Source organism: Muscardinus avellanarius (assembly GCF_963383645.1).
Source record: "Muscardinus avellanarius genome assembly, chromosome: 10".
NCBI classification, from domain to species: domain Eukaryota; kingdom Metazoa; phylum Chordata; class Mammalia; order Rodentia; family Gliridae; genus Muscardinus; species Muscardinus avellanarius.
Genome location: NC_137796.1, coordinates 37,243,551 through 37,315,639, shown reverse-complemented (window position 1 = coordinate 37,315,639; position 72,089 = coordinate 37,243,551). Strand labels below are relative to the sequence as shown.

General features: G+C 45.0%; 1 protein-coding gene across 1 annotated transcript; it reads right to left on the bottom strand.

The window, feature by feature from the left end:
- Positions 1 to 19,518: 19,518 nt before the first annotated feature.
- On the bottom strand, positions 19,519 to 71,400 carry N4BP1 (NEDD4 binding protein 1; the record flags this gene model as incomplete). The annotated part of the gene is made up of 7 exons (XM_080702615.1): positions 71,149 to 71,400; positions 43,204 to 44,873; positions 33,649 to 33,779; positions 31,837 to 31,933; positions 28,789 to 28,896; positions 21,679 to 21,786; positions 19,519 to 19,876 (listed from the first exon to the last, which is right to left on the bottom strand). The coding sequence occupies exons 1-7, from the start codon at positions 71,344 to 71,346 to the stop codon at positions 19,519 to 19,521; spliced, it is 2,670 nt and encodes an 889-aa protein (XP_080558741.1). The 5' UTR covers positions 71,347 to 71,400.
- Positions 71,401 to 72,089: the final 689 nt, after the last annotated feature.

Here is a 72,089-nt window from a genome sequence, read left to right as displayed (position 1 = left end):
AGTGGGAAAGTCACTTGGAAAGCCCAGCCCCGACCTGGCAGCTGCGGGATGTCTGGCCAAGACGAGTCGTCCAAGGAAGCCTAGCTGAGCCCATCAGATGCTGTTTTTCCCAAAGGAGGCACCTAGCAACCAAAATAGCTCAAGCTGGGGCAGGGCATGGGATCAGTCAGCTGAGGCTTGGTGGATGAATGGGTTTAGGAAGGCTTTGGGGTCAGGCAGGCCTGAATTGAATCCTGACTTTTTTGGGTAAAACTCATACTTCAGGTGGGCAAGGTAATACATGCCTGTAATCCCAGTAGTTGGGAGGCTGAGATAGGAGGATCACAGAGTTGAGGCCAGCCTCAGTAATTTAGTGAAACCCTCAGCAACTTAGCTAGACTTTGTTTCAAAATTTAAAAAGCGGCTGGGGTTATAGCTCAGAAGTAGAATACCTCTGAATTCAGTCCTCAGTACCAAAAACAAAACAACATAAAAAAACTCTGTACTTGTACTTTTTTGGGGGGGTGGGGTGATCCTGGGGTTCCTGGAAACGCTTCTACCTCCAGGCTATACTCCCAGACCTATTTTATATTTTTATTTGGAAACAGGATCTCTTAAGCCAGAGAGGCTGGCTTTGAACCTGCGCGATCCTCCTGTCTCCGCCTCCCAAGTGTGGGGATTACAAGCGTGCGCCACCACGCCCGGCTAACCCTGTACTTCTGATTCTGGGTTTGTTTCTTGGTGGGATGGGGATTCAGTAAGACACGTGTGGGCCTCACCTTCTTTGTCACCAGGCACATGGTAGACTGTAGATATATTTGGTCCTAAGACAGAGTTGAGGATGCTGGCATTACCTGAAACCCAGAGTACTTCCAGGGTCTCCCAGTGGAAAGAGCCTCCACCTCGAGGCACTGTGCTCTGGACACCATGACTTTTGGCTGAGCGGAAGCACCAGGCATCAAGCACCACAGAGGGTGTGTCAAGGACACTGAGAGGTCAAGAGGAGAGGGACACCTAGGGTCGAGGGTAAGGCTGCTCAGAACCACAGGGCGGGCACACAGCCCCCCTGAGGCTGGCACTCCAGCGAGGCTGGGCGAGAGTCTGGTGTGTCAGGGCAGAGTGCTGAGGACAAGCCCTGCTCAGAGACGGGGCAGTTCTAGGCTCCTAGTTCAAGGCTGAGTCTGTCCCATCTTGGGTAGGGAAATAGCAAGGTGGCCCCAGACACCAAACTGCCCCAGGCCAGCTCAGGGCCCTGACAACGGCGGCGTGAGCACCAATGTCTCCCAGCTCCAGAGCCTCCCTTGGCCTCAGTGGGCTTCAGGCCAGCGGGGGCCCTAAGGCCTGCAGGGAAGGTGCCTCAGCTGGCGTCCACACGGGCTACTGCAAGGGCAGCCAGCTGGCTGGGAAGAGCATGTTGGGCTTTGTTTAGGAAAAGTGTGTGGGTGATAAGAAAAGGCAGCCTTTTGGGGAGCAGCTGACTGGAATGACTGTCAGGCCCCACCCAGAAGGGCAGGTTGGGGGAGTCCCCTGTCTGCTGCTAGGCCAGGCTCCATTCAACAAGGAACCAGAACAGCGGGGCTGGAGAAGCCCTCCAGTCAGGCCAACCTTTCCCTCTGATGTTGGAAAACCGAGGCCCCATCACATTGTCACCTAAGGGCATGACGAGATGACTTAGCATGTGGCCTGGGGCTGTTTTCTCCTGCCGGGACATTGCAGGGATATGAATGCCCTCACCCACACACACAGGGTAGGGAGGCCAGGACTGTGACCCTCCTCAAGCCCAGGGAGGAAAAGGGTGGCCGGCCATATGCTCCCAGAAGGAAGCCCTCAGGGAGAGCCTGCCTTATGAGTATGGAGGTCTGCGGGCAGGGCTGCCCTGGACTGCCCAAGTGGGTGAGAATGGGCCTGGTGTTGGGAGTGGGGCTCCAGGAAGACGGCAGTGGTGAGCTCTGAGACCCCTCCACCCAGCACCTGGACCTGGCTGGCTGTGGGAGGCAGAGGCGTGGGGTGTCCTGTCTTGGGCAGCCTCAGCAATGCCGCTGGGCCCAGGTCTGCCACAGAGGCCTCTTCAGTCCCAGGGGCCCCATTGGTGGGACATCCCAGTAGAGAAGAAGGGCCTCATCCGGGCAGCCTTGCACATCCCCAGTGAGGGGAACCATGAAGCGTGCTAATATAGGTCTCTGCACCCTTGGCAAGTGGAATTCCAAACAGATTTGATTTAGGAAAAGCAAGAAATGTCACTTAAAGCCAGGCACAGTGGTGCCAACCTATAATCCCAGTGACTTGGGAGGCGACTTGGGAGGCTGAAATAGGAAGTCCAAGGATAGCCTGGGACACTTCACAAGACCAAAATAAAAAAATAAAAAAATAAATTATATATATGTATGTGTGTGTAATTTTGGTGGTGGTCCTGGGGGTGGAACCCAGAGGCTTTCTACCTCTGGGCTATACTCCCAGACTTATTTTATATTTTATTTGGAAACAGGGTCTCATTAAGTTGCTGAGAGCCTCACTAAGTAGCTGAGGCTGGCTTTGAACCTGCGTGATCCTCCTGTCTCAGCCTCCCAAGCACAGGGATTATGCCACAGTGTGCCACCATGCCCACCTAAAATAACAATATTTTTTTAAAAAGGGTTGGGAAACTGGGTGTGGTGGCACATGGTGGTACATGAGAGGCTGAGACAAGAGGATCACAGCTTCAAAGACAGCCTCAGTGATTTTATGATTCGTGCAGCAACTTAGCAAAACTCTGTCTCCAAATAAAAAATAAAATAGGTCTAGGGGTGTAGCCCAGAGGTTGAAAGCCCCTGGTTTCAATCCCCAGAACAGTAAGGAAGGAAGGAAGGAAGGAAGGAAGGAAAAATAAAAAAGCAAGAAAAAGAAATTGATTTTTTTTTTTTTTTTGCAGTACTGGAGATAGAACTCAGGGGCATTCTCTCTCCAAGCTACACCCCCAGCCCTATTTTTTATTCTTTATTTTGAAACAGGGTCTCACTGAGTTCAGAGGGCCTCACTAAGTAGCTGAGGCTGTTCGTAAAGTGTGATTCTAAATGCTGGGATTACAAGCGTGCGCCACCACACCCAGTTCAAGAAATGTGATTTATTATTTATTTTTTTTTTGTGTGTGGTGCTGGAGATGGAACCCAGAGGATTTCTACCTTCGGGCTACACTCTCAGACCTATTTTGTATTTTGTATTTTATTTGGAAACAGGGTCTCACTGAATTGTTTAGCTGAGGCTGGTTTCAAACCTGTGCGATCCTCCTGTCTCAGCCTCCCAAGTGCTGGGATTACAAGTGTGCACCACCACGCCCAGCCAAGAAATGTGATTTAAAAGTGTCAAGAAACTTGACAGTTCTTTTACTGGGAGTGCCTCAGGTGGACTGGCTCCTCCTGGCCAGGCCCGTGCTTGGCAGGCTTGCTCATGCCCCTGGTGAGGTCAGTCCTCTCTGGTCTGTTCTCAGGGATGTGGTTGCTCAGACCCAGGTGAAACCAATGTGTCTTCTTTCTTCTACTCATGTGCCATCCAACCTGTATCCTACCCAGAAGTAGATGAGCTTCTTAGAACATCTGTCAAATCTGTCACTTTATGGCATCCAAGTACCCTTGGCTCAACACCTAAACCAGCTCGTGGTCTGCAGGCCCTCTGGTTCTGGAGTTTCCTCTGAGGTCTGGGTGGGCCCTTTCCCACAGCGTGTGCATCGGAGCATCATATCACCTTGTTTGGGTGTAAAGGACAGCCCTGTGCCTCTCCTCCCACTTTGTGTGCCAATTTTTCTTTAGTCTGATTTTCTAGCTTGATGAATGTGTTGGCATGTTAATAGGACCACAGACCAAAATGAACTGAGACTGACATTTTGCAGTTCTCGAGATAACTCCTATGACCGCCAGACATTTGAGGAGTCACAGCCCCCAGCCCCCTTTGGGAGGCCCACTAAATCCTCTACTGTTAGCTAGCTAAGGCTCCACCTGCACCCACTTTACTGAAACCCTGCCGACCAAACCTGGGAAGAGGAGGGCAAAGAGGGCCCAGGCGCTGGTGGCTCCATCCACAGATGAGAAGAGCCTGGGTGCCCAGCACCCTCCACTTAACTCTGGTTTGGCAGGACCCCTTTGCCCTTCCTCCACAAATGCTGCCTGGGCCTGCCAGCACTCTGCCTGGTCACAACCTGCCCTTCAGCCATTTCCAGGCAGGACGTGTCTCCTGGTGTCTTCCCGTCTCTGGCACTTGCAGTTGACTGGGAATTGACTCCACCCAAGGCCCCTGGCCCAGGTGTTTGGCTCTGACCCAGGCTGAGCAGTCTTTGCCCTGTAGGCTCTTCTTAGAAAAGGATGGGCTCCGGGAGCCTTCTGCAGCCCATCCCCATTTCTAGCCCTCCATCTGCAGAGTTATTTCCAGGTCTGGTAGCTGTAGCCGGCCTGGCTCTGCAGCCCCTGCAGCCTGGTGGCAGCTCCTGGTGGGAGGCACCGGAAGGCCCCAGGAACCCCAGCCTGTATCTGTCTAGAGAATCCCCAAATGTGGGCACAGAAGGGACTCAGCCCCTTGCTGGGCAGCGGAGGCACAGAGGAGGGTCCTTTATGATGTGTCTGCCCTGGCATCTACTTGTCCAGTGTCCTTCCAGTGGCCCTAGGAGGTGCCTCTGCACCTCTCCTCCTCTCCTCTCCTCTCCTCCCCCACCCCTCTGTGGTTCTGAGGAATGAACCATTGAACCTAGGTATTTCTACTTCTGAGCTAGCCCCCCCCCCAGCTCTTTTTACTTTTTATTTTGAAACAAGATCTTGCTATGTTGCTGAGGTCCTGGCTAAGTTGCTCAGGCTGACCTGCAATCCTCCTGTCTCAGCCTCCCAAGTACTGAGATTGCTGGAGACTTTGGTCCATGGTGAACAAGAAACAGTGGCTGAAGGAGGATATAGCAGTTCTCTGGTGAGGTCCAGAGAGCAAGGCTCCGAGTCTGAGCCCTGAATGGCAGATTATATAGCTCCAGCGGGACAGACTTTGATTACATCAGGAACAGGCAAGGGTATCAACAGAGGGGCTCGGGTCAGGCTTCATTTCCACTTCCTGAGCTAGATTTCCTGTATTGGGTGTAGTCCCACATGGGTGGGACTGGGTGGTACTATCCTGTGCTCCTGCCTCAGATGTGCCCTACCACTCTGGGCTTGTTTTCCTTTCCTTTCCTTTCCTTTCCTTTCCTTTCCTTTCCTTTCCTTTCCTCCCCTCCCCTCCCCTTCCCTTCCCTTCTTTCTCTTCACTCCTCTCCTCTCCTCTCCTCTCCTCTCCTCTCTTCTCTTCTCTCTCTCTCCCCCCCTCTCTCAGTGGTGGGGATGAAACCCATATCCTACTGATTAGAAACAAGTTAAGCCGGGCGTGGTGGCGCACGCTTGTACACAGGGTGGGGGGGGGCGTAGCCTGGAGGTAGAGGCCTCTGGGTTCCATCCCTAGGACCAAAAAAGAGGGGTTTGTTTTGTTTGTTTGTGGTACTGGGGATTGAACCTAGGGATATTCTAACTCTGAGCTACACCCCACGTCCTATTTTATTACTATTTTTATTTGAAACAGGGTCTTACCAAGCTGCTGAGGGTCTTGAGAAGCTGTAGAGGCTGGCCTCAGGAACCTGTGATCCTCCTGTCTCAGCCTCCTAAGTACTGGGATTACAGGTGTGGTGCCTATACTGTATTCAAGAGAGGCTCTTAGAAACTTAGCAAAACCCTGTTTCCAAATAAAAAATAAAATAGGGCTGGGGGTGTAGCCCAGAAGGAGAATGCCCCTTGGTTCCATCCATGTACCACTACAAAAAATCATCCTTATTTACATGCATTAAAATGTACAAATCTACTGGGTGTGGTGGCACACGCTTGTAATCCCAGCATTTTGGAGGTTGAGACCGGAGGATCGTGGTTTGCGGACCGCCTCAGCTACTTAGTGAGATTCTGTTTCAAAATAAAGAATAAAAAATAGGGCAGGGGGTATAGCTCAGAGGTCAAATACACCTGAGTTCCATCATCAAACCCACCCCCTCAAAAAAAAATTTACAAATCTTAGTTGGGCGTGGTGGAGGATGCCTGTAATTCCAGTATTTGTGAGGCTGAGATAGGAGGATCACACAGGTTTGAGGCCAATGTGCAATGCAGTAATTTAGCAAAACCTTTTTTTTTTTCCAGTACTGGGAAGTGAACCCAGGGACATTCTATCTCCAACCTATATTCCCAGCCCTATTTTTAACTTTTTATTTAGAAACAGGTTCTCACTAAGTTGCAGAGGGCCTCACTAAGTAGCTGAGGCTGGCTGCAAACCCATGATCCTCCTATCTCAGCCATCCAAGCAAATGTGTGCCATCATACCTGGCTGCAATACCTTGTTTTGAAATAAAAAATATTAAAGGGCTGGGGGGTATAGCTCGGAGGTAGAAAGTCCCTGGGTTCAATCACAGATCTTGGGCTGGGGCGTAGCTCAGTGGTAGAGTTTACTTATTGTGAATAATGCTGTAGGTCTCATCCACAAACAAAACAAAACAAAAAATAATACACAGACCCTAAGTGTTCAGTGTTTTGGCAATTGTATACACCCAGATAACTGTTAAAAACAGGATATAGAACATTTCCATCATTCCAGAAAGTTCCTTCACTGTCCTTGCCTCTCTGCCACTTTTGGGGTTGCTTTTCCACAGAATAGTTTAGCCTGTTTTATAATTTCATATAGAGAGAATACAGTGCGTACATACTCTCTTTGCCTGGCTCTTTTGTTTGTGTCTTGCAGTGTTGCGGTTGGTACCAGGACTTCCTGCACGCAAGGCAAGCACTCTTTTTTTTTTTTTTTTTTGGTGGTACTGGGGATGGAACCCAGGGGCATTCTACCTCTGAGCGATGCCCCCAGCCCTATTTTGTATTCTTTATTTTAAAACAGGGTCTCATTGAGTCGCAAAGGGCCTCGCTAAATAGCTGAGGCTGGCTTCGAACGTGCGCGATCATCCTGTCTCAGCCTCCCAAATGCTGGGATTACGAGGTGCGCCACCACCCCGGCTAGGCAAGCACTCTTCACTGAACTGCACTCAACACAGTGCCTGGGAGGCGCCTCCATGTTGCTCTGAGTACATGCCAAGTGTGCTCCAGTGCCACATGACCGACAGTTAATTTATTCCTTTGCCAACCTGTTGGACACATGTGTTGCTTCCAGCTTTGGCTGACAGGAAGAAGGCTGTTACATTCTTATACAAGTACTTTGTATAGATACATATCTTATTTATTTAGTTATTTTGCAGGTCTGGGAATGGAACCCAGGGGCAGTCTACATCCGAGCTACAACCCCCTGCCCTATCTTTATTCTTTATTTGGAAACAGGGTCTCATTAAGTTGTGGAGGGACTAAGTAGCTGGAGCTGGCCGTGAACCGCGATCCTCTGTTCTCAGCCTCCCGAATGCTGGGTTTACAAGCGTGTGCCACCACACCTGGCTAGACATACATCTTTATTCTCTCAGGTAAATACCTAGGAGTGGAAGGACTGGGTCATAGGGCAGACAGGGTTAGCTTTATTCTCTAAGGATGCCTCGGCTTGCTGTTCCTGCTCTTGACCACTGCTCTGGGTGAGAAGAGATCCTGGAGTCATCAGGAATGTTGGTGTTGTAGAAGTTTCCAGAGGTTAGCCCCCTGCCCCATCTCAGGCCAGGGCCCAGGGGCCCATCCCAGGCCCTGGAGGGACTCCGTGGTTCTGGACAAAGCAAAGCCTGCGGGTGATGAGTCCTGCCTCTCAGGCTACTGGAACCAGGTGAACTGCACGGAAGCCCTGAATCCCTGCCTTCCTGTTCTGCTTCCTTTTTACCTTTTCAAAGGGCCCTGCTCTGTCTTGCACAGGACTAAAGGAAGACTTTCTTCTCCTCCCCCTTCTTCTTTTGTGGTCCTGGGAATTGAACCCAAGGACATTCTATCTCTGATTTACACCCCCATCTGTTTTATTTTTATTTTGAAACTGAGTCTTGATAGATTAGTGTGTTCCAGGCTTGATCTTACGATCCCCCGACTCAGCCTCCCAAGTACTGGGAGTACAGGTGTGCTCACCTGGCTGGTTAAGGGAATTTTTGTGTATTCTTCTATGTCAATTATACTTCAAAACATTGCCAAAGGAAAAAGGAACTAGCCTATCTAGTTTACCAGCAGATCTTGTTTACCGGGTATAAACTGACAGTGGCTTTATCTTGCCCAGCAGGTGACCAAGAGTACAGATGGGGAAAGCTGAGGCGGAGGGTAGTTCAGGGACTCTCTTGAGTAGAGGCTACATATTAAGTTATGATTAGGAATGAATCTTTGCCCTTAAAAAGCCAACTTCCCTTTTTCCCCTGAAAGGAACTAGATGCATTTCCTGCTCCCAGGTGGAGGACTCACTTACCCATGGAGTCTCCATTGATGGAGACCAACGATGCGGTCAGGCAGGGCTTGCTGCAGGACAGACTGCGTGGGAAGGTTTAGCCCTGCTCAGTTGGTCCCAGGCAGCAGGTGCTACCGTTGTCCCCGATGCTGCCGACAGGCCAGACCTCCTAGAACAGACGGTTGGGAGTTCGCAGTGCACCAGAGGCCCATCCCCATGCTGCCAGCTCTCAGTGGACCATGAATGGAGCTGGGTTGGCTGGAAACTCAGGCTGCCTTCCTGTTCCAAGAGTTGGGGAGGGCTGAAGCAGGAGTCATCTCTGAGCTGCAGAAACCCAGGCTCAGGAAGGGTTTCTTCAGAGCAAAGCACATGTCCTGCTGCCTCCACTCAGGACCCACCAGGGAAAGACGGAGATTCCTTTAGCGGAGCCACGGCCTCTTCCCTGACCTCTGACTTCTGGCAAGCTCCCTGACCATGGTTTTTTTCCCCAGGTGCTCTTATCCATGGCCCTGCTCATCAGTCCAGCTTGGCTCTTCCCCACCCACCTGATTTACCCTCCAGTCTCTCATCCCCTTGTCCAGCCTCCCACAGGGGTGCATGCTGTAAGACATTTAGTCTTTGTCTGGTGTGACTAGAGGCTTGGGATGAACAGCCCCAGCTGTGGCTTCCTGGGCCAGGCACTGGAGGGGCAGAGCACTGCTCTCCAAACAAGCCCTGGCCTTGATAAGGCTCTGCCTCAGCTTCCTTGTCTGTGAGACCCCACTGGGCTGCTGTGGAGGTAGATTCAGATGAGAAGATGAGCAGCTCTGGCTGGGACTGGGGGTCTTGAGAAGACACCTAAGAAAGGCAACAGGACCTGGATCTGGTTTAGAAGTGGAGAAGGAATAGGGCTGAGGTCCATGTCTTGTCATGTTGGAGCTGGCTCTCAGGTCCTGACCCCAGCTCCACTGCAGATTTTCCTGGTGGTTGCCCTTAACAGTGGTATGGGAAAGCCAGGTTCCAAGGGTGGTTCAAGATGAGAATGCTCGTTCCAGTACGCATGAAGGTAGCAAGCTGACCCAGGCTGGGTGCTAGGACGTGTGGAATGGACAATCTCCTCCACAGGGGTCATCTCCATGCTGGTCAAGGGCCTTCCCCTACCAGCTGTGCCTAGGCCTTCTCAGAGCCAGGGATCCAGGGGGTAGGAGCAGGTGACCCCATACCTCTCCTGACCCCTTCACAGGTGTGATTGCTCTGGCTGGTCCTGACCTGCAGGGATACAGCCAGAGGTGTCAATACAACCAGAAAGCATGCCATGGGTGGCAACATCCACATCTGGGGAAGACAATGAAAGACACATGGGAACAAGATTTGGATTTGAGGAACGCCTCACCTGATGGCTGGTGGTCTGGGGCAACTCAAGTTAGCACGGCCTCTGGACATGCTGTGAAATAGTTCTCCAAGCCAGGCACCAAAGTAGCCCATGCCTGTAATCCCAGCACTTGGGAGGCCGAGACAGAAGGATTGCAGACTCAACATCAGACTCAGCAACTGAGTGAGACCCTGTTACAAAATTAAAAATAGCCGGGTGTGGTGTCGCACGCTTGTAATCCCAATATTTGGGAGGCTGAGATAGGAGGATCGCAGTTTGGGACAGCCTCCGCAACTTAGTGAGGCTCTTTGCAATTCAGTGAGGCCCTGTTTCAAAATGAAGAATAAAATATAGGGCTGGGGGTGTCACTCGGAGGTAGAATGCCCCTGGGTTCCATCATACCCAGTACTGCAAAATAAATAAATAAATAAATAAAATAAGTAAAAAGACTAAAAAATAAGACTGAGGGTGTAGCTCGGAGGTAGAATGCTCCTGGGTTCCACCCTTAGTACCGCAAAATAAATAAATAAATAAATAAAACAAAATATAAGTAAAAAGGAGCTGGGCATGGTGGCACACGCTTGTAATCCCAGCATTTGAGACAGGAGGATCATGGTTTGTGGACAGCCTCAGCTACTTAAATGAAGCCCCTTGCAATTCATTGAGACCTATTTTCAAAATAAAGAATAAAAACTAGGGCAAGGGGTGTAGCTCAAAGGTAGAATGCCCCTGGGTTTCATTCCCAGTAATGGAAAAAATAAGTAAATAAATAAAAATGAAAAGACTAAAACTGTAAAGATGGGGAGTGTAGCTTAGGGGTATAATGCCCCTGGGTTCCATCCCCAGTACCACAATAAATAAATAAATAAATAAATAAATAAATAAATAAATAAATAAAATAAAAAGGGCTAAGGGTGTAGCTTGGAAGTAGAATGCCTCTGCGTTCAATCCCCATTAAGTAACAACAACAACAATAATAACATAAAAACAATCCTCCACTTGGCCGCCTCCTCCTCACCCCCTGGGCCCCCAGGCCTGTCTGTGCCGGACAGTGGGGAGCCTGGGGCATATGGAGGGCAGTGTGAAGGTGTCGGACTGGAAAGAAGCTTGTTTGCTCAGCAGGGGCCAGCTGTTCTTCCTGTTCCTGCCTCCTTAGTGCCAACCTCTGCCAGGAAGTGAGGGTGCACATCTGGGCTGGGCCTGAGGAAAGGAGGGGGCTGGAGGGGCTCTGCGGGCTCCCCAGGTGAACTGCCTCTGCAGGGCCTTGGATTTGAGAACTATCACAGGCAGTCGACACCCTGAGGGGCCCTAGGGAGCCACATATGTATTCTAAGGATTTCCAGGCCTTCCAGCTGACACATCAGCATAGGCTGGGAACCTTCTGGGCCAGAACTGTAGCCAGGGCTTATTCCTGGTTGCAACACGCTAATGGTGCAGTGATTCTCAACTTTGAAGGCACACAGGTCAACGGGGACTGATAAATATGCAAGCCAGAGGTTCAGTAGTATGGCCTGGGCTCCATACTGGAAAGCTTTCCCTCAAGGTGACACCAATGTGTAGCCAGAACTGAAAGTCCCTAGCTCTAGGAGCGGTATCATTACTTCCAGGGACAGGCAAGAAAACTATGGCCTGAGAGACTAACTTCAAGGTTCAGAATTAGGTGTCAACATTTGGCCCTCAATCACGCTGGGTGAGCTGGGTGAGCAGGGCCCTTCAGAAAAGGGGCCACTCTGGCTGCCTCCTCCCTCACCCCAGGACTGTTCCTATACTGCATGTCTGCTCAAGAACAGCTTTTGTGGTGCTGGAGACAGCCTGGGGTTGTCTACTCTGACACCCCTAGCCTTATTTATGTATTTATTTTTGTGGTACTAGGGTCTGACCCAGGGGCATTCTCCCTTTGAGCTACATACCTAACCCTATTTTTTATTTTTTATTTGTGTGTGTGTGTGGGGGGGGTACTGGGGGTGGAACGCAGGGGCTTTCCTACCTCTGAGCTATTTTTTTATAATTTATAACTCCTGACCTATTTTTTATAATTTATTTGGAAAGAGAGTCTCACTAAGTTGCTGAGAGCCTCACTAAGTAGCTGAGGCTGGCTTCGAACCTGTGCGATCCTCCTGTCTCTGCCTCCTAAGCACTAGGATTACAAACACTGGGATTACACCACGCCCGGCTCTAACCCTATTTTTTAAAAAAAATCAAAACAAGCCAGGCGTGGTGGCGCACGCTTGTAATCCCCGCGCTTGGGAGGCAGAGACAGGAGGATCACGCAGGTTCGAAGCCAGCTGTGCTGGCTTAAGAGACCCTGTTTCCACATAAAAAAGTATAAAATAGGTCTGGGAGTGTAGCCCGTGGGAGTGTAGCTCAGAGGTAGAAGGGTTTCCAGGAACCCCAATACCACCAAAAATAAATAAATAAAATAAATAAATGAAAAAAAATCAAAACAAGGTCTAAGTTTCGGCATGCCGTCTTTAAGGCTCCTGTCTCAGCCTCCCAAGCACTGGGATTACAGGTGTGTATTACTGCACCTGGCTTGAGAACTTCTGAACAGAAGAGGGGCTGGGAAAGCAGAACAATCCAGAGGGGATATGGGTGTTTGGGCTCCAGTCCTGCCTCCGTGGTTTAACAGCTGGGCTTGTTTCCCCAACCATGCGAGGGATTAAGGGTAGGCGCCCAGCCCCTCAGAGGTGTCCATCCCTCTGAGGGGCTGAGCAACCTGCTGGTATCCGGAGACATCATGGACGAGGAAGTCACAGCATCTGCAGCTCCTTGGGGGCCAGCTGCAGGAGGCCCATGCTTTCCTGCTGCCTTATTTGGTGGCTGAAACCTTAGACTGATCCAGGAGCCAGACAGGCGGGCAGACAGGAACATTCTTTTTGCAGGAGGCCTCCTCCACTCTGCTGGGGTAAAGAAGGGGGGTAGGGCAGGGCTTGCCCAGGCCTGAGTTTCAGGCCGTGGCCAAGCAGGGTTCCTTGGGGACTGGGGGTGGTAGTGGCAAGGAAAGCCCCACAGGCTGTTCTCTGGGATTTGGAGTTCTGTGGCTGGGAGGGGCTGACTCAGGCCCCTTGGGTTTTCTTCTCCAGCACTGGCCATGGACTTTAGTCCTATCTCTGGGCAAATTCTTGCCTGTCCAGCTTCAGTTTCCCCAGAAACTCCAGCAAATGCCCCCTACCCTGGTACCAAAGGTGTCAAGAGGCCTGAAGCCTGAGCTGTTGGGGAATAAAAGGCTGCTTTCAGTTTTTAAAATCCAGCAAGGGCCACTCCCTCCGTGAAGAGGAAGGCGGGTGTGATGTACACACAGGCTGCCTCCTGACAGCTTCTGCACAACTGCTCAACCCTGGCTCTGCAAGAATGTGCTCTTGGAGGCCGCCCATAGGACCCTCGCTGGACAGGCTCCACTGTGCAGGAAGGTGGGAGGCAGCCCCTCCCCAAAGCCTCCCTCAGCTGGCAGGCTGACAACCTGGACCTGGGCTTCATGGGCCTCCATTCTCTTCAGAAGGTGGAGGGATCCATTCTAGACACCGTTCTTTCTGTCACTGGGGAGCTGGAAGGGCCCAATGGAATTCATATTTGAGCTCTGGACATATTAGCTCAGAGAATCCAAGTTTAACATCTTTATAGCTCAATTTTGTACTTAATGAGGATAACAGCTCCAACCCTAGAGCACTGCTGAGAGGAATAAATGAGACAAAACTTCACTGGCACACAGAGGACGAGGGCTCAGCACCGCCCACTGCCCTCTGGGGTGGTGACACCAAGGCGCAGTCATGGGTGCCAGCCTAGGTCAAGGAACAGTGGCATCTGCAGCCACAGGTGGGCATCCGCACCCTGCTGGGGCTCTGGGCCCTCCTCCCAGGCCACTCTCCTGGTGGCTGGCAGGGACAGAGGAACACATTCAGACCTGTCTCCAGTGGAAAGCAGCTAGGGGAGACTCATGGCCTCTGACTGGCTGTGTCCACACCACTCCAGGTGCCTCGTGGGACACCCGAGGCAGGAAGCATTATCTTACTGCACCTGTTTTACAGACTGGGAGAGCAGAAGCGTGTGGGAAGGTCAAATCCCAAGGTCTCTGCCCAAATGGAGTACTGAGCAAAGAACTTCAGAACAGGGAATGAGATAACCCAGAGAGCAAAGGGATGCCAGAAGAGGCGGCACAGGAAGGCCAGCCCACTGAGTATCTACAATACAAAATCTTTTGGGCTCTGACACCACTTTCTGACTGGGGTGGTCAAAACATTTGGCACCTTTCCAAGTGTAAGCTGACCCTTTCCAATCCAATCTGCAAGCCCTTACTAAAAACAGTATGTGTTTTCTCAAGGTCCATTTCTTGATTTCAAAGACTAAGTCCAATTTGGTGGGGGTACTGGGGATTGAACCCAGGGTATTCTACCTCTGAGGTACACCCCCAGTTTCTCCCATTTTTTGTGGTATGGGTGTGTGTGTGTGTGTGTGAAACCCAGGGGCCTTTTACCTTAGGCTACATTCCCAGAACTATTTTATATTTTATTTGAAAACAGGGTCTCACTAAGTTGTTGAAAGCTTCACTAAGTAGCTGAGGCTAGCTTTGAACCTGCATGATTCTCCTGTCTCAGCCTCCCAAGTACTGGGATTACAAGCATGCGCCACCATGCCTGGTTTCTAAGTCCAGTTTGAACTAACTTCGGCACAGAGGGAACTGTGTTAGAACACCGGAGCAAGGTGACACCTGAGAATGGGCTTCCCTGACAGTGGAAACCTAGAACTCACAACACTAGGAGTCTCTCTCAGGTTTCTACTGCTTTTCACCAAAGACCATTGCAGAAAATAGTTTCTAACATATATGGGCGGTCACCCTGAGGCTCTCAACAGCAGAGTAAAGACTGGAGGGGCTTGGGCCAGGTACCTGCCTCGGTCACAATGTTGGCATACCTGATTAGCTGAGCCCTGTCAGGGGCCCATGCCTACACCATCTGCCCAGGACCATGTGTGCTGGAGCCTGAGGAGAAGGGAGCCAGCCAGGAACAGGCGTCACCCCAGGCCTACCCCAGCCGGGTAGTGGGGTTCTGATCCCAATCCTGTTGCCAGATGCCGCAGTCAAGAAGGCACCATCCTCCAGTTCACTTGAGCAGACATTTATTAAGCACCTATCAAGTGCAAGGCACTGTGCTAGGTACCACAGGAAATACAGAGTGAACAAAGACAGTCCCTGCCCGCGAGGAGCTCACAGTCTAGAGAGGGAGGAAGACACAGCACACAGTTAGCTGCAGTGACACCAACTAGAGCCAGGAGTATCGGAAGTGAGACACAAAGTGCCGTGGGGCCCCAGAACACCATGGGGCTGCTTCTGGTCACAGCACTGGGCAAGGGTACAGAGGAGACTCAGGCCGGGCCTCTGAAGAGGGAAGCCATTTACAAGGGTGTTTGTAGCAGAGAGAAGAGGTACATACGTAGACAGCAGTGCAGTTAACTGAGGAGACCTGACGGCTGGCTTAGCATTTGGGTAGGGTATATAGAGTAGACAGTCAAGTATGGCCAGGAGCCAGACAGCCACCGATACTGGGCTCAGGGCTCTGAACTTAATGTGCTGGTCACAAGAGCTATTGAGGATCACAGGAGAAGAGGGGTGACCAGAATTAACTTCTGGAAGATAAACCTGGAACACTGTGGGAGAGGGGAAGAGGTAGGCTGCATGGTCGGGACCAACGCCCACAGGGAGGACATGAGTGGGACTGGTGTTAGAGGGGAACAAAGTACATGGGCAGATGCAGGGGAGCTCACAGAGGGCGGAGGGTGAGAGGCACAACAGATGCAGGCCGAGGAGTACACAGGGCTAGTGATGAGGTTAGAAGTCACCACAGAGCGCAGCAGAGTTAGGGAAAGGCGGTGCCGTGTCTCAAACTGTGGTCCCTGACCACCTACTCAGGAGTCATGGGGAGCGCACTAAACTAGCAGATTCCAGGGCTTTCCTCCATAGCGACTGAATCCGCACCTCTGGGGGTAGAGCCCAATACTCTGCATGTCTAAGGAGAGCTGCCCTCTCCACCACAAGTCCCACAGGCAGCCCTAAGTTTGAGAAAAACACCTGTTGAGAGAGATGGTGTTAAGAATTGGCCTTTGGGTAAAGGAAAGAAGAAATGAATGAAGACTGTCTAGAAGGAAAAGAATGAGGTAAACAAGGTAATAGAATCAGATGCTGTGGTACGTGAGACTGAGGACTGAGCAAGGCCCCCACCAGGGGTCACCTGAGACCTCTCCTAGACCACATTCACACGGCAGGGTAGAGGCCAAGTGTGCAAGCTGCGAGTCCCAGAGCGGGGAATCGGGGAAAAGCAGCAATGACCATGATTCTTGAGGAAACTCGGTTTACTTACTTTAATCCAAAGGATCAGAAATGTGTGAAGAATCTTGGGGGTGGGAGAAGATAATGAAGAAATGGAGGTAAGCAGAGATAGATCAGTTAGGAGACAAGAGGAAACAGTGCAGGGACACTGGTGGGAATGGCAGGCAAGGAGGAGGAGGCGCTGAGACCCCAGAGGAACGCCACATCCCAGTGTGGGAGAAGTAGGCTGGGCACCACGGCCCGTTGCCTGGAGCGACTGCCCGTGGGAGAGGAGCTGACATCAGGGGCCGAGAGCATGTGGACAGCCTGAGTTTCTGTGTGTACATCATGACTCCTCCTTCACAGTGCTCCAGTGCCACAATAAGCCTCTCACTGATACCAAACACTGAGCCGGGCCAAGTCCCTGACAACACAGCCGAGCCTGCCTAACGAAGCTGATCCTATCCCCCTGCCCTCTAACTGGGTTCTCCTGAATGGCAGTCTCCAGTCTCCAACACTGGCTACTAACAAATCAAACAAGTCTTTTTTCTCCCAGAGACAGCGGCCTTGGGCTTAGGAAAAAGTATAGGCCTGGACTTGGCTCCACGCACCATCTTTTGACCTGGACAACCTCTCCGAGTACCAGACACCTTGTCTGTTGAATGAGGTTTACATCTTATGCCCCACCAGCCACTTCTCACACAAAAGGCAGAGCCACACAAAAGCTAGGAGGAGCCACCAGGGAGTGTTACTGCCAGCCCTTCCAAGATTGCAATTGGAGGCACCTACACAGGAGGCGGGGCATCTGAATATCTACTGAGCAGCAGGGGAGCCCACTAGGAGGCAGCGGCTGAGAACAGGTCACGATTAGCTTTTTAAATACAAAACATGATAAACTTTAGAAAAATTGTGAATTATATTTTACACCATAATTTAAAAAGCAATTAATGCTTTCCTATACTCCTCCCACTCACTCTTCTTCCCTCCCATATCCAAGAAAGAAGGAAAGATCTCTCAGAAACAACGCTAAACTGGGCACCGAGGCGCATGCCTGCAATCCCAGTTACTAGGGAGACTGAAGCAGGGGATTTTAAGTTCAAAGCCAGCCTAAGCAACTTAGTAAGACCCTGATTCAAAGCAAAATTAAACAGGGCTGAAAGAAATATAGCTCAATGGTAGAATGCTTGCCTAGCATATGTGAGGTTCAACCCACAGTAATGAATAAAGAAAATGAAGAACCAACAACAACACTAAGAACATAAGGCTTACAGAATTCAAAAATCAAATTCAAACTGCTTCTGGAGCCTTAAAAACTCTTAACATGTCTCAGTCCAGCCAGTACCACTTGGCATCAGTGGAGGCTCAGCCCTGGCCTTTGGAGTATCTCTTGTGTATTTTCTTTTTCAGTACTGGAGATTGAACCTAGAGGCCTTCTTCCTCCAAGCTATGCCCACAACCCAATTTTATTTCTTTATTTTTATTTGGAAAGGATCTCATTAGGTTTCTGAGAGCCTCTCTCCAATGCTGAGGCTGGCTTTGATCCTTTAATCCTCCTGTCTCAGCCTCCCAAGTCCTGGGATTACAAGCGTGCACCACCATGACCAGCTCATCTTTTTTTTTTTTTTTGGTGGTACTGGGGGTGGAACCCAGAGGCCTTCTACTTCTGGGCTATACTTCCAGACCTATTTTATATTTTATTTGGAAACAGGGTCTCACTAAATTGCTGAGACCCTCACTGAGTAGCTGAGGCTGGCTTCGAACTGTGAGATCCTCCTGTCTCAGCCTCCCAAGCGCGGGGATTACAAGCGTGTGCCACCACGCCCGGCCCAGCTCATCTTTTTGACAAAGGTGAAGTACTGGATTGGTGAGGTGCTGGGCTCCAAGGCAGCTCTAGCCTTCGTATCTCAGCCGTGAAGCTGAGGCACAGGGGCTGTGGCTGAAGTCACCTCCCTGGCCTGCCTCAACTCTTCTGTCTCTACCTTCACAGCTGGCTGAATTGGCAGCCTGGCCCAAAGTACAGCTGACAACCGGTTTGGTATCAGATGCATTGTCAAAGCATCTGAACAAAAATGCAACTTAAGTATAAGTCAGGCTGCCAGGAGAGCTCGGGACTCATTTCCTGGGGAATGCGGGGGTCTAGTCAAACCAAGAGGACACACACCTGGCGGGAGCATTCTGGGATGCCACTCAGGCCCTGCATCATGGAGAGCAAACCAGCACCCCATTCTCAACTGCTATTTCTGGAGGCTGGAAGAGAGACACGAGCCACAGGAAAGAAAGGAAACTGACCGTGAGCAGCCTGGAGAAAGCACAGGTATAAAATACAAAGCCCTTTGAAAGGTCAAGATAATAGTAAAAATGTTAAGAATTACCAGGAGAAGAACTTCACTGACAGAATTTGAATAATACTGGAAATAGACAACACTAAGATAACTGGTTCTGAGAAAGACTCACAGGAAAAGCTGCTTAGGACAACACCAAAAAAACAAACACATGGAAATAAATAGAGGGGCTCTGGGACCCTCATGGAAGCTACTAATGCTATTTATTGGCTTGGGTCATTCTTGAGAATAGAAAACTTTTTTGGCAAAGCTGTACAAACTCCGCACTGGGCACCTCCCAGGGTTGTGAACACAGCTGGCTACAATAATGGGGTCCTTCATTAAAGTCCTCACATTGGCATGGTCTTCTGAGGCTGACATGACTTCTAGTCAGGTCAGGTGCATGGAAGCCCAGCCACATGAGTGCGTCACAGCACTGGGTGAGGAGGGGTCTGGCTCTGTCTGGCCACTCCACGGCTGCAGCCATGGGCATGTCCGGACAGTGAGCACGATGGGCCTCAGCTCCCTCTTCCGTGGCATGGAAGGGGAAGAAAGGCGGGACTACATGAGCTCTAGAATGTCTAGCCCTGATATTCTGTGAGTCTAACTTTGCCCTGGTCATTAACAATGGCTAGGCACAAAGTGCCATCTAGTGGCACCACTTGTCCACTCTCACAAATGGCTCTAACAAAAGACCCCACAGGAGCAAACCAACCCCAACTCCAGGGGGAGGGCCAAGAAGGCAGGAAGGGGAGCACACTCTTTGTTAGTGGACAAGATATATTTACCTCAAGAAAATAGACTTTTAAGAGGTCTTGCTTTCCTTAAGAAAGCAACTCTTTTATTTAGAAATGCTAACCATATCCATTTGTCAATATCTTTAGCTTTAAGGAAAATAGTTTAAAAAACATAAAAATGTAAATACACTCAAGAGTAACTGCTATTAAACAGTTCTGAACAGGCAGAAAATGTAGACTTTCCTTTTACAGAAAATGTTAATCTGTAATAGCAGCATAATTTATATATAGAAAAAAGCTGGTTTTGAAAACCCAGATTTTTTATACACAAAACATCTTTTTTTTTTCTTTTTTCTATACACTGCAACATTTACACTAGAAATAGGTTTCTTCACATTATGACACTCTCCAACACGCACAGTCATCAGCTCAAGTTTGATCAGTCAGCCCTGAGCGCATGCTTCTCAGCAGTCTTCAATCCAACACCATGGCAGACAGTGCATTCAGATCTTTCATGTATGGATGGGCCGCCAAGATCTGGTCAATTTTCAGTTTCTGCTCAGAGTCAGGGAAGATCTTCAGCAGGGCTTCCCTCAGCTCGCTGGTTTCTGCTGAAGACCTCTGTGCTGGCATAGGCAGGTTTTGCTGGACACTGGGGAGGTTTGGCAGGAGTGGGAAGCGGGATTGCTGAGGAAGCCAGTGGCTTGGAGGGGCTCCCTGAATCCGAGCTGAAGGCTGGTGGCTGGTGCTTACTGCCTGGGTACAAGGACCCCTGAAGCCAGGGTCAAATATGCCCATGTTCGGCAGGGCATTGAGCAGAGGCTGCATATCTCTGTGGATGAAGCGAGGCTTGGTGAGCTGGGTTGTGAGAAAAATGAGAATCCTTCCTAAAGCACATGCTGCTGACCTTGAGACTCAAGATGTGAGACCGCCACAGGGGCAGTGATGTCAGCACCGAAGAGGTGCCTACGGGAATTCCACTGATACTAGACCAGCCTCCAGGCTGGTCAGGACAGAGAAAAAGGTCCTCGTGAGGTGGCATCATCCTCCCAGGCCAGCTGCCAGAGGCCAGACCCAATGTGCCTGTTTTGGTTTGAAACCAGAGAGCCACATGGGAGATTTTAAAATTATGGACTATAATAATCTACTGTAGCCGGGCGTGGTGGTGCACGCTTGTAATCCCCGCGCTTGGGAGGCGGAGACAGGAGGATCACACAGGTTCGAAGCCAGCCGTGCTGGCTTAAGAGACCCTGTTTCTAAGTAAAAATTTAAAAAAACGTATAAAATGGGTCTGGGAGTGTAGCCCGGAGGTAGAAGGGTTTCTAGGAACCCCAGTACCACCAAAAAAACAAAACAAAACAAAAAACAAACAAAAAAAACTACTCCTCTGGGGAATCTGATTCTGGGTAGGGTCCTGGCTGACAGGACAGAGAAGCAACCCTGTTTGATGATGTATGAGGCACCAGTGCCCACAACTAGTGTGCACATGGGTGTGTGCAAATATGTACGCAAGGGAGGGCGTCTGTACTTCTAAAAATCTATGACTCTGGCCTGAAGCTTAGAGATGGGCTCAACAGTTTTCTCAACTTCAAAAGTTTAGCTAAATTCAAATGCAATCCCTCTGTGAAGGAATGGATTACCAACTCTTAGTTAACATTTTTGTAAAGAGCCACTGTGTGAGAAGAAACAGGGCAGCAGGGCTGAGCCTGCGACCACACCAGACCACTCAAGGAGCAGAGGGAGAAGGAATTCTCCCATTCAGTTTGACCCATTCGCCTTGGAGGTCACACTCATACCTCAGGGCCTCAGGCCAGTAGAGGACTTCCAAGTTAAGATGTGTGAGAAGAACGGGGTGTGGTAGTGCATGCTTGAAATCCCAGTGCTTGGAAGGCTAAGGCAGAAGGATCTCAAGTTTGCCACCAGCCTCAGCTACTTTTTCTTTTTGCAGTACTGGGGATGCAAACCAGGGACACTCTACCTCTGAGCTACATTCCCAGCCCTATTTTTATTCTTTACTTTGAAACAGGGTCTCAAAGAGTTGCTAAGTAGCTGAGGCTGTCCAAGAACTGCAATCTTCCTGTCTCAGCCTCCCAAATGCTGGGATTACAAGCATGCACCTCCATGCTTGGCTTCAGCCTCAACTACTTTGAGGTCCTCCACAACTTAGTGAGACCCTGTTTCAAAAATAAATAATAGAGCCAGGTGTGGTGGCGCGCACTTGTAATCCCAGTACTTGGAAAGCTGATATAGGAGGATTACAGGTCCAAGACCAACCTCAGAAATTTAGCAAGAATCTAAAATCAACTAGAGAGACCTTGTTTCACACACACATAATGAAGCCAAGTGGCGCCCTCTAGAAAGTGAGCACCAATTTGGAAAACTTGCTTTGTCGTCTTAGACTCATAAAAATGTTTGGCTGCCCACCCTTTCCTAAGGGTAAAATAAAAAGGACCACAGATTATCTGGTCTGTTGGGGATGTTTGATGATTGGCTTCCACATACATTATACTATTAATAAATCTAAGGCTTAAAATATTAAAATGCAATTTTAGTCTTCAAAGATAGCACTTGCACTAGAGTACAAAAAACTGACATGAAATAAGCTTTTAGATACAAGATAATCTAAAGAAATACCTAAGAAAGACCTCCTTCCGAAGAAATTCTTCTAGTCGAGGTCCACTTCTTCCCAGAGGATCATCAGGAACCATAAATATGTCCCCCACAAACGTATACTGAAGCAATCTACAACACAGAGGAAAAAATGCCTTTCTTGGTACTGGGGATAGAATCTGGAGGAATTCTAAGCTATACCCCAGCCCAATATATTCATTCATTCATTCATTCATTCATTCATTCATTCATTCATTCATTCATACTGAGCTATATCCCCAGCCTGATTTTATTCCATTTATTTGTTTGTTTGCTTATTGCAGTACTGGGGAGTTGAATTCAGGGGTATTCTACCTCTGAGCTACACCCCCAGCCCTATATTTTAATTTTTTACTTGAAACTGGATCTCACTAAGTTGCAGAGAGCCTCACAAGTAGCTGAGGCTGTCTGAGAACCTGTTATCCTCCTGTCTCAACCTCTCAAGTACTGGGATTACAAGCATACATCACCACACCCGGCTTTATTTTATTTTGAAACAGGGTCTTGCTAAATTTTAAGCACAGCCTCAAACCTGAGAGTCTCCTGTCTCAGCCTCCTAAGTATTGAGAATACAGGCATGTGCCACAGCACCCAGCAAAGCACTCTTTATGGATGCAGGAACTGAGATGTATCTCAGAGTAGCCACCCAATTCCAAAAGATTGGTCAGCCTATGAATTCTAAAACTGCTTAACTGCCTTAGGGATAAACGACCCACACTCAAACCACTTTAACTTTTGTTTTGGATACAAATTCAATAGGTAAGAAACTATCAATTGTCCCTATGTCCCCCTGCACCTCCCCACCCTGTACTGGGAATTGAACCCAGGGGCATTCTACTTCTGAACTGTATCTCAGCCCTTTTCTTTTCTCCTTTTTTTAAAAAATTTTTGAAACAGCCGGGCGTGGTGGCGCACGCTTGTAATCCCCGCGCTTGGGAGGCTGAAACAGGAGGATCGCAGGGGTTCAAAGCCAGCCTCAGCAACTTACTGAGACCCTGTTTCCAAATAAAATATAAAATAGGTCTGGGAGTATATCCCGGAGGTAGAAAGCCTCTGGGTTCCACCCCCAGTACCACCAAAAAAAAAAAAAAAAAATTGAAACAAGTCTTGTTAGGTTGCTGAGACTGGCCTTGAACCTACAATCATCCTGTCTCAGCCTCCCAAGTACTAGGATTATAGGCATATACCAATAGGCCCAGATGCCCTCTCCCCCCACAATATTCTTCCTTCTTTCCTTTTGGTACTGGGGTTCCTGGAAGCCCTTCTACCTCTGGGCTACACTCCCAGACCCATTTTATGCTTTTTATTTGTAAACAGGGTTTCTTAAGCCAAGCGTGGCTGGCTTCAAACCTGCGCGATCCTCCTGTCTCCGCCTAACAAGCGCGGGGATTACAAGCGTGCGCCACCACGCCTGGTGCCCCCCACAATTCTTATCAATAATTTTTTTATTTTTCTCTGAGTTTGGGAATGAGATTTAAAGACTTTCTGCTTAGGACACAACAGGTATGCAACAAAGGTTTAGCTTTTAACGAAAGTGAAAATAGCTGGGTGTGGTGGCGCAAGCTTGTAATCCTAGCATTTGAGAGGCAGAAACAGGAGGATTGTGCAGGTTCTAAGCCAGCCTCAGCTACATAGTGAGGCACTTTGCAACTCAGTGAGACCCTGTTTCCAAATAAAGAATAAAAAGTAGGGCTGGGAGTATAGCTTGGAGGTAGAATGCCCCAGGGTTCCATCCCCAGTACTGCAAAAAAAAAAAAAAAAAAAAAAAAGGGAAAATAAATGTATCCATAGGCACACACACTAAAAATAACAGTTTTAAAAAGGAAATCAATAAGCTGGGCATGGTGACACATGCTTGTAATCCCCGTGCTTAGGAGGCTGAGACAGGAGGATCGCTCGGGTTCGAAGCCAGCCTCAACTACTTAGTGAGGCTCTCAACAACTTAGTGAGACCCTGTTTCCAAATAAAATATAAAATAGGTCTGGGAGTATAGGCCGGAGGTAGAAAGCCCCTGGGTTCCATTCCTAGTACCACCAAAAAATAAAAATAAAAAAAAATAGCCAGGTGTGGTGATAACACGCTTATAATCCCAGTACTTGGGAGGCTGAGACAAGAGGATCCTAAATTTGAGGATCCAGTAACTTAGTGAGACCCTGCTCCAACATAAAATTAGTCATCTCAGGAATAGAATGCCCTTGAGTTCTGTCCCTACAAAATAAAATGAAACAAATCCTGGTGTTATGGTATATGCCTGTAATCCCAATATATGGGAGGCTGAGACAGGAGGATTGCAGGCTCATGGCCAGCCTCAGCTACTTAGTAAGACCTGCTTTAAAATAAAGAATAAACTGGGCATGGGGGCTCACGCTTATAATCTCGGCATTTGGAAGGCTGAGACAGGAGGACTACAATTTGCAGACAGCCTCAGCTATTTAGTGAGTCCCTTTGCAACTCAGTGAGACCCTATTCTCTATTCAAAATAGAGAATAAAAATAAAACTGGGGAGAGCCAAGCGTGGTGGTGCACCCTTGTAATCCCAGTACTTAGGAGGCTGAGACAGGAAGATCACAGAGGTTCGAAGCCAGCCTCAGCTACTTAGTGAGGCTCTCAGCAACTTAGTGAGACCCTGTTTCCAAATAAATTATAAAATTGGACTGGGAGTGTAGACCAGGGGAAGAAAGTCCCTGGGTTCCATGCCCAATACCACATAAAAATGCCAAGACTTTGCTGCCCACTCCATCTCGGCATCTACATGTGTGAGAATCCATGTAGTCATCGGCGATTAGCCCTGAGAGAGGGCATCGTCTCTGGCCAAAAAACTCCTCCACTCTTAGATATTCTTTCATAACTATTATCCTTTTGGTAATGATTCTTTTAACTCTCCAAACGAATTGCTCGGGTGGAAAAAAGATCAGGACTGCGAGAGAAATTGAATCCATGTAAAATAATCCTTCCAGTAAACTTTCAGCCTTGCTCAAATGGTAATTAGATGAGCCTTGTTCAAATGGTAATTAGAAGCAGTGGCAGCATTCCAGTCCACCTTTATCTTTGATCTTCAATAAATCTTGGCTTTTGCACCTAGTACAGGGACACCACCTGGTTAAAAATAGCTATGTCAAAACAAAGGACAGATAAAATAGATGTGTAAAAGAAAGAGAATATGGTGAGAATGAGAAAGTATTTTTGTATGAAGAAGAGCTTATCCTAAGATTGGCCCAAATGGGAAAGAGAGAATTAGGGTAATCAGAAAAGAAAAGAAAGTTGCAGAGGGTTAGTGATAGGAATATGGATTATTAAAAGAGGGAAAATGCTCAGCTGCTAGAGAAATATATCTGACAACTAAATCTAAAGACTTTGTGTTATTTCTTGGTGGTTACCTGCTAAACTGTGTCATGAGTTTGTTTAAGTTTTCAGACAGCGGATAGTATTGCAGACAAAATCCAGCAGACATTCATCGAAATTCCTTAAATCATCATAAAGGAACACGGATTTTCCTTACGATAACTATATGAAAGCTGGAATCTCGGACTTCGTCCCCCATTATATACAAAAGAGGACATTGGACTAAGCCCTAGGAATGAGAGCTCCGAAAGGGTTAAAGAAAACCCTTAAAAAACAAACTGGACTCTTCAAGTGATTTTGGGTGTGACTTTTAGCCAAATAGAAGCCTCTGCAGCTGCAAGGCCAAAAGGGGCTGGGCTCCAAAGCACAAGGCCCACCTGAGATAATGGGACTGATCTCAATCACAAAGACCTGGGATATCCCAGGCCTTACTTTTGTCTTGTTCAGGGTTGGTAATCTGCATGGTGTATCTCTCTTTTGTACCTTGGGTGTTTTGCACTTTTTTTTTTTTTTACTAGAAATTCACTGGGAGAGGGGAATATATAAAAAATCTTGTGTCCAAAACAAAGTGTTCGATTGCACAAGAAGCATTGATCCATGTCAGGTTCTTTTTCAAAAGCGCCGATCATAGGATTATTTTCCTAGGAAAGAACCGCTACACATAAGAATCTGTAGTACGTCACTCTATCTTTCCCCATCTTTACTGAGACTCTCGACCGCGAGCAAACTCGCGCCCCGAGTGGACTAGCTGGCTTTCGACATAAAAATAAGGCTGGGGGTGTAGCTTGGAGGTAGAATGCCTCTTGGTTCAATCCCCAGTACTACAAAGCAAACAAACAAAAAAACCACAAAAAACATCCCAGTGCCTGTGTTGTCTATATCTTTGTTTTTACACTGCTTTTACAAATTTTGAATGAAATGGTTGGTTTGAGTCTTACTGCATTTAAACCCTCCCCAGTTGTACAGGTGACTATCTAATACAGAAACAATGAAGACAAGGGCAAAGACCCAGGAGAATCATGTCCTCAAAGATTAATGGTTTATGAACTGCCTATCATTGATTCAGCTATCACTAACTGCTTTTTAGCAGCACATGGATCAAAATGCATGCACTAATTAACCCTCATCTGGCGTGTGTGTGTGTGTGTGTGTGTGTGTGTGTGTGTGTGTGTGTGTTTTGCTGGGGATTGAACCCAGAAGCATTTTACCTTCAAACTATACCCCCAGCCTGACTTTTTTTCTTATTTGGAAACAGGATCTCATTAGGTTGATGAAAGTCTCACTACTCACTGAGATGTCCTCAAATTTGTGATCCTCCTGTCTCAGCCTCCCAAGTGTAGGAATTATAGGTGTGTGCCATCACGTCCGATCTACCTGGGCATTTTATAGCAAAGCTTTTCCTAAAATCCTCCAACGATCTAGCCAAATATAAATATCAGAGCCGGTTGTGGTGGCACATGCTTGTAATCCCAGCACTTGGGAGGCGGAGACAGGAGGATCACAGAAGTTTGAAGCCAGCCTCGGCTATTTAGTGAGGCTCTCAGAAACTTAGTGAGACCCTGTTTCCAAATAAAGTATAAATAAAATAGGTCTGGGAGTATAGCACAAAGGTAAAAAAAGCCCCTGGGTTCCACCCCCAGTACCCCCCCCCCACACACACACAAAAAAAAAAAGAAAGAAAGAAAGAAAGAAAGAAAGAAAGGAAGAAAGAAAGAAAGAAAAAGAAGGAAGGAAGGAAGGAAGGAAGGAAGGAAAAAAACAAACAATAAAATTGGGTCAAGGGTGTAGCTTAGAGTAGAATGCTCCTGGGTTTGATCCTCAGTATTACACAATAAATGAGTGAATGATAAAAAAAAAGGGGGGGGGGCTGGGCTGGGCGTGGTGGGGCACGCTTGTAATTCCCGTGCTTGGGAGGCTGAGACAGGAAGATCGATTGTGCTGAGGCTGGCTTAAGAGACCATTCCCAAATAAAATATAAAATAGGTCTGGGAGTGTAGCCCGGAGGTAGAAGGCCCCTGAGTTCGATCCCCAGTACCACCACCAAAAAAAGGGCTGGCAGTGCAGGTCAGTGGTAAAGGTCCCCTGGGTTCCACCTCCAATAACACAAAAAGAAAATTAAAAAAATAAATAAGCAAAAAGATTAATGGTGTGTATGATAGGCACTACAGCAGAGTCTTGTTCTTTGTTTTAAATAAATGGTCAGACCAGGCATGATGGCGCATGCTTGCAATCTCAGTACTTGGTAGACTGAGACATGAGAGTCACAGGTTCAAAGCCAGCATCAGCTGTTTAGGGAGGCCTTTGCAACTTAGCTAGACCATGTTTCAAAATAAAGAATAAAAAATAGGGCTGGGGGTACTGCTAAGAGGTAGAATGTCCCTGGGTTCCATCCCCAGTGGAGCAATAAATAAATAAATAGTCATGTGATGCTAGCTAGTAAGTCCTGGAAGCTAGTATTCACTGATCTTAAGGCAAGCTTCATTAGATGGACATATTCACAGTATTGCCACAAATAAAAATCATACAGCAATGAACACTAAACTCTTTTTAAATAATCCTCCCCCTCCCCCTCTTCCTCTTCTTCTTGAGCAGTACTGGGGATAAAACCCAGGGACATTCTACCTCTAGCCCCATTTTTAAAAATGTATGTATGTACCAGGAACCACAGGGGCTTTCTACCTCTGGGCTACACTCCCAGACCTATTTTTCTTATATTTTATTTGGAAATAGGGTCTCACTAAATTGCTGAGAGCCTAAGGAGCTGAGGCTGGCTTCGAGCCTGTGTTATCCTGTCACAGCCTTCCAAATGCTGGGATTACAACTGTATGCCACCATGCCTGGCTTTATTCTTTATTTTGAAATAGGGTCTTAATTGCAAAGGGCCTCACTAAGTAGCTGAGGCTGTCTGCAAACCACAATCCTCCTGTCTCAGTCTCCCAAATGCTGGGATTACAATCGTGCGCCACCATGCCTGACTTCTAAACATGTTTTTATTTTTTATTTATTTATTCTTTTGTGGTATTGGGGGTGGAACCCAGAGGCTTTTCTACCTCCAGTCTATACTCCCAGACCTATTTTTATACTTTATTTGGAAACAGGGTCTCACTAAGTTGCTGAGAGCCTCACTAAGTAGCAGCTGGTTTCGAACCTGTGTGATCCTCCTGTCTCAGTCTCCCAAGCGCAGGGATTACAAGTGTGCGCCACCATGCCTGGCTCTAAACATGTTTTTAATACAGATGATTAACTATGACTGTAAAAAGCACATGAAAAGCTTTAAAAGATATTAAAAGTACAAGGATTCTCCTGCCTGCAAGAAGTGAAGCCTTAGTTGGGACAGCGTTTTGGTTTTATCCCTTGCTGGAATCACAGTATTTCGGAGGCAGGATCTCAGTTATTGCCACATCCAGCCTTTCATTTCACAGCTGGGTAAAGTGAGGATCTACACCTAATGGTCTGTGAGGTCTCCAAAGTAAGAGGGCCGTCTTTGCTCCCTCACGGTGTACTGTGCCACAAAACCACGGCCCTAGTCCATGCACAAGAACACTGATCTGAGAAGACAGCATGTGGGTACACGCAGCAGGCTCCACACCAAGCACTGGCTCTGCAACTCTGTGCCGGGTCCTATTCATAAGGGGACAATCACTCTGCAGACTTGTGTACAGCACAGTTGTTTGCAGGGCAAAGATACACAATAGACAGAATGCAAACAAAAACAAACAATACAAAAAACATTTCTGACAAGGAAACTATTACCTTTTTGTAATAATTTCTCGCCAAGAGATTGATTCGGTCACAAATTCTCTGAAGTTATCATTTGTTACAATTATGCCACCAGTTTTGTCCGCTAAGTGCAGCAGAAACCTGTAGTAATATAAGATTTTGAAAGGAGCAAATGAGCATTCCTGGCTTAGAAAAGCTATAAGAAAATAAAAAGATTTCCTCTTCTTAGTAAAATCATCACAGTATTTAAATAAATAAGGCTGGACAGCAGAGAAACCCAGTTAACTGAAGAGCAATTAGAAATGATAAATAGCTCTGAAATCATTAGTGTTATTATTAAAAAACATTTTCTTACAATCTAATTTTTTAAATAATTAACATTTTTCTAGAAGTTATATTATCAATAAACAGTGGTAATAGTTTCAACTATATAATTTGAACATTTTTCTACAAAAGTTTTATAGTCAACGAACGGTGGTAATACCTGGGGCGTGGTGGTGCATGCTTGGAATCCCAGCATTTGGGAGGCTGAGACAGGAGGATCGTGGTTCATGGACAGTCTTAGCATGAGGCCCTTTGCAACTCAATGAGACCGTTTCCAAATAAAGAATAAAAAATAAGGCTGGGGGTATAGCACAGAGGTAGAATGCCCCTAAGGTTCCATCCCCAGTACTGCAAAAACAAAAACAAATAGTGGTAATAAAAATGTATGAAGCCGGGTGTGATGGCACACGCTTGTAATCCCATTACTTGGAAGGCTGAGACGGGAGGATCAGGTTCACAGCCAGCCTCAGATACTTAGTAAGGCACTCTGCAACTTAGTGAGACCCTGTTTCAAAGTAAAAAGTGAAAAATAGGGCTGGGGTGTAGCTCAAAGTTAAAATGCCCCTGGGTTCAATCCCCAGTACCTCCAAACAAACAAACAAACAAACAAAACTACTGTTTAATTAAGCTTAAACTATAGGTTCACTAAAATTACAATTATGAAAGGATGCATGGTGATGAAAGAATTAAGAATTAAACAATAAGCTGGACATGGTGGCACACGCTTATAATCTCATTACTTGGGACACCAGGACAAGGGGATTACAGATTCAAAGCCAGCCTCAAAACTTGAGAGGTCCTCGGCAACCTTGTGAGACCCTGTTTCAAAATAACTAAAATAGGGCTAGAGATGTGGCTTAGAGGTGGAATGCCCTTAGTTTCAATAAGAAAGGGAAAGAGAGAGAGAGAGAGAGAGAGAGAGAGAGAGAGAGAGAGAGAGAGAGAGAGAAAGAGAAAGAGAACACTAAATAAATAAATAAGAGTTTTGATCGGGGAGTGCTCATATACACTTGGGAGGCTCAGGCAGGATGATTTCAAGTTCCAGGCCAGCCTCTAAAACTTAGTGAAACCTTGTTTCAAAGTAAAAAAGGGCAGGGATATAGCTCAGTGATAGAATTCTCCTAGTACCATCAGGCAAAAAAATATTATTTCATTGCTGGAGATTACTCCTCCTGTTCAAATTCTTTTTGTTGTTATTGATGATAATGATCACATATATCTAAGGTAACACAAAGAGGATGCAACAGAGAATCACTGTAATTAAAGGTGCGAGCAATTGTTCCTATTGATAGCAGTAGTGAGCACTTAAAGGGGATTAAAAATAGAAACCTCATTACTTTCAGAGATCTTAGGAAAAACCTTGGAGAACAAACATGATTTAGTTCTTTAATCTAAAGAAATAACTGGTCTGAGTTTAAGTAGTGACATTTAGACAGAGGTTTAGTAAAAGTAGGTTAGTAAGATCGGGGGAATGGTGACACATGCCTGTAATCCCAGTACTTGGGAGGCTGAGACAGAAGGATTGCAGGCTGGCAGCCAGCCTCAGCAACCTAGCAAGATTCTTTCAAAATAAAAAATAAAAAGGGCTAGGAGTTGAACAAAGTTACACTGTTGGAGGACCTCAAGGCTTTTCCTGAGGCCCCTGCCCAACAGGCCTTTGGCCCTGAGCACTCCAGAGGCCCCACACAGCCGAGCTGAGTAGCAAGTGCTCGCCCACAAATGCCTCCCAGGACTTCCCATCCTTCCCCTTCCCACACTGTTCTTCCCCATCCCCTCTATTCACCCCACCTGATCGTGTCTCTCTTTCCAGCATGGTGAGGGGCTATCAATGAGAAGGCCCTTTCTGAACATCTGCTGTGGTCACAAGTCACCTTCAATGGACATGGCCCTCTTTGCATCTCTCACCTAGCTGACTATTTGTTGGCTTGAGGCATGTCTCAACACTCTTCAACGGGCAAGTGTGAAAATAAACGGGGTAAATGTGGGAGAGTTAAAAATAAGCAGCCACACTTACTGCTCTCAGGTACTAGGCTCACTACTACTGATTTCACAATGTGAGAAGGACTTTAAAAATGGCATGCCACTGGTTCAGTCTGTAAGATTATCTTACTCAACCATAGCAAAACTCTCCTATTACTTATCTGAGCTCCTTCTCTAGATCACAAATTGAGGATAGGAGGAGCATCTGAACAGTGTATCCATGGAACCTAGCTTTCAACAGTGGGCTTGGCTAGTGCTCAGTGAAGTTTCTAGAAAAATATTTAAAAGGTGTGAGCTAAAAGCTGAGAGTAGAGGGACATGCCTGTAATCCTACTACTTGGGAGGCTGAGGCAAGAGGATCGCAGGTTTGACGACAGCCTCAGCAGCTTAATGAGACCATGTTTCAGAATAAAAAATAAAAAGAACTGGGGGTATAACTCAGAGATAGAATGTCCATAGGTTCAATCCCCAGTACAAAAAAAAAAAAAAAAAGAAAGAAAAAGAAAAGACTACAAATAAATACCTGCTTTCCTTGTCTTATTGCAGGTATGTTTTTATCAACAAAACAAAAACTGTAACTCATTATCTTTTTCTGTAATGTTCTTAAACCCATATAGCAAAAACTGTTGAGCATATTACCTTAGTGATCACAAATACCAAAACCTTCAAACCTGAGTTAGGTGACTTTTGTCTTTTGAGAGTGTGTACCTGTCCATACAGGTGGCTGGCTCAATCCCTGCCCACTCCCGCCTCAGAAAGGAAAACAGCCTTTCATACCTGTCATCATGAGAAGCAATTCTTTCTCCAAAGACCATCCGGGCAGGAGTTAAAGATAATATTCCAAGCTCCTGGAGCTGGGTTAAGAAGTGCTGTTCTGTTCATGGAATAAGTTGAACACACATTCAGAAAAAGGCTCTTTCCAAATGCGTCAATAAATGAAAACACACCCAAATGCTTCACTGGAAGAGTTGTAGAAACCTTCTTTCTACTGATTCTATGTTACTAACTTAATAGGAAGGAAAAAAAATCAAGGTAGGCCCACACTAAGGCAAATGAATGAAATGACTTGGCTGTCTTTCCAACATTAAAAGGTTCAATGTATTCATTTCTCAAGAGTGAGCCATAAACTTATATTCAAGTAAATCCTGTCATCAAGAATGTTTTCAAAGCCATATTAAAAACAGTAGAGGACAAATAAAGTGATAACAGGAGTCCCTGTGAAAGAGTGGGAGTTGGAACAGGAAGAACACTTGGAGGAGAGCCAAAGCGAAGGATAATTCCCTCCGCCCCAATCCTAAGGAAAGCTGTTCGCTCCTCTCCAGGTGCCTGTCAAAACCTCCCTTCACCAGCATTCTACCCTAACTCCTCTCGGTTGTCTGTACAAATATGTACTGACTTTTGTGCGGAAGGTGTTGACAAAGGAGAACAGAGGGCCAAAGCCACATTTTGGAAAATGAGAAACCAAGATGAGCTGAAAGCTCAAGGTGTGAGATTCCCACAAAGCATCCCCTACAAGACTGACTTGAAGTGAAATGCCCATTCAGAGCGTCTACACATGTGTAAGGATTGGTAAGACTCTATCAGGGATCCAGTTGCCAAAGTAGCTAAGGAATGGGTAGATCTGCTTCATTCCTCATGTATCTTCTGGTAGGACAAAAACGCTCTCCCAAAAGAAGGAAGCTGGGAGTACTTCAGAAATGTGTGGTCTTACCACTTCCACCTCACTAATGACTGAGTTTCACTTCCTGTTTACTGTGTTAGGCAAATCCTACACTCACTCCAATCCCAACCTACCCTCTCTTTCTAGGTGCTCTGATGTGTTAAGCTACTCGGCCAGCCTTTTTTTGTGTGTGTGTGGTACTGGGGGTGGAACCCAGGGGCATTCTACCTCTGAGCTACACCCCTAGCCCAACTTTTTTATTCTTTATTTTGAAACAGAGTCTCACCGAGTTGCGAAGAGCCTTATTAAGTAGCTGAGGCTGTCCGCGAACCTGGATCCTCTTGTCTCAGCCTCCCGAATGCTGGGATTACAAGCGTGCGCCACAACGCTCGGCTTTTGGCCAACCTTTTTACCTGTTTTTCTATCATGACCCAAGTCATACCCTCTTTAGAAATTTCTCAGAAGTATTTCAAAATTCTTAATAGATTCAATTTTTGTGTGTGTGTGGCTTGCATGTCAGTCACAAAATACTCTATGGCTAACAAATTATTTCTATTACGCTATTAGATAGGCTGTTGAAAAGCCGTTATATTTGAATGTGCCAAATTGATCGAGTGACCATTAAATACTACTTAAATAGCAAGACCCAGACTTTGGAATGCTTTAGTTTTCAGGACATTAAAAGAAAATTTCTGTGATACATAATGAACTCTAACATAATTTTCTACAACTACATTAATTTTCCAGCCTCCCCCAACACTTCTTTTACTGTGACACTTCTTTTTACTGTGATTTTACTAAATGGAACAGATTTGAAATTTCATTATTAACGTTCCTGCCCACGGCACATGACTCTAAGTACATGTTGAGATTCTAAGCCAACTCATTGAGTATCTCATTAGAAATCTGGAGAATTTGGTTTGACCCACCTGTGACGTTAGGATCACGCCTTGTTCTCCACTGAGGGACAAACACAGTGATATTTCTGTTGCCAAGCTTCCAAAAATATTCAACTGCAATTGCAATTCCACGGCAAGAAAAAAACTTTTTCAGACCATGGCTGTAAAAAAAAAATATTTCATTTAAAGCATGTTAAAGTTTAAGTTTTCTCATGAAAAGGTAAAATCTATATACAACAGAAATAGAAACAAAAGCCAGGTATGGTGGCGCATACTTGTAATACCAGTATTTGGGAGGCTGAGACAGGAAGATCGTGGTTCAAGGACAGCTTCAGCTACTTAGTGAGGCCCTTGGCAACTCAGTGAGACCCTGTTTCAGAAACAAAAGAATAAAAGGGCTGCGGGTATAGCTTGGAGGTAGAATGCTCCTGGGTTCCATCCCCAATTCTGAAAAATAAGAAAAACTAAGCCCCCAAACAACCAAATCATGGCAGTCATAGAAGCAGATGTAGTGTGGGGAAACAGTGGGAAGCCCTTTCTGAGTTACCAAGCAAAGAGTTATTTCCCTTTACAGCTTCCCTTCACAAAAACCTTCTCAAAGCCTGTTACACAAACATTAGTATGTACAACTGTTAAGACGCAGAGTTCTAGCAAGTGCAGAGGCAAACCTCATCTACATGGAAAATTACCTCAAACTAGTCAGGTGGTCTTAAGCTGAGGGCCGAGGCTGCAAGCCCACGTCACCTGCTACCTCTGCGAGTCTGGCCACATACCACAATTTCCACTGACTCATCATTTGAGTCTTCATGGTGACAAGGGGGAAAAATCAAGTAAAACTATACAAAATCACTAGCATAAAGTACATTATTTTGGAAGTTCTTGTGACAAATACCATGCTGGGTAGCCAAATAAATAATAAAGGCTTGTGTAGAAATCCAGGCAAAGATGGGCCTGGGCTGCTTTACGGTGAGTTTTTTTGGGCAGGTCTGGGGATGGAACCCAGGGGCATTTGACCTCTGAGCTACACCCCCTGCCCTATTTTTTATTCTTTATTTTGAAACAGGGTCTCACTAAGTTGCAGAGGGCCTCATTAGATAGGCGGAGGCTGTCCCTTCAGGATCCTCGGTCTCAGCCTCCCAAATGCTGGGATTACAAGCATTACAAGCTTGCACTACCACACCCAGCTTAGGGTGGGGTTTACACCAACAGATCCTATTGCTTAAGAACTCAAATTTCCCTTTAACCACTTCCCCAACTAGTTGGGTCAAATGGGTGAGATTTGCTCAGCAGTGCTTATGCAACCCAAGTATCCAAAGATGCCAACTCCCAAAAATTCCAACCTCAACTTCTGTGGGAGGAGGCAGGGTTACTCTGAGGAGAGACATGGGCCCAAACCTCACATATGTAACTCTGGACAAGACTTTTAAGCCATTTCATGCTACATAAATTATAATTTCTAGTTTACAAAATTGGTGAGATTAAGCTGGGCGTGGTGGCACACGCTTGTAATCCCAGTACTTTGGGAGGCTGAAATTGGAGGATTGTGGTTCGCTAACAGCCTCAGCTAACTTAGGCCCTCTGCAACTTAATGAGACCCTGTTTCAAAACAAAGAATATAAAATAGGGCTGGGGTATAGCTCAGAAGTAGAATGCCCCTGGGTTCCATCCCCAATACCTAAAAAAAAAAAAAAGTAAGATTAAGCAGGGCCTGCTGGTGCATACCTATAATCCTAATACTTCAGAAGAGGCTGAAACAGGAGAATCACAGGTTTAAGGCAGCCTCAACAACTTAGCAAGAGCCTTAGTAACTTAGGAAGATCCTATTTATTTTCTTTAATTTTTTAAAATAGCACTGAAGAATAAACCCAGGAACATTCTACCTCTAAGCTATACCTCCAGGCCTGTTTTATTTTTATTTGGAAATAGTCCTGCTAGGTTGATGAAAGTCAGGCTAGTTGCTGAGGCTGTCCTTGCTGCCCTCCTGTTTCAGCCTCCTAAGTACTGGGATTACAGCATGCACCACCATGCTCTGCTAGGAAGATCCTATTTCAAAATAAGAAAGAGCTGAGAGTATGGCTTGGAGGTAGCTGGCTTCAATTTGTAGCACAAAAACGAACAAGCCAGGTATGGTGGCTAATCCCAGCATTCGGGAGGCTGAGACAGGAGGATCGCAGTTCACAGACAGCCTCAGCTACTTAGTGAGGCCCTCTGCAACTCAGTGAGACCTGGTTTCAAAATAAAGAATAAAAAATAGGGCAGGGGGTGTAGCGGTGTAGCTCGGAGGTCAAATGCCCCTGGGTTCCAACCCCAGACCTGCAAAAAAAAAATAATAATAATAAAATAAAATAAAAACCTGGCTGGGGGTGTAGCTCAGAGGTAGAATGACCCTGGCTTCCATCCCCAGTACCAAAAACAAAAAAAAAAGGAGGAGGAGAAAAGGAGGAGGAGACGATTAAAACCAAACCAAGTTTCTTGGGAACAAGGAACTTTCACTCATTATGTACTTCCAGTTAGATAAAATATACCTGGGGTAGGGATGTAGCTCAGTGGTAGAGTGCTTGCCTAGCATGCATGAGGCCTTGGATTGGATACCCAGTCTTGCAAAAAATGAAAAACAACAACTGAGAAATTCAATTGATATGAAACTAGAAGTACAGAATAGATTGCTAGTATTATAAATTTTTAGCAGGTGTGGCGGTACTCTCCTGTAATCCTACTACTTGGGAGGCTGGAACAGAAGGATTGCACAGGTTCAAGCCAGCCTCAGCTACTTAGTGAGACCCTGTTTCCAAATAATAAAATAAAATAGGTCTGGGAGTATAGCCCAAGGGTAGAAGTCCCTGGGTTCCATACACAGTACTACACACACACACACACACACACACACACACACACAGCTCAGAGGTGGAATGCACCTGGGTACACACACCCAGTTCAGAATACACATGAACATACAACACATGACACATACGGTCTCAGTTAAAATAAAAAATAAAGCCCGGCATTTGTAATCCTAGTACTTGGGAGGCTGAGACAGAAGGATTCACAGCTAGCCTCAGTAATTTGTGAGGCCCTTTGCAACTTTGTGAGACCCTGTTTCAAAACCAAAAATAAGGCTGGTAGTATAACTCAAGAGGTAGAATGCCTCTGGGTTCAACCCCCAGTACCACAAAGAAGAAAAAATTCCTAACCCTTAAGTCTTTAATTATTCCTTCATCAAAAATCTTTACTGAATGCCTACCACATGCCAGAGACTGTGGTAGAAGAATAAAAGTCACTAAAATGGAAGGCTGAAACTCAAAAAACTCACTAACCTCCCCCAGTAATCACAAAACAACGTGACTACAGATAAACAGCCTGCAAGAGGGCCAGATACTCAGGCAACCACCTGTAGATAGATAAAGGTCATATTGGCTTTGTAGAAGGTCACACAGGTCAGTAACCTGCTCAGAAGTTTCCCCCTAACCCACCCAAGTTGCTTGAGTGATCCTGCAGTCACTGATTCTCAGGTCTCAACTTTTGCAAGCCCCGCACCCCACACCTGCCGCATGCTTTCATAAACCTATAAAATCAGAGCTCACATGATGGAGACTGAGGTTGGAGTCTTTCAGGAGTTACCCTACCTTCAGTTGCTGGTGGAATATGCTACCTCTTTTCCACCCTAATTGGCATTTAGTGGATTATTCCAGAGAATTTCTGTAACAATTTTATGGTTGTATGGGATAGCTCCATGAACAAAGGAGGCATGACCTTCATGACCTTCAAGGAAGTTGTCTAATCTAACTCTCGCTTTAATATGGAAGCAACTGATTTAAAATAAGGGTTGGCTTTCCTTTCAATTTTAAAATTTATTGAACCAGGCATGACGGTGCATGCCTACTGTAATTCTAGTACTAGAGAGGCTGAGACAGGAGGATCACAGATTCAACACCCTCATGAAGTAGTGAGACTCTCAACAACTAGTGACAACCTGTTTTAAAATAAAAATAGCTGGGAGTGGTGGTGCACACCTGTAATCCCAGGGATTGGGAGGCTGAGACAGGAGGATAGCACGGGTTCGAAGCCAGGCTCAGCTAAGTGAGGCTCTCATTAACTTAGTGAGACCCTGTTTCCAAATAAAGTATAATATAGGTCTGGGAGTAGCCCGGAGGTAGAAAAGCCTCTAGGTTCCACCTCCACTACCACAAAAGAAATAAAATAGGCCAGGCGTGGTGGCGCATACTTATAATCCCAGCATTTGGGAGGCTGAGACAGGAGGGTCCAGGTTTGAGGAAGCCTAAGGTCATCACTAAGTAGTGATGCAGCTCAAGTGAGACCCTGTTTCAAAATAAAGACTAAAAAATAGGGCTGGGGGTGTAGGTAGAATGCCCCTGGGTTCCACCCCAAGTACTGCAAAAATTTTTAATTAATTAAAATAAATTTTAAAAAATAGGGCTGGGGGTGTAGCTCAGAGGTAGTATGTTCTTGGGTTCAATCCCCAGCACTGCAAAAAGAAAAAAAAAAAGAAATAAAAATAAAAATAAAATAGAGCTGGGGGTGTAGGTGGGAAGAAGAATGCATCTGGGTTCAATTATCGATGTCACACAAATGAACAACAACAAAAAAGCATTGAACCAAAATTCACATAATATAAAACCATCATTTGAAAGTAATCAATCTGAGCACATCCACATGCTGTGTAGCCACCACTTAGATCTAGTTCCAAAATAGTCCTGTCACTCACAAATAAAACCCTGTTTCTCTCCCCCACAAAAGGGTTCATTTTAATTACTAACACTTTCAAATCCATCTATATCCAATTAAAAGTAACTGTCTTCTTAACATAACACATCCTTTTGTAGAAGTGTCTATTTTATTTTATTTATTTAGTTATTTATTTTGCAGTACCGGGGATGGAACCCAGGGGCACTGTACCTCAGAGCTAGACCCCCAGCCCTATTTTTTAGTCTTTATTATTATTATTATTATTATTTTATTTTATTTTATTTTATTTTTTTGGTACTGGGGTGGAACCCAGAGGCTTTCTACCTCTGGGCTATACTCCCAGACCTGTTTTTTTATACTTTATTTGGAAACAGGATCTCACTAAATTGCTGAGAGCCTCACTAAGTAGCTGAGCTGGTTTCGAACCTGTGCGATCCTCCTGTCTCAGCCTCCCAAGCGCGGGGATTACAAGCGTGCACCACCACGCCCAGCTTAGTCTTTATTTTGAAACCAGGTCTCACTGAGTTGCAGAGGGCCTCACTAAGTAGCCGAGGCTGGCCGCGAACCGCGATCCTCCTGTATCAGCCTTCCAAATACTGGGGTTACAAGTGTAACCACACCTGGCTCTATAATAATATTCTGGGGTGTCACAAAAACTAGAGGGGACTACTGGCAAAGTGGAGGGACTAGATATGCAAAAGGTCCCCTCAAGGACTGATAGCACCAGTGTAAATTCCAGCAGTGAGCTAGACATGGTGGCGAATACTTATAATCCTAGTATTTGGGAGGCTGAGACAGGAGGATTAGAGGCTTTAGGACAGCAAAGGAGCAAGACTCATAGCAATCTACTGAGACTGTGTTTCAAAACAAAAAGTAAAAAAAAGGGCTGTGATGTAGCTTGGAGATAGAATGTCCCTGATTCAATCCATAGTATGTGGGGCATTCCACCTTTGAGCTATACCTCCAGCTCTTATTTTGAAACAGGTCTTGTTTAGGTTGCTGAGCCTTGCTAAATTGCTGAGACTGGTCTTGAACCTGTGATCCTCCTGTCTCAACCTCCTAAGAACTGGGGTTACAGGCAGGCACCACCACACCCAGCTAATACTCTGGTTTTTAAAATTAGTACCAATATCATTGCTCAGTCCATGTTAATTTGCATTTTTATTCTTTAAATATCAATTTGGGAAATTTTCCACATATAGAAAAGCTTCTTAAAAAGCCATAGTATTATTCACCATCATGACATAAATTTTATACCACCAATTGGCTCAAGGAATTTTAACAATGAGGAACTGATGCTGGACTTGAACTATGAGAGGCAGAAACTGCATTGTACATTTTTAACTTAGATAATGAGATGCAGCTGTGGGTCCTTTACTGGGTTTCCCCCAACAGAGCTGCCAAAAAACACAGTGAAATGAGAATACACAGTATTATTTAGGAAGGAATACAACTATATTACATATTTTACTGCCTGTCTCAAAATCTCTAACATCTGAATTACTGCCATTTTTCTTCTTTCCTTTTTGGACAGCAAAATTGAGCATCAATAAGTCATTAAAAAAAATAAAAAGTAAGCCAGGTGTGGTGGCACACGCTTGTAATCCCAGCATTCGGGAGGCTGAGACCGGAGGATCTCAGTTAACAGACAGCCTCAGCTACTTAGTGAGGCCCTCCGTAACTTAGCGAGACCCTGTTTCAAAATAAAGAATAAAAAATAAGGAAGGGGGTGTAGCTCGGAGGTCAAATGCCCCTGGGTTCCATCCCTTAGCTAGGCATGGTAGCATGCACCCACCTTCCTTTCCTCTCTCCCTCTTTCTTCTTAGTAATGGGGATTAAACCCAAGGGCTTTCTACCTCTAAGCTACAACCCTAGCCCTTAAATTTTTAATTGTGTGTGTGTGGGGGGGGGGAGAGACAGGGGATTGAACTCGGGGGTATGCTACTTTTGAGCTACACCACCAGTCCTATTTTTTATTCTTTATTTTGAAACAGGGTCTCACCAAATTGCAGAGGGCCTCACTATGTAGGCTGAGGCTGGCTGCGAAGTGGGATCCTCCTGTCTTGGCTTCACATACTTCTAATCCTCAAGTACTTGGATTAAAGCATGTGCCACCTCACTCGGCTCCATTTTTAATTTTTGAGACAGAGCCTTACTAAGTTGCTGAGGCTGGCCTTGAGCTTGTGATCCTCCTGTCTCAGTCTCCCACTTATTGGGATTACAGGAACGTACTATCACACCAGCTGGCACATGCCTTTATTCCTAGCTATTCAGGAGGCTGAGATGGGAGGATCCAAAGTTCTAGGCCATGCCTGGGTAACTGTGAGACACTGTCTCAAAATAAGAAATTTTAAAAAGGCTGACAATGTAGTTCATTGGTAGATTATTACTAAATTCAATCCCCAGTAGCATAAAAAATTATTATTAGTTTTTGCCATATGGGGGCCTCCAGTTATTGAGTCTATATGCAGCAAACTACAACCTAAGAGTACATTCTTAGATGGGCGTGGTGGTGCAAGTACTGTAATTCCAGTACTTGAGAGGCTGAGACAGGAGGATCACAGGGTTGCAGCCAGCCTCAGCAACTTAGTGAGGCCCTCTGCAATTTAGGGAGACCTTGTTTCAAAATAAAAAGTAAAAACAGGGCTGGGGTGTAGCTCAGAGGTAGAATGCCCCTGGGTTCAACCCCCAGCACCGAGGGGTGCACATTCTTATAGCTGGGTATAAGATCCCAATCCCAGCATTTGCAAGGCTGAGACAGGAGGATTGCAGGTTCCAGACCAGTATGTGATAACTTAGTTAGACCTCTTTTTTCTTTTTTGTTTCTCTTCTTTTCTTTTGGTGGCACTGGGGAATTAACCCAGGAGCATGCTACCTTGGAGCTGTACCCAGCCCTATTTTACTTTTATTTGAGAATAGTGTCTTGCTATGTTAATGAGAGTCTCACTACTCGGTGAGGCTATCCTCACACCTGAGATCCTCCTGTTTCAGCTTCCCCAGTACAGAGACTACAAGCTTGCACCACCATGTCCGGCTGAACCTCTTTTTAAAATAAAAAAGGTTAGGGGTACAGCTAACCTCCCAATGCCTCTGGGTTCAACTCCCAACACTGCATACACTTACAAAAAGAGTACATTCTTACAATATCTTAGCTTCAGCCAATCATAACTGTCAACTGAACTGACTACTCATGGCAACTGCCTCATCACACCATGCTCAAATAATGCAAATGCAGAGAGACCACCAGACCGTTTCTGTGTCACCCCCTTCTGTCTGTAATACTACATGTTTACATGGCTGGCTGGAGCGCTCTGAATCTCATTCTGAAAGGCCCAATTCAAGAACCAGTCTCTGCTCAAATTAATTCTGCCAAATGTAGTTTGAAGTTTTGTAGCAAAGTGATGACTGATTTTGAAAACTGAAGGGGAACTTTACCTTGCAGCTGTTGGAATGGCATGATAAACATGTCCTTATAGATACCTGAAAAGGCAACAGATTGGGACATATGAAGCTTTGATGTTGAGTAACCAGCTCAAAATTAAACAGCTGGGCCAGGCATGGTGGCACACCCTTGTAATCTCAGCATTTGGAAGGCTGAGACAGGAGGATCTTAGTTTGTGGACAGCCTCAACTACTTAGTGAGGCCCTTTGCAACTCAGTGATACCCTGTTTCAAAATGAAGAATAAAAAATAGAGCTGGGAGTGTTGCTAGGAGGTAGAATGCCCCTGGGTTCCATCCCCAGTAACACACACACACACACACACACACACACACACACACACACACACACACACGATCTGTCATGGGGTGAAGACTGACCCACACATTCTTAGCCACTATGCTGAACTGTCCCTTAGAGAGGAAACACACCAAAGGTATAAAATCAGAAGAACTCTAAAAGGGGCACCAAGAATGGCTAAACAGAAATGTACTTTCTTTACTAAAAATATTGTATTTCTTTTTTTTTTTTGTGGTGGTACTGGGGGCGGAACCCAGAGGCTTTTTACCTCCGGGCTATACTCCCAGACCTTTTTTTTATATATTTTTTTTTTATTTGGAAACAGGGTCTCACTAAGTTGCTGAGAGCCTCACTATGTAGCTGAGGCTGGCTTCGAACCCGTGCGATCCTCCTGTCTCAGCCTCCCAAGTGTGGAGATTACAAGCATGCATCACCATGCCCAGCAATATTGTACTTCTTACTAAAAACAAATACTACAAACTTTAGTAAGAACACAAGCCCACAATGAAAATCAAACTGACTAATTTCCTTAGACAGGAAATGCTATTGCTCTATCAAGAGAAGTATAACAGAAATAGATTACATCTATTATCTCTGTATACTCTTGGCTAATGACTAAGCATATTCCAGCATAAAAAGGAAAAAAAAACAGTATTTGGGAGTCTGAGACAGCAGAATCACAGGTTCAAGGACAGTCTCAGCAAATAGTGACATTCTCATCAACCTAGTGAGACACTGTTTCAAAATTAAAATAGGGCTAGATGAGTAGTGAGTAACTCAGAGATAGAATGCCCCTGGGTTTAATCTCCAGTACCATGAAAAACAGAACACTTTTTTGCCTTAAACTCTACTCTTTTACTTAGATCCTAAACCTAATAACTTAAAATCCTCTATATTGCATGTCACTGGGCGACACAGTGTGATAAGATATATTTTTTACCGTCCCTTGCCCATAAGAGCATAAGTTTAAGTAGGTGAGGCAAAATTCCTGACTCCAGAAGATGAAATGACCAAACCTTTCTAACCAGCTGGTTCCCCACCCCAGGTAAGGAGTGACCCACTGGACAGGTACATGGGGTACATTGTGCAATTATGACACACTGTTTAGAGTACTACAAAATAATTTGCTGAGAGGACTTACGTGATTGCAACATTGCTCCCATCTATAACAATATGCTTCAAATCCGTTCTCCCCGGTTCATTCTTTAATTCTAGCTTATAGGGTACTTTTAGAGTATCTCGGAACCTTTGAACCCCTGTAACTGAGGAATCGATATGATCTGAAGGTCCTGCCAACCTTGCATCAGTAGGTGGAGATAACAGCTGGGGCAGCAGCATCGGTGGAGAAAGGGGTGGACAAATTGGCTTAGACTGAGGAGAATTAAAACCTCCTGAATGTTTTTCACAGGCAGATTTCATATTATTTGGAAGCAAGGGTTCTGCTTGCTGTTGCAAACCATTTTCAGAAAAAATGGGAATTCTGGATTGGTGACTTGAAGCTCCCCTTGAAACAAAATTGATGTCTTTGGGACTTGAGGGAGCAACAGAAGGTGAAAGGCCATCAGTTTCAAGGTCTATGTTACAAACATAGTTCTGGTTTGAACCCCAGGTTTCATGTTTCTGTTCTGGCACTGTTCTAAAAGTATTAATTTTGCAATTTGAGGTACATGGCTTAGCTTCTATTTTGAATGGTAACTGTGAAAATTTTTCTATCATATTTTGCTGTGTTTTCTTTGGAGTGGAATCTGTTGTAAGCTCATTCATGCTGCTACAAACACCTTTACTGTTGGTTTTGTTGGGGTCTGGATAGGTAGTACCAGGTGAAAATTCTCTATCTTCTTGAGACTTTTTGTTCTCTTTTTCAATTTCCTCTAAGAGCAATAATGGTTCAGTAGATGGTCCATATTCCCTAATGACCTTTTCAACAATTTCTTGGGAATAGCCCATGGTTTTAAAAAAGTTTACAAGGATGTTGTATTCCATTTCCTCAGTAGTGTCTTTTACATCTGGACTTAAATTTTCAGAATCAGTAGAAGAATCAGAGAGGTCAGTAACATTTCCAGCAGATGTCTTACCGTCAGGTAAAAGCTCTCCCTCCTGATTTTCTAAGGAAAACTGCTTCTTGGTATGCCTTTCCTCTGAATCAGAGGATCTCCTTTTGTGACAAACTCTTTCTTTGGAAAGTGCCTCTTCATCTGGGCTTAGACCATTTACTGGCACAAAAAGGACATCTGGTGAACTAGAAAAGACTGTGTCCATTTGTTTTGTAAGCTCAGAAACAGGAGTTCCAGCTTTATTTCTTGCATCTTCCTGAAGAATAATTTCATCTCTAGAAATATCCGGTCCTATGGCAGCATTCTGTGTTGCCTCTGTTTGTTGAGAATTTCTCATTTCAATAACATCAGCACCTCCTGCTTCAAAGAGAGTCTCCTCACCTTGTGTAAGAGTCAAAAGCTCTTTTTTCAAGGAAGTAGGCAAAATAAGCAAGTCCATCGTGTAACTGTCTGCACGAGCTTCAACAAATTGTTTGAATTCCCTTTTTACCTCTGATTCTTTCTGACTGCTGGGCAAGTTCTCGTTATTCTCAAAGAGCTTTACAAACTGCTGGATGTGACTCCTGGCCATAACCACTGCCTCTGCACTTCCTCTGATACCAAGAAGGCCAATGTCAAGAACACAGAGGTCAGCGCAAGTATCTTGAATCAAGCTTTTCAGAAACAGGTACTGTGCCCCAACAAAAATACAGTGCATGGCCTTGGGGTAACATTCTCTTTCTTCTAATTCAGGTTCACAGATTCCTTTGATATACTCCTGTAAAGAGAAGAAATCAGATCAATATTCAAAAGTTCCCTATTAGCACACACTAAGTTATAAAGACACTTAACATAAGGCAAGGTGATTTTAGAAGCCACACACCCAGCCCCATTTTTTTTTTTTTAAAAACAGGGACTTGCAGCTGTGCGTGGTGGCTCACGCTTATAATCCCAACATTTGGGAGGCTGAGGCAGGAAGATTCAGGTTCACAGACAGCCTCTGCTATTTGGTGAGGTCTGTTGCAACTCAGTGACACCCTGTTTCAAAATAAAGAATAAAAAGCCTGGCTGGAAATATAGTTCGGAAGTAGAATGTCCCTGGGTTCCATCCCCAGGGATGGAGGAAGGAAGGAAGGAAGGAAGAAAGGAAAGAAGGAAGGAAGGAAGGAAGGAAGGAAGGAAGGAAGGAAACAAACCAAGGACTTGCTAAGTTGCTGCAACTGACCTCCAACCTGTGATCCTCCTGTCTCAACTTCCCAAGTACTGGGATTAAAGGCATATACCACCACACCCAGTTTACAAAATATCATGCTTATAATTTTGGGGAAAACGCCATAGTTTCAATTAAAAAATTGAAAATAATAGATATAAACTAAATCATCTTCAGAGGAACTAAAACAATTTTACTAAAAGGCAGATATTTACAATATGTGTGTTTGTGGGGGGTGGTTTGGGGGATTGAATCCAGAGATACTGTATGTCTGAGTTACAAGCCCAGTCATTTAAAAAAAAGGTTTTTTTGCTTTGACACAAGGTCTTGCTAGATTGCTGAGGCTGGTCTTCAATCTGTGATCTTCCTGTCTGAGCCTCCCAAATGTTAAAGATTACAGGTGCTCACCACTGTGCCTGGTATATTTATGGCATTTTATTTAGGTATCTTGGAAGTGTGATCTTAGGCATTTGCCTAGCTGCAAAGTAGATAAACCTGAGGCTAGATTTACTCACAGCTAAAGAACAAACATCTTTGTTTGCTAACAGTCAAATGTTTTACTAGAGAACCTTGACCATTTTATATATACCATTACCCTTGGTTTACAGATATAATAAAAAGTACCACCCCTTTGTTTCCAGACTTTTTTTAAATTAGGGGAGTAGTAAGGATTGAACCTAGGGGCAGTCTACCTCCAAGTTATACCTCCAGTCCTATTTTTTATTCTTTATTTTGAAACAGGGTCTCACGAAGTAGTGGAGGACCTCACTAAGTAGCTGAGGCTGGGCGTGAACCTGTGATCCTCTTGTCTCAGGTTCCCAAGTACTAGGATTATAAACATGTACTACCATGCCCAGCTGATTTCCAAATTTCTTGAAGGAATTTAGAAAGAACACAATTAAGCAAAAATAATTTTTCTTGCTGGTTGGAACAATCTATATTCTATATAGTTCATGTTTTTTTTTTTTTTTTTTTGCAGGTCTGGGGATGTAACCCAGGGGCATTCAAACTCCGAGCTACACCCCTGCTCTATTTTTAAAAATTATTATTATTATTATTATTATTATTATTATTAATTATTATTTTCTTTTGGTGGTACTGGGGATGGAACCCTTCTACCTCCGGGCTACACTCCTGGCACTATTTTTTATATTTTTATTTTGAAACAGGGTCTCTTAAGCCAGCAAGGCTGGCTTCGAACTTGCACAATCCTCCTGTCTCCCAAGCACAGGGATTACAAGCGGGCGCCACCACGCCCAGCTTTTATTCTTTGAGACACAGTCTCCCTAAGTTGCGGAGGGCCTCACTAAGTAGCTGAAGCTATCTGTGAACTGTGATCCTCTGGTCTCAGCCTCCCAGATGCTAGGATTACAAGTGTGTGCCACCACGCCCGGCTTCATGTCTGTTTTTTAGTAAAGACCAGACTGTTTAAATTAAATGTAGACTCAAATACAAAGAACCAGATAATGCTAAAAAAAGTACTGCCATTCTCAAATACTGGTATTGAAGGAGGCATACACAAGTAAGAACAGGAATTGGGTATTTTGGCAATGAGGATGCTAAGGAGACAGAAGAGTGAATTAAGCAAATGAGCAAATATATAGAGGGCTCAGGAAATACATCTGTTACTATAGCCAACTTTGGTTCTGGAGTTGGTGTCTTGATCTCAAATTCCTGCAATAAAACTATTGGTATGATCTTGATCAAGTCAACAACCTAAGCCCAGTTTCTTCAAACTAAAAGAAGAACAGTAAAATCCTAAGAGGTCTGAAGGAGTTCAAAAAAACAATAAATACAAAATCCAAACAACAGTGCCTTGCAAATAGTAAATGCTTATTCAATAGTACTATTGGTACTTAAACTATCAGTGAAAACTTCCTGGCCAGGCGTGGTGGCGCATGCTGGAGCTTATAATTGTTTGGGAGACTGAGACAGGAGGATCATAGTTCACTGACAGCCTCAGCTACTACTTAGTGAAGTCCTTTGCAACTCAATGAGACCCTGTTTCAAAGTAAAAAATAGAATAAAAAAACAGGGCTGGAGGTGTTGCTCAAAGGTAGAATGCCCCTGGGTTCCAACCCCAGCACTGCAAAAAAGAACAAAACAAAAACAAAACAAACAACAACAACAACAACAACAACAACAACAGAACTTTCTGGATAGGTATTTGTAAATGACCCTGAGCTGCTGGGTCTGGTGTACACACTTGTAATCCCAGTACTTGGGAGGATGAGATAGGAAGATCTCAGGTAGGTGGCCAGCTTTGGCAACAATAAATAAAATAAGTCTGGAGGTATAGTTCAGAGGTAAAATACCCCTGGGTTCCATCTGGAGTAAAAAAATGTGCCCACTGCAGTAAAAAACTGTGCCCACAGACATGCACACACACGAGCCTGACATAATACCTAATCTATATTTTCAACAAAAATTAGAAAGGCATGACCAAGACTAGTGCTATTCACATCTAACTCGTGCATCACTGATCAGAGATATTGTGCCTACTATACACTTTCTGCTGATGTCACACATATTCAGAAAAAACGTATATTCAAATATGTCCAGTTCTTGTGCATCTACAATTTAAAACCACAACAGCAGCCAGGTGTGGTGGCACATCTCAAAATCCCAGTACCTGGAGGCTAAAAAAGGAGGATCACAGGTTCAAATCCAGCCTCAGAGAATTAGTGAGGGCCTCAGCATATTAGCATGACCCTGTTTCCAAATAAAAAATAGCATAAAGCCAGGTGTGGTGGCCCATGCTTGTAATCCCAGCATTTGGGAGGCTAAGACCAGAGGATCACGGTTTGTGGACAGCCTTAGCTACTTAGTGAGACCATGTTTCAAAATAAAGAATAAAAAAAGGGCAGGAGGTGTAGCCTGGAGGTGGAATACCCCTGGGTTCCATTCCCAGACCCGAATAAATAAATAAATAAATAAATAAATAAATAAATAAATAAATAAATACATAAATAAATAAGATAGATAAATAAATAAGTCAGTCAGTCTGGGGATGTAGTTTAGAGGTAAATACCCCTCGGTTCCATCCCCAATACCAAAGGTGGGGAAAATAGAATAAAATCATAAAATCCCTAAGACTTCATGAAACACCAGAAATATGAGGAAAATGTCAGAGTTCTGAGGAGTTCAACCTACATAGTACAGCCGTGCTTTCTTTGTTCAAGCTCTTCTGAACATACCTCAAATGTGTGGTCTTGGTGGTAAAGCATGGAGCATGCTGGATAAAGGCACTCTGTCTTTAATAGCATGGTTTATTATTTTTGTTAATACAACAATTTAAACAAAATTTTTTTGTGGTACATTCTGCCTTCAAGCCATACGCAACCCTATTTATTTATTTATTTATTTATTTATTTATTTATTGGTGGTACTGGGGTTCCTGGAAACCCTTTTACCTCGGGGCTACACTCCCAGACCTATTTTATACTTTTTATTTGGAAACAGGGTCTCTTAGGCCAGCGCGGCTGGCTTTATACCTACGCGATCAGATCCTCCTGTCTCCGCCTCTCAAGCGCCAAGCGCGGGGATTACAAGGGTGCGCCACCATGCCTGGCTAACCCTATTCTTTTATTCTTTATTTTGAAACAGGGTTTCTGCTAAGTTGTGGAGGGCCTAAGTAGCTGAGGCTGTCTGCAAACCCATTATCCTCCTGTCTCAGCCTAGCACTGGAATTACAAGCCTGCAATACCAAACTTGGCTAAATCAAAGTATTTTAATTGACCATGTTTTTTCTCTTGAATAAACAAGCAAAATGTTAAAAATACTGGTGGCAGTATTGTTGAATGTCTCTTGTTTGCACTTAAATTTTAAGGGTAGTAATTTTTTTTTTTTGCGCTACTGAAGATGGAACCCATGGGTATTCTACCTCTGAGCTACATCCCCAGCCCTAATTCTTATTATTTTGAAACAGGACCACACTAAATTTTGGCAGGTCTCACTAAGTAGCTGAGGTTGGCCATGAACCTCTGATCCTCTTGTCTCCGTCTCCCAAGTACTGGGATTACATCTGTGCGCCACCATGCCTGGCTGGCTTTTCAGATTTAATAGGAAACATAAAAATAACCATGGTTGAAAGGCTTGGATATGAATGACAGAAACAAATAAAACAGAAAAAAATGAAACTGGAAGATACTAGTTTATGCAGGGGACATAAGAAAACTTTGACAATTTTAATTAGTGCTAAGAGAAAACAATACCGAATACACAAAACAGGAATCAGGATGCTAACTGAAAGACAAGAAAGAAGAGGTAGGGAAGAAAAGAAATCAGAATATAAGAGTGCTGGTAATTTAGAGAATATGATGGCCAAAATAAGATTGAACGAAAGGAGTGGAAGACAAAGTGGAAGAGGTCTTTCCAAAAGTACCCGGAAACACATGAGCAAAAAAAGCTATTTAAAACTATTACATATGCAACCGATTTGTGTGACTTTTGATGTTCTCAAACCATACAATATAGTATTGAGAAATATAACCAAGAGAAATATAAAATTAAATGAACTGAGTGCAGTGGTGCATACCTGTAATCCAGGAGGCTGAGACAGGAAAATCGCAGGTTCGAAGCCAGCCCCAGCAATTTAGCGAGACCCTATTTCAAAACAGGGCTGGGGATTCAGATGTAGGAATGCCCCTACATTCAATCCTCAGTACCCAAAAAAAAAAAAAAAAAAAAAAAGAAAAAAGAAACTGGATAACTGGATGGTAAGACAAAGAACCCCAAAGACTAGTGAATAAACCTGATTCCAATTTTAAAATAATAATCTTGAGCCAGGCATGGTGGCGCACGCTTGTAATCCCAGCGTTCGGGTGGCAGAGACCAGAGGATCACCATTCCTGGACAGTCTCAGATACTCAGCGAGGCCCTTTACAACTCGGTGTAACCCTGTTTCAAAAAATAAAAAACACTAAAACATAGGGCTTAGGGTGTAGCTCGGAGGTAGAATGCCAAATTAAAAAAAAAATTTAAATTAAATACTAATCCAAAAGTCCCAATATTTTAATCAACATAAGCCAATTCTATACACTGGAACCTATAAACATTCATATTACAAAATTCTCAACCTGATGTAGTACTTATAAACTAGCCCATTTACTTCTCAAGCATATACAATCCTTTCACAGAAAGTGATATTCTAAGGGATATATCTAGACACTGTTTACATTACTAAATTTGAGAATAAAATCAAGTTAACTCAGATCCTCTGAGATTATGGAAGGCCTCATTTCCTAATGTGTGTGTTGGGACAGATGGGTCCAATATAAGCAGAGTTGTTTGACATTATCTTCCAAAATCAGTAAAACACAGGATTAACTGCAAAGAGCTCATTATTGCTTCCCATGTACAAAAGTGTGTGTGTGTGTGTGTGTGTGTGTGTGTGTGTGTGTGTAAAATTACTTCCTCAATCTCAGATTCAATCTTTTCATTAATGATTTGCTCTCATGAATTACAGAGTAGGAACAATTCATTATACTCATGCTTAGAAGTGAACAATAAATGTCAGGCATGGAGCTGCATGCTTGTAGTAAGAAGGTTGAGACAGGAGAATTGCAGGTTCTGAGGCTAGCCTCAGCAACCTAGCAAGACTTATTACAAAAATAAAAATAAATAGGGCTGGAAAAAATAAAAAATAAATAAAAAGGGCTGGAAGTATAGGTTAGAGGTAGAAAATTCAATCCCTAGCACCACGACCAAAAAAGAGGTGAATAAAATATGTAGAATTAGCGTCGGGCGTGGTGGCGCACACTTGTAATCCCCGCGCTTGGGAGGCGGAGAAAGGATCGCGCAGGTTCGAAGCCAGCCATGCTGGCTTAAGAGACCCTGTTTCCAAATAAAAAAGTATAAAAATAGGTCTAGGAGTGTAACCGGGAGGGTAGAAGGGTTTCCAGGAACCCCAGTACCACAAAAATAAAATTAAAAAAAATATATATAGAGAGAGAATTATTTCACACTAGATGATCTAACTATCAGTTGCATTGATAAGAAACATTCAGTAGATCCAAACATCAATCATTTGCATTTGACTGTATTTGGAATCTGAGTATTTTTACTATAGTTAAAAACTGTCAAGTGAAGCCAAGTATGGTGGCTCAGGCTTGTAGTCCCAGCACTTGGGAGGCTGAGACAGGAGAATCCAGGTTCGCAGACAGCCTCAGCTACTTAGTGAGGCCCTCAGCAACTTAGTAAGATCCTGTTTCAAAATAAAGAATAAACTGGGCATGGTGGCTCATGCTTGTAATCCCCGCGCTTGGGAGGCTGAGACAGGAGGATCACACAGGTTGGAAGCCAGCCTCAGCTACTGAGTGAGGCTCTCAGCAACTTAGTGAGACCCTGTTTCCAAATAAAGCATAAAATAGGTCTGGGAGTATAGCTTGGAGGTAGAAAAGCCCCTGGGTTCCACACACCCTCCCCCCGTAACACAAAAGAAAGCAAGAAAGAAAGAACGAACAAGCCGGGCATGATGGCACACGCTTGTAATCCCAGCATTTGGGAGGCTGAGACAGGAGGATCTTGGTTCAGGGACAGTCTCAGCTACTACTTAGTGAGACCTTGTTTTGACTGGGAGTGTAGCTCAAAGGTACAATGCGCTTGGGTTTCATGCCTAGTACCGCAAAAAAAAAAAAAAAAAGAAGAAGAAGAAGAGCAAAAAATAGGGCCGGAGGTGTAGCTTGGAGGTAGAATGCCCCTGGGTATAATAAAAATAAATAATAAAATAATAAAAATAAAAAACAAAAACATTAGCTGGGCGTGCTAGTGTACGCTTGTAATCCTAGTATTTGGGAGGCTGAGACAGGAGGATCACAGTTTGTGGACTGCCTCAGCTATTACTTAGTAAAGCTTTTGCGCTCAGTGAGACCCTGTTTCAAAATAAAGAATTAAAAAAAAAAGGCTGGGAGTGTAGCTCAAAGGTAGAATGGTCCTGGGTTCCATCCCTAGTACTGCAAAACAAAGAAACAAACAAAAAACCCCATCTTTCCTATCCTGCAATGCTCTTATTCTGTTTTACTGATACTCAGCCCAGGCTTTAAAGGGGGGGGGGGGGCATATAATCTTCCTTTCACATGGCAAAAGCTATTTCTGTTATTCTTCCATTGACAAACTTAATTCTTCTCAACCCTATTACACACACAAGAAGCTCCAGGTAACTTCTACCAATTATAACAAGCTAAAAAAGCCAGGCATAGAGTCACCCACCTGTGATCCCAGTGATGTGGGAAGCAGAGGCAGGAAGACGGAAAGTTTGAAGCCAGCTTGGGCAACTTAGTGAGATCTTTTCTCAAAATAAAATGAAAAGGGCTGGGGATGTAGCTCAGAGGTAGACAGGTCCTGGCTTCAATCACCAGTATTGCCAATAAGAAACGCCAGGCATGGTGGTGCATGCCTTTAAAACCAGTCCTTGGGAGGCTGAGACAGAATCGCAGGTTTGAAAACAGTGGTGGCAACCTAGCAAGATGCTCAGTGCCAGGCGTGGTGGCGCATTTGTAATTCCAGTACTTGGGAGGCTTAGACAGGAGGAATGCAGGTTCAACGCCAGCCTCAGCTACTTAGTGAGAATAATAATAATAAAAAAAGGGGGCTGAGGATGTAGCTTGGTGGTAGAATGCCCCTGGGTTCAATCCCCAGTACCTACCACAAAAAAAAAAAAAAAAAGAAAAGAAAAAAAAGCTCAGCAACCTCATGAGATCCTATTATAAAACGAAACAGAAAAAGGGCTTGGGGGAGCCAGGCGTGGTGGTGCACGCTTGTAATCCCAGCATTTGGGAGGCTGAGACAGGAGGATCGAGGTTCGCGGACAGTCTCAGCTACTTAGTGAGGCCCTCCGCAACTTAGTGAGACCGTTTCAAAATAAAGAATAAAAAAACAGGGCGGGGGTGTAGCTCGGAGGTCTACTGCCCCTGGATTCCATCCCAGACCTGAAAAAAAAGGGCTTGGGGTGAGCCAGGCATCATGGCATACTCCTGTAATACTAGTACTCGGGAGGCTGAGACAAGAGGATTGCAGGTTCGAGACCAGTCTCAGCAACTGAGTAAGACTCTATTTCAAACTAAAAAATAAAATGGCCAGAGGTATATCTCAGAGGTAGAATGTCCCTGAGTTCAATCCCCAATACCAAATAAGAAAAAGAAAAAGAGAGAGAGAGAGGTTGGGGTGTAGCTCAGAGGCAAAATGTTCCTAAGCTCAATCCCCAACTCTACACGTGTGTATTCACATATGCAGTGTGTATTAACATATGCAAACACACACACCCACTATCAAATAAACAAAGCTAAAATCAGAAAAAAATCAAAGCAGTATTCAAGAACTTGCAGGTGTGATCTGGGAAGAGATTTCTCCCCACTACTGTACTGTTAACCATTACCATCTCTTATTAAGTAAACACGAAGGCCAGGCAAGACAGTGCACACTTTTTTTTTTTTTTTGGGCGGGTCTGGGGATGGAACCCAGAGGCATTCAACCTCCGAGCTACAACCCCTGCCCTTTTTTTATTCTTTATTTTGAAACCGGGTCTCACTGAGTTGCGGAAGGCCTCACTAAGTAGCTGAGGCTGTCTGAGAACCCCCATCCTCCGGTCTCAGCCTCCTGAATGCTGGGATTACAAGCATGGGCCACCATGGCTGGCCGACAGCGCACACTTGTATTCACAGCCAAACTCAGCTACTTAGTGAGGCCCTCAGCAACTTAGTGAGACCCTGTTTCAAAATAAAGAACAAAAAATAGGGCAGAGGGTGTAGCTCAGAGGCAGAACTCCCCTGGATTCAATCCCCAGTACCAGGGGGAAAAAAAAGTACACACACCTAAGGGGCTTTGTCAGTTTCTCTTCCAGGTTACATATTCTTAGAAGCAGGTGACTAGACAAGCAGCATAGGCTGCTACCTACAAGATCAACTGGCAACTGACAGCACAGGTTAAAAACAAAGTTAAACAAATATAATGTCTAAAATTAACAGCAACTTGAGACCATCTACCATGAGTTTAAATCTGATGTACTTGGCTAACTGAGAAATGGCACTGCAACATGGCACAACATAACAGAAGATGCTCACAATGACCACAAATCACCAAGAAGAAACTACAGGCGCTAGGTGTGGTGGCGCACACTTGTAATCCCCGCGCTTGGGAGACGGAGACAGGAGGATGGCGCAGGTTCGAAGCCAGCCTCGCTGGTTTAAGAGACCCTGTTTCCAAATAAAAATGTAAAAAATAGGTCTGGGAGTGTAGCCCGGAGGTAGAAGGGCTTCCAGGAACTCCAGTACCACCACCAAAAAAAAAAAAAAAAAAAAAAAAAAAAATTACAGGCAAGGAAGCTCTTCAAGTATATTTTTGTTTTTGTTTCTTTGGGGTTTGAGGGTGGTGATGCTGGGGATTAAATTTAGGGGAGTTCTACCTCTAAATTACACCTCCAGCACTTTTCATTTTTAATTTTTATTTTATTCATTTTTATTTTTGTAGTACTGGGAATAGAACCTAAGGACATTCTACCTCCAAACTACAGTTCCAGCCCTATTTTATTCTTTTATTTTGAAACAGAGTCTCACTAAGTTGCTTCATATTCTTTTATTTTGAAACAGAGTCTCAGTTGCTTCGGCTGGCTTCAAACCTGCAATCCTCCTGTCTCAGCCTCCCAAATTCTGGGATAACAAATGTGTGCCACCATGCCTGGCTTCATTTTTTATTTTGAAACAGGACCTAAGTTGCTAAGGCTGGCCTCCAACCTGTAATCCTCCTGTCTTAAGACTTTCGAGAGCTACTAGGATAAATGGTTTAACTCAGGAGTTCTCAACTCTGGCTGCACATTTCAGGATTCTAAAAAGTTGTTGTTTTTGTGGTACTTGAGATTAATCTCAGAGGCATTCTGTCTCTGAGCACCTTTTTGTTGTAAAACAGGGTCTCACTTGGTTGCTGAGAGTCACTGAGTTGCTGATTGTCCTCAAACCTGCAATCCTCCTGTCTCAGCCTCCCAAGTACTCAGATTACAGGTGCACATCACCATGACCTGCTTCTGAAAATATTTTTGAAGCCAGGCATGGTGGCACATGCCAGTACTTGGGAGACTGAAATAGGAAGATGGCAGATTCACGGCCAGCCTCAGCTACTTAGGCCCTCACAACTTAGTAAGATCCTGTTTCAAAAGCAAGAAGAAAATTGGGCTGAGGATGTAGCTTAGAGGTAGAATCCCCCTGGGTTTATATATTTCCTAGTATCACAAAATAAACAGATAAATAAGTATAATAAAGGTATTTTTGTATGTAGGAAACCCTTAAATAAACAATGTTGTAAGTTATCTTAAGCCTCAGAAAATGCAAACTTTTAAAATATCACTAATCAAAGCCAGCCGTGGTAGTGCACGCTTGTAGTCTGAGCATTTGGGAGGCTGAGACAGGAGGATCACAGTTTGTGGATAACCTCAGCTACTTAGTAAGGCCCTGTTCAACTCAGTGAGACCCTGTTTCAAAATAAAGAATAATAAACAGGTTGGGGTTATAGCTCGGAGGTAAAATGTTCCTGGGTTCCATCCCCAGTAACACAAAAATAAATAAATAAATAATCACTAATCTACAAATCTGTAACAGGTCCACCTTTCATCTATATATGGTAATTTGTGTGTAATAGTTCTATAAAATTAACAATGCCTATATTCACCATTTTCTCACTATAGCATCTTTTTTTACCCTTCTTTCACTGAGCCACATCCCCAGACCTCCAAATCAAATGTTTTTGTTTTCTGTTCACTTTTTTCTTCAACTCATTTTAATGTCTATTAAGTGCTTTTCCTAGAGGAAGTCTTAACACTAAGCATACTTCTGGAGACAGGATCAACGGCCACACTTAGTGTCTACTTTTTGAGATTTTTATCCCCGTGTAACTTTTATTTGTAAATCTAAAACTTAACAACCTCTAAAACTTTATTTTTCCTTTTTTTTTTATGGTACTAGGGGTGGAATCCAGGGGCTTTTCTACCTCTGGGCTATACTCCAAGACCTAGTTTATATCATTAAGTTGATGAGAGCCTAAGAAGCTGAGGCTGGCTTCGAACCTGTGCGATCCTCCTGTCTCAGCCTCCCAAGCGCTGGGATTACAAGCGTCCTCCACCACGCCTGGCTTATTTTTCCTTAAGCCCCAATTCTATTTATTGTCACATGTTTCACTCAGTGGAAGATGTACATATTTTATCTGAGACCATTGGTATGTATGAATCCCTTCTGCTTCCTCTCTTTTGGCACACACTTATATTCCCAACTACTTGGGAGGCTGAGTGGAAGGAAGACTACAGGTTCGAGGCCAGCCTGGACACTATAGCCAGACCCTGTCTCAAAAAAGAAAAAATGCCAGTTATGGTTACATACCTGTAGTCCCAGTACAGGCATGTACAGGGAGGCTAAGAGAGTGCAGGTTGAAGGACAACCTCAGTAACTTAGGCTCTCAGCAACTTAGTGAGATGCTATTTCAAAATAAAAAATAAAATAGGGCTGAAAGTGTAGCTTAGAGGTAGAATGCCTGAGTTCAATCCCCAGTTTAAAAAAAATAAGAAAATAAATAAATGAAGAAATGAAGAAATAAAGAAAATGTTTTAAAAAGAAGTCCTTCGTATTTCTTCTATTTCAAAACCATACCCTTGGATTCTGCCTCTTCCCACACATTACCACTCTCTTTTACACACTTCTGTCTGTCCCTACAAACATGCTGAGTTTCCTTGATCCACACTAGACTTCTTTAAGCCTCACTTCCACCTATGTGTCCACTCCATCTCCAGTCTCTCATCTTTTCAATTCTTTTAAACAGTGGCTTAACCCCCATTTTATAGTCACCCCTTGAAAATCTGAGTTTCAAACACAAAGATGTCTTTCCTCTGCAATCATTCTCCTTGGGTGGTATGCAGAATGACATTGTGTGTGTGGGGGGGGGGGGATGAAACCTGGGGCATTCTACCTCTGAGTTACTCTGAGTTACACTCCAAAGTCCTATTTTATTTTTAAACAGGGTCTAAGCTGAGGAGGGCCTAAGTTGCTAAGGCCGGCTGCAAACCTGCAATCCTACTGTGTCAGCTTTCCAAGTCAGGGGATCATCAACATGTGCCACCACACTTGTCCTGCATGACCCCTTGGGGTAACTTGTCCATGACAGTTTCTTTCCTCTTCACACTTGTGAGATACCTTGAATAGATACAGTTTGACATGATTGCAGCCCCTAGCATTGTTACCATTATAACTGCCTGTGAGTATCTCTAGCTGATTTTCCCTGCATGGTTTCCCAGCAAACCATAAATAGATAAAACCACAAGTCAAATGTGGGCCTTTACAACTAGGCGCTGACTCCAGGGATGTATCTAACTCTTTGATATTAAGATAAACCAGGTACAAAATGAAATCACTTGGCGCACGCTTGTAATTCCAGCATTCGGGAGGCTGAGACCGGAGGATCGTAGTTCACGGACAGCATCAGCTACTCAGTGAGGCCCTCCACAACTCAGTGAGACCCGGTTTCGAAATAAAGGGGAAAAAAAAAATGAAATCACTTGTCATAACCCATAAATATACCCCTTTTTCTGACCCAAATTATAGGGCTCAAACTGGTTTCATTGCTGCTGCCCACACACTTCTGTCAGTGAGTCCCCCAATAAACTGCACTCTGTACAACCCTAGATCTGTCTGCCTGCCTCTCTTTCTTCAGTCTCACAGAATCTTGAGGCTGGTCCTCACACTAGGACAGGGTTGTTCTAGAATATTCTACTAGCTGACTTCATTTCCTCTCTGACTACTCCCCAAATCTTTTTTTTTTTTTGGGGGGGGGGATGGAACCCAGGGGCATTCGACTTCCGAGCTATACCCCCTGCCCTATTTTTTATTCTTTTATTTTGAAACCAGGTCTCACTGAGTTGCAGAGGGCCTCACTAAGTAGCTGAGGCTGTCCGGGAACAATCCTCCAGTCTCAGCCTCCCAAATGCTGGGATGACAAGCGAGCGCCACCACGCCCGGCATCCCCAAATCTTTTGTTATCATTTTCTACTGGTTCTTAAATGTAGATTATTTCCCCAAATTCTTCCTAATCCTTTCCCTCAACTATACTCTCCTAGACTCTTCAAACTCCAATTCTAACTCTTACTGTTCTAGTGACAGCTCTGGGCCTCCATCTGGAGCCTTTAACACTGTTAGACTGCAGCTACCCCCTGGAGGTTCCCACCCAATCACTCCCCAAGTGCCTCAAACTCAGTTCTCAACAAGAGCTCAGTCCCCTCCACTCTACCCTTGGTCCAGGTCCCCTTCCAGGACAGTCCTTTAGAAATGAACACTGTGCGCCAACTCTAAACTCTTTCTCTACTTTCCAGTCTAGTCACACTCTACTCCCTTTGTTACAGTATCAAAGTTATTTCTGAAGCTCACCAGTTTCACTTCCTCGCTCAAAAACTTTCTAAAAGCCAGGTTGGTGCACACTACCTATAATCTCAGTACTTGGAGGGCTGAGGCAGGAAGATGACAAGTTCATCAAGACCATTCTCAGCAGTGTGTGTGTGTGTGTGTGTGTGTGTGTGTTACTGGGGATTTAAGCCACGGGCATTCTACTTCCAGGCCTATTTTTTATTCTTTATTTTGAAAGAAGGTCTCACTGAGTTGTGGAAGGCCTCACTAAGTAGCTGAGGCTATCAGCAAACTGTGATCCTCCTGTCTCAGCCTCCCAAATGCTGGGATTACAAGCTTGGGGCACCACACCCGGCTCAGTCTCAGCAATTTAACAAGACTCTCAGCAACCTAGAGAAACTCTTTCAAAACAAAAAATAAAGAGCTTATAATACTATTTATTTTTAAAAAATAAAAGTACACTCATAATATCAGTACTTGGAAGGATGAGACAAAGGATCTCAGGTTCACTGCCAGTCTCAGCAATTTAGTGAGGCCCTCTTCCCAGTCTTAGAGAGACCCTGTTTCAAAATAAAGAATTAAAAGTCAGCCGGGCATGGTGGCACACACTTTTAAGCCCAGCATTTGGGAGACTGAGACAGGAAGATCATCTCAGGTACTTTGCAACTCAGTGAGACCCTGTTTCAAAATAAAGCATAAAAAATAGGGCAAGGAGCCAGGTGTGGTGGTGCATGCTTGTAATCCCAGCATTTGGGAGGCTAAAACAGGAGGATTGCGGTTTGAGGACAGCCTCAGCTATTTAGTGAGGCCCTTTGCAACTCAGTGAGACCCTGTTTCAAAATAAAGCATAAAAATAGGGCTGGGGGTGTAGGTCGGAGGTAGAATGTCCCCGGGTTCCAGTCCCAGTGCTGCAAAAAAAAAAAAAGAACAAAAATTGGGCTGGGGGTGAAGCTTTAGACAGAGAATGCATCTGGGTTTAATGCCCAGTACTACCAAAAAGAAAAAAAAAAACAAACTCTAAAACACTAGGTGGAGCCAGGCATGGTGGTGCAACGCTTGTAATCCTAGCATTCGGGAGGCTGAGACCAGAGAATGGTGGTTCGCAGACAGCCTCAGCTACTTGTGAAGCCCTCCACAACTTAGTGAGACCCCATTTCAAAATAAAGACTAAAAAAAAATAGGGCAGGGGTGGGGGGGCGTAGCTCAGAGGTCAAATGACCCTGGGTTCCATTCCCAGAACCAAAGGGGGGGGGGACCACTAGCTGGGAAATGAATAGTGAAAAGGAAACTAGTCACAAGCAGTGGCTTTTGACCCCAGTACTAACAATTTAAGTTTCCCTTATTTCAAAATTTTTGTATAATCTCAAAATATTAACCATAAAGAGAGACTAAACCAACCACTGTTTCTTAGGAAAATGATATGATTTTTCACAATTATAGTTAAGTATAATAAGAGAAATCTTATTATATATTTATAATAAGAAATGCAAAAAGGCTGAAAATGCAAAAAGGCTGTCAGCCTTTCTGGTAAAAGCCCCACAATATTACCCAGAATTACTCTCTGAATTATTTCCTCCATGAATAAATACTGTACATCCATGAAGCAGGTATCAAGCTCTTCCAACCAAAAAGGAAATGAACAACACAGATCAACTTTAACCTTCCGAAATCAATGTAGTAATAGGCCATTTTAAAGTGTAATACATCTTTCAATAGGGCACAGTGGTACACACATATAATCCCTGGTACTCAGGAGGCTGAGGCAGCCTGAGCATCTTATTAGCAAGACCCTGTCACCAAAACATGATAATGAAAAGAGGGAAGCTGGGCGTGGTGACACATGCCTGTAATTTGACACATGCCTAAAATTTGGGACGCTGAGACAGAGGATCACAGGTTGGTGGCCAGCCTCAGCTACTTAGTGAGGCCCTTCGCAACTTAGTGAGACCCTGTTTCAAAAATAAAGAATAAAAGCTGGATGTGGTGGCGCACATTTGTAATCCCTGCCCTTGGAAGGCTGAGACAGGAGGATCTCAGAGGTTCGAAGCCAGCCTCAGCTACTTAGTGAGGCTCTCAGCAACTTAGTGAGACCCTGTTTCCAAATAAAATATAAAATAGGTATGGAAGTATAGCCTGGAGATAGAAAGCCTCTGGGTTCCACTCCCCCAGTACCACCAAAATAATAGTAGTAGTAGTAATAATAATAATAATAATAATAATAAAGAATAAAAAATAGGACTGAGGGTGTAACTCTGAGGTAGAATGCCCCTGAGTTTAATCCCTAGTATCGAAAAGGGGTGGGGGAAAATGGTGCTGGGGATGAGACTAAATAATAGAGCACCTGCTTAGTACGTGGGTCCTGGGTTCAATCTCCAGTAACCCCCAAAAGAATGTGTATTACACTTTCATTCTTATCATTCCCTCCACTTAATTACAAATATGTAATGAAACCTCAAGTGGGAAAAGTTTAATTATCACTTATCAAAAACGTTTTCCTTTTTCTTTTCCTCACAAAAATGAACTGGGTGTTCATCTACCTTAGCACAATTTCTTAGGTTTACTATAATTTCAAATAAAATATTTTGGTTGTGGGGTTTAAACCCAGGAGCAGTCTACCTCTGGGCCACATCCCCAGCCCAATTTTATTTTGTGTTTTGAATCAAGGTCTCACTAGGTGGCTGAGTCTCTCCACTTGCTGAGGCTGCTCTCAAACCTGCAATCCTCCTGTCTCAGTCTCCCAAGTATTGGAATTACTGGCATCTGCCACCATGCTGGGCTTGTAATTTCAATGTTTTAAAACTTATTAGAGCCCAGAGTGGTGGGGCACACCTGTAATCCCAGTACTTGGCAGGTCAAAACAGGAGACTCACAGGTTAAAGGCCAGCTTCAGCAACTTAGTGAGACCTTATTTCAAAACAAAATAAAATAAAATAAAATAAAATAAAAATAAAAATAAAGGGCTGGGGGAAGCCGGGCATGGTGGTGCATGCCTGTAATCCCGGTACTTGGGAAGCTGAGACAGGAGTATTCCAGGTTCAAAGCCAGCCTCAACAACTTAGTGAGGCTCTCAGCAACTTAGTGAAATCCTGATTCCAAATAAAAAATAAAGTAGGGCTGTGAAAGGACAAAGTTTAACCACACCAGAGACCACCTTGTAGCCAAGAGATTTATTGGAGGGGCCGGTATGAAAGGAAGAAAGACAGACAGACAGACAGAGGGAGAGAAAGAAGAATCCAGGAAGAGAGAGAGCGTGTGCTGGGATCAGGGTTATATAGGGGCTTGGGGTTACAGATTGGGGGCTAATAGGCTAGGAGAAATGCCCTTTGAACTAATTGGCTAGAGTCCCATGGGAGGGGGTTGTGCGGCCAGGTAATTGGCTCAGGGTCAGTAGGGAATAGACCTTCCACTGATTGGTCAGGGGCACCAGGAGGGGGAAGGTCTCTCAGGTAAGTGACCAGATGCATTCAGAGGGGGGTGGTAGTTTAACTGGTCAGACCAGGGCCTTTTAAAAAAACTTAGCTTATGTGTGTGTGTGTGGGGGGGGGGGGTCTGAAATAAGAACCCAATTCATCTAACATTCCTCCCTTTGTTTTGGCTGTGGAAACAGGGCATCGTTAAATCGGTCTGGCTGCTTCGAGCTGAACAGGGGCGACGTGGGGGGACTTAGGGAGGAGTAAAGGAGAAGAAAGTCCAGTTTCCAAAGGCCCTTTCTACAACTCAACCTCCTCCTGTTACCCCTTTCCTCCTAGTTTTTGCTAATTAGGGGAAGCATCTGGTTTTTATTTTCTGTGATATTTCTCTGTGCATGCCGCACTGCAAGTTCCGATCCCACTCTTGACAGCCCCAGTAGTGGCTTGGCCACCCGGAGGACTCTGATCCCGACCTCACTGGCTTCAGCACCGGCCTTGTCTCATGGGAGGCCCCAATCCTGGCCTTGCTGGCCCCCGCACCGTCCTAACCCCTCGGCTGGCTCCAATCCCGGCCTTGGAGGCCCCAGTGTTGGCCTTGCCTCATGGCAGGCTCCGATACCAGCCTTGCTGGCCCCGGAACTGACCTAACCCCTCTGCAGGCTCCGATCCCAGCCTCGGAGGCCCCAGCACCAGCCTTGCCTCACGGCAGGCTCCAATCCCGGCCTCGCTGGCCCCGGCACCGGGAAACCTCTCAGCAGTCCATCTGTGATGGCACCACCAACTCCAAGTGGAGGAAAATGTCACCTCCTGACAGTTTCTGTCAAGCTCATGCTATCTAGCCTCCCTGGCTATCACTTCAGCCCACAAGGGCCTCTGGGTCTTCCTTTCCCAGCACACTTCCAGCAGCCCACTTTACTGAGAGAGTAACTGTAGGCCAATCAGGGCTTTCTTTCAACTGCCCTCTTTTCCAAGCAATAAAGAAAAAAAGGGGGGGGGCTATCTTACAAATCCTGTCTCCTACTATTTAATGCAGAAATCCTAAAAAGGCAGTTTGAAACCTGAATCTAGTTTACTGGCAAGTTTTGTTTAGCATCCATAGCTGGCATTTGTTTTGCTTTTTATAACATGTACTTTTAAAAGCACATGAATGCAAGCTTTTTATATAATTCATAGCATGCATGGTTTCTAAAACATAAATTAGTTAACACTTTAAAAAACAAAACACAACAACCTCACATAATGAAATCCACACTCCTAAGGCTTCTCTTGGATAATGAGCCCATACTGTATAACTGGCTAATACTATGCATGGGCACTGCCTTTCCCCGCATGGCTGAGTGCCTTGGCTCACCAGCTCTTCTCTATCATCTCACCACTTCTCCAGGCTGGCTCCCTGCCTGGTCCCAGGAAACAATGCATTTGGGGCTCTCTGAACAAAAAGAAGAGCTCTAATTATCTCTCTTTCCAGGTCTTCTCTTTCCAGAGCTTCTTTTCACCAATGTCTGCCAGACTGGGAAGAATCCACCCCTGCTTTGCTTTGATCTTTTTCTTTTTGCATGAGGAAGCACCTCCATTTCCTCCCTGATGTTGAAGCCTCAAACTCCTTTGCTTCCACTTAGTCTCCCAACACTGATTTCAGATCCCTTTCCCTGCCCCCATGGACAATGACCTCTTCTGGTTTTCCTCGCACTCTCACATATTGCCTCTCCAACCCCTGTAGTAAAGTCAAGTTGCTAAACACTCTCAATTTCTGTACTTATATCACAAACTAGCAATGAAGTATAAGCCCAGCGGTCTAAACACTGAGCATTTGTAGAAAGATAGATCTGGCTGCATCCATCATGTTTATGACTCTCCACTGTTCACCTGCAGGTTAAATGCATGTTCTTCAGCATGCCCCAACACTTGGTGCCCTGCCCCTTTCCACCTCTGACAATCTCCTCCATGCTCTCCCTATACTTGAGCAATCTAAAAGAAACTGCACTCTTTCATAACCCTGTGATTTTGCGCATGTTCTTCTGCCAGAAGCCCACCCAGCAGGGCAGAGTAACCCTTCCTCTTCTGTAGCACGCCCTTCAAATGCTACTCTATCCTTCTGTTCTCTTTGTTTCCATGGTTGGCTCCCATCCCAGGCCATGGGCTCCTCGAGGTGAAGGTTAACAGTTGAGTATACTTTCTACCACTTGGGAAATTTTCCTTAAATGTAGACCAACTGGTGCCCCAACCAACCAATAGGTCAAACAACATTATCAACTATCCTCCAGACATCAGGGCTTAAATTCCTACATTCTTTCAGTTTCCAAGCCTCTGCGAAAACCTTGACGACCCCAACTCTAACTTGGAACAATGTTCTTTTCACTGTTGGGTCTTTCTGCCTCCAAACCTATCTAAATTTTCTGCCAAATTCTTTTCCTCTCAAAATCTTCACTGAATCCTAACTAAATAAGGCCTAATAGAGCCAAGCATAGTGGCACACAACTGTAATCATAGTACTTAGAAGGCTGAGACAGGAGGACCACAGACAGGATGGAGGCCAGATTCTGCAACTTGGCAAGATCCTGTTTAAAAAAAACAACAATAATAACAATAATAAGGAGGAGGAGGAGGAGAAAAAAGATGAGGAGAAGGAGGAGGAGGTGGCAGTGGCGGTGGCTAGGTGTGGTGGTAAACACCTGTAATTCTAGGACTTGGGAGGCTGAGACAAGAGGATCACAGGTTCAAGGACAGTCTCAGCAAGTAGTGAGACTCTCATCAACCTAATACAACCCTATTTCAAAATAAAAATTAAAAAAATCTGGGCATGGTGGCACTCAGTACTTGGGAGACTGAGACAGGAGGATCACAGGTTTGCAGTTAGTCTCAGCAACACTGTGGGGCCCTCTGCAACTTAGTGAGACCCTGTTTCAAAATAAGAAATAAAATAGGGCTGGGGGTATAGCTCAGAGGCAGAATGCTCCAGGGTTCAGTTCCCAGTACTAGACACACACACACACACACACACACACACACACACACACACACAAAAATTAAATATGAAAAATTAAAAATGGAGCTGGGCATGGTGGCGCACACTTGTAGACAGGAGGATCGCACAGGTTCAAAGCCAGCCTCAGCTATGTAGTGAGGGTCTCAGCAACTTAGTGAGACCCTGTTTCCAAATAAAGTATAAAATAGGCCTGGGGATATAGCCTGGAGGTAGAAAAGCCCCTGGCTTCCACACCCAGTACCACCAAAAATAATAATAAATAAAAATAAAAAATAAAAATAGGGCTGAGGATATAGCTCTGCAGTAGAATGCCGGAGTCCAATCTCTAGTACAATAAAATAAATAAACAAATAAATAAACAAACAAACAAACAAATAAATAAATATGGGTGGGGTTGTAGGGTTATAGCTTGGAGTTTGAATGCCCCTGGGATTCAATCCCCAGTACCCAAAAAAGAAATTTAAAAAAGCTTAGTGGTCTGAGCCTGGCATTTGAGTCCTTCAGCCTTTATCTCTCAAAGGGGAACCTTGAGACTTCCTACCAGAGCACTCCATGTGCTTTCTGGCCTGTAAGCCTTTGTTCACAACCTCAGGTCTGCAATACTAGGAACTTGCTAATCTTCCTGACTCTTCAAAGTCCAGCTAAAGTGCTGCTTCCTCCAACAAATTCCTCTGCAACAAGACTGACCACTCCCTAAGCCTTTTTTCAACCTCTCCAGTACTACCACTTTCTAGGGAGGTTCCCACCTTGTCTCTCTGCAGTAAATGAAGACCTAACTTATCCCCTCCACATTCTTCTCTTACTCTTAGAATTCGCAAAAGGTAGTGAATTTTTTTTTTTTTTAAATAACAGAGGATTGAATCCAGGGGTATTCTACTGATGAGCCCCAACCCCAGTGAATTAATATTTTAAAAGAAAACAAATAAGCCAGATGTGGTGGCGAATGCTTGTAATGCTTATAATCCCAGCATTTGGGAGATTGAGGAGAACTGCAGTTCACGGAGACCTCAGCTACTTACTTTTGCAACTCAGTGAGACCCCGTTTCAAATTAAAGAATAAAAAATAGGGCTGGAGGTGTAGCTCGTAGGTAAAATGCCCCTGGGTTCCATCCACAGTACCACAAAAATAAATAAAAATAAATAAATAAAAGAAAACAAGTAGACTGCAGTGGCAAACACTAGAAATTATAACTACTCAAGAGGCTGCAGTTGTTAGATCACAAATGAAGCCAGCTTGGGAAACTAAGGTAGACTATCGCCAAATAAAACAAAAAGGGCTGGGATGTAGCTCAATGACCCAATACCCAGTACTGCAAATAAATTAAATAAATGAAAATAAGGCATTCCACTTGGTGAGGTCCAAAGGCAGCTGACCACATCTTATTCTAATCACACAACACAGACTCCTTTAAAATCTCTTGGAGTCAGTAATGGTGGCAAAAACCAGTAATCCTAGTACTTGAGAGGCTGAAATAGGAGGATAACAGGTTTGAAGACAGTCTCAGCAACTTGGCTAGACTCTTAGCAACCTAATGAGATCCTGTTTTAAAAAAGTAAAATAAAATAAAAAGGGCTAGGGATTTAGCTGAGATTCAAAATGCCCCTCAGTTCAATCCCATGTACCAAACGCGAAATTAGTAAATAGTCTTGGGCTGGGGATATAGTTGAAGTTGTAGAGTGCTTGCCTAGTATGTACATGACCTCTGATTCCCAGCACTGCAATCAATCAATCTTCTCTTGTATTCTATTTTTTAAATCAATCCTCTCTTGTATTCTATTTTTTAAATTTTAACTTTTTTTTTTTTTACAGTACTAAGGATTGAATCCAGGGGTATTCTTCCTCTGAGCTACACCTCCAGCCCTATTTTTTATTATTCTTTATCTTAAAACAAGGTCTCACTAAGTTGTGGAGGGCCTCACTAAGTAGCTGAGGCTGACCGTGAACCTATGATCCTCCTGTCTCAGCCTCCTGAATACTGGGATTGTAAGTGTGTGCCACCAGGCCTGGCTCCTTTCTTTATTCTTTCTTTTTTTGGTGGTACTGGGGGTGGAACCCAGAAGCTTTCTACCTCCAGGCTATACTCCCAGACCTATTGTATATTTTATTTGGAAAAAGGGTCTAAGTTGCTGAGAGCCTCACTGAGTAGCTAAGGCTGGCTTCGAACCTGAGCGATCCTCCTGTCTCAGCATCCCAAGCCACTGCATCCCACTGTTTTTAGTTTTTTGGAGTGTGTGTGTGTGTGTGTGTGTGTGTGTGTGTGTGTGTGTATTTTACTAGAGATTGAACCCAGAGGCATTCTACCTCCAAGCTACATCCCAGCCCTATTTCATTTCCTCTTTCTTTCTTTCTTTCTTTCTTTCTTTCTTTCTTTCTTTCTTTCTTTCTTTCTTTCTGCAGTACTGGGGATGGAGCCCAAGGGCACTGTACCTCTAGCTACATCCCCAGCCCTATGTTTTATTGTTTATTTTGAAAGAGAGTCTCAGTGAGTTGTGAAGGGCCTCACTAAGTAGTTGAGGCTGTCCGCAAACCATGATCCTCCAGTCTCCACCTCCCGAATGCTGGGATTACAAGCTTACAAGCAGGTCCCATCATGCCCAGCCCAGCCCTACTTTTTTTTTTTTTTTTTTTTGCATACTAGGGATGGAACCCAGGGGCATTCTACCTTCGAGCTATACCCCTAGCCCTAATTTTTATTCTTTATTTGGAATTAGGGTCTCACTGAGTTGCAAAGGGCCTCACAAAGTAGCTGAGGGTGGCCATGAACCACGATCCTCCTGTCTCAGTCTCCCAAATGCTGGGATTACAAGCATGTGCCAACATGCCTGTTAATTCTTAGTTTTTTTTTAAATCAATTTAATGCTTTCCTCTTCCTCCAAAAAAAGTAAAACAAAATCCCAAACACATCAAGAATGAAAGCCCTTAAATGTTGCACTCAGCCCTTACCCTGAATCTCAAGGAAGAGGGAAAAAATTCTTGTATATGATAGGGTTGGATTATGAGTACTATACAATGAAAAGATAACCTGCAAGTGACACATACTGTTACAATACTGCAAGACACAACTTTTCAAATTAGCTCATACTAAACTGTGTGGCAGGCACAGGCAAAAGAACTGGAGCTGGAAGGGCTGGCAAGATAGGCAGGGCTTTTCTATAGCGCAAGGCAATACTTCCCATGCTAGGAGTTTCCAGTAAAAGCAGGACGCAGGAGCAGGGAGAACACCCAGCAAGAGCAGAGACTAGACTTCAGTGGAGGCATAAACTGAGACTGCTAAAATAGAAAATGAAGAAAATAAGATGCAGTTGGACGAGTATGGAGGTCTTTTTTTGTCTGTCTGTATATGTGGTACTGGGCATGAAACCCAGAGGCTTTCTACCTCCGGGCTATACTCTTGGACCTATTTTTTTGTATTTTATTTGGAAACAGGGTCTCACTAAATTGACAAGAGCATCATCAAAGTAACTGAGGCTGGCTTCGAACCTGTGTCATCTTCCTGTCTCAGCCTCCCAAGTACTTGGATTACAAGTGTGCGCCACCACGCCCGTCTAGGAATGGAGGTCTTAACCACAGCAAAGGCCATGGAAAAGAGATGAATAAATGCATGTAAGAGAATTTCAGGATAACAGGACTCAGTCATGTCTGAAACCACACGACTGACTTATAAAATTAAGCAATGGAAAGCACACTTGACTTAACATCTACAATGTTTTAAGCTAAACTCTGGGAAAGACTCAAACAGGTAAATGTCCAATTTCCTCTACACAGGCTAAAGCAAGCATTCTAAGTTTTTTGTTGTTGTTAAATTTAAGACTGTGTGGAGCTACAATTACTCAGATTCAATAGCACTGTAAGAACTGGGAATGGTGGCACATACTTGTGCCACCTCCCAGCATCTGGGAGGCTGAGACAGGAGGATCCGGGTTCATGGGCAGCCTCAACTACTTAGTGAGGCCCTTTACAACTCAGTGAGATCTTGTTTCCAAATAGAAAGTAAAAAATAGGGCTGAGGGTGAAGCTCCGAGGTAGAATGCCCTGGGGTTCCATCCCCAGTATCGAAGAAAAAAAAAAAAAACCACTATGAAACAGGATAAAAAAAAATGAGGATACTCCCCCAACCCAAGAGGGCTTGTCATTTAGGAGGCAGATTTTAAGAACCAGTGCTCTCAACCAAGCATGTGCCCATAATCCCAGTAAATTTAATAATTAACAAAACTGTTTCAAAATAAAAAAAATAAAGCCGAGCGTGGGGGCACATGTTTGTAATCCCCACACTTGGGATACTGAGACAGGAGGATTGCTCAGGTTAAAAGCTAGCCTCAGTTATTTAGTGAGGCTCTCAGTAACTCTTGAGACCCTGTTTCCAAATAAAGTATAAAATAGGTCTGGGAGTATAGCCCGAAGGTAGGAAGCCTCTGGGTTCCACCCCCAGTACCACCAAAAATAATAATTAATAATAAGAATATTAAAAAATTTAAAAATGCAGCTGTGGCTGGAAGGTTGTTAGAAAGTCCCTGGCACCAGGGGGGGGGGGCTCTCAGCAGGGTGCACAGGCACATCCCAGTACTTAAATACTTGTGATCACAGGGCCAAGGCTAGCACACAGTAACTTAGTGAGATCTTGTTTCAAACAAAAAACAAAAAGGGCTGGGGGTGTAGCTCGAAGGCAGAACCCCCCTGGGTTCAATCCCCAGTATCAAAAATGGGAGAGCCGGGAGTGGTGGCCCACGCTTGTAATCCCCGCGCTTGGGAGGCAGAGACAGGAGGATCGCGCAGGTTCGAAGCTAGCCGCGCGCGCTGGCTTAGGAGACCCTGTTTCCAAATGTAAAAATAAGTCTCTGGGAGTGTAGCCCGGAGATAGAAGGGCTTCCAGGAACCCCAGTACCACAAAAAAAAAAAAAAAAAAAAAAGGGAGAGAAAATATGAGCTCTGGAAACAAACTCTTACTCTGAATCCAGCTGCCTCACTTGACCTACCATAATACACGGAAAAATCTGGGAAAAGTTGGCTACCTGGAAGGGCAAAGGAGTTCAAAAAATTCTAAGCTCCAAAAAGCGCTGCTTACTTCAAACCGAGAGCACTTAAAGAACAGCAAATGCAGGGAGGGGCTTTCTCAGAAGTTCCCAGAACTGACTAAAGGCAGACCTTACAAACACCAAAGGAAAAGAAATCATCCTGTAGCTCAGGAGGCTTCGATCATCAGGCCCTTATTCCAGAGAGTGTGTGTGGGACTCCCTTGCATACACACTCAAAGTGTTTTTTCTTCTACTTTTAATCTGTCAGCTCATAGACTCAGTTATTGATTTTTTGTAGACTTAGTTATGAAAATTTCGGAGGGTAAAAGCTTTTCTCTCCCTTCCATGGGTCATATTTTGTTGCTGGTTTTGGGCCAGGGAAGGAAGTGGATGGAGTCGTTGAGTAGGTAAAAAAATCTAAAATGCTGATTTAGATACAAGGTGAGTCACCCCTTTGAGTTTCAGTTTCCCCAGCTGTTAATATGGAGGTAAATAAGGAAGGACAATAAAATCTTCCTAATTGGATTTTAAAGGCTGCATTATTCCTTCTCAAGTATTTATCGTAATGTCTGATGTAAGTAAAAGCATCACACAAATGTTGTTTGTATGACATTTGCATAAGTTGTGCATAACATTAATACAAAAATATTATACACTCTCACTAAATATCCTCTCTCTGACGTTCTCTGAGCATTTTTACCATTACAGTTCGCTTCTAATTCTCAAGGGGGACTGTCCCCAAATCGTTCAGAACCCCTCCAGCGGAAGTCTGGAGGGGTTCAAATATTGGTCAAGGCGGAATTGCAGACCTTGCGCACATCCTGGAGGCTGGGAACAGCCAACTGGCAACATTCGCAGGGCGCTCGCTCCGGCCACACGGTGCCCGGCTCTTTAAACACACCGCCCGCCCCCAGCTCTCGACAGCCCTCCGAGGGGGGGGCTTCCGTCACCAACACATTCCAAACAGGGAAACTGAGGCCCGGGGAGGAGCCCGCCGGCCCGAGGCCCGAGGCGGGAGCGGGCCCGGGCTGGGGGAGGGAGCCCGGCGGCGGCGGCCGTCTCACCTTGGCGCTGTGCACCGCCTCCTGCGCCCCGCGGAGCTGCAGCCAGATGCGCGCGGGCAGCGGCTCCTCGGCCCCGAGCGCTCCGAGCACCGCCAGGCTCACGCCGAACAGGCCCTCGATGCGGCCGCGGCTCCTCTCCAGCAGCGCCGCCTTCTCCGCGGGCGCCGTGAACTCGTCCAGCACCGCCCGGGCCGCCATGGCGGGCGCGGCCTCCCGCGGCGGCTCCGGGGGCCGGCGGCGGCGACGCCCCCTCAGCGTGCGGCCGCCACACCCGAGCCGCGGACCGCGCGCGCCGCTCGGCCGCCTCGCCCCAGCCGGCCGCGGGCTACTCCATCCCGCCCAGGCCGCCGCAGCTTAGCAACTGCGGCCCGCTCGCCCCTGCGCCCCGCCGCAGCCGCCGCCGCCGCCGCCGCCGCCGCGGGCCGGGCCTCCGCCGCGCATGCGCCCCGCCGCCGCCCGCGCCCGGCCCCGGGGGGAGGGGCCGCGAGGCCTGGGCCCGGCCACGGCGACGGCGGACGACGTCACGGTGACGCGCCCCCAGGCCGCGGCCCTCTTTGATGAGGGCGCGATGCTGGTGGGGGCGGATGTCTGGTTTTAGTTGATGGGCGGGTGGGATTTCTTTCCTTCTCTCCTTCGACTTTTTTTTGGCTTTCCTCCATTCCCTCCTTTCACTTCTCAGAAAATAATGGTTAACCAGGTGTGGTGGCACGCGCGCGCAATCTTGTTACTTGGGAGGCTGAAGATTGACGTGTTCGGATAGTTTAAGCAAGTATTGAACCTAGCGTCAACCTAGCGAGACCCTGTTTTTGTTGTTCTTCTTGTACTGGGGGTGGAACCCAGGGACTTTTCTATCTCCGGGCTATACTCCCAAACCTATTTTATACTTTATTTGGAAATAAAGTAGGGTCTCACTAAGTTGCTGAGAGCCTCACTAAGTAGCT